At 39.3% G+C, this 72,089-nt stretch overlaps 2 protein-coding genes across 6 annotated transcripts; one reads left to right on the forward strand and one right to left on the reverse strand.

Moving 5' to 3' along the window:
- Positions 1-12,936: 12,936 nt before the first annotated feature.
- LOC134219738 (persulfide dioxygenase ETHE1, mitochondrial-like) lies at positions 12,937-52,222 on the reverse strand. Of its 4 annotated transcripts, none has more exons than XM_062698597.1 (7): positions 52,128-52,222; positions 51,465-51,662; positions 13,991-14,135; positions 13,706-13,920; positions 13,494-13,645; positions 13,310-13,428; positions 12,937-13,237 (listed from the first exon to the last, which is right to left on the reverse strand). In XM_062698597.1, exons 2-7 carry the CDS (start codon positions 51,657-51,659, stop codon positions 13,179-13,181), a joined length of 885 nt encoding a protein of 294 aa, XP_062554581.1. In that variant the 5' UTR covers positions 51,660-51,662; positions 52,128-52,222; the 3' UTR covers positions 12,937-13,178. The 4 variants fall into 4 exon arrangements, with proteins under 4 accessions (XP_062554581.1, XP_062554582.1, XP_062554579.1 ...); XM_062698598.1 differs by lacking the exon at positions 52,128-52,222 and adding an exon at positions 51,890-52,068; XM_062698595.1 differs by lacking the exon at positions 52,128-52,222 and adding an exon at positions 51,885-52,067.
- An 11,089-nt stretch (positions 52,223-63,311) lies between these two features.
- On the forward strand, positions 63,312-71,095 carry LOC134226709 (thioredoxin, mitochondrial). 2 transcript variants are annotated; one of them, XM_062707665.1, is made up of 3 exons: positions 63,312-63,474; positions 63,590-63,755; positions 70,582-71,095. In XM_062707665.1, the coding sequence occupies exons 2-3, from the start codon at positions 63,594-63,596 to the stop codon at positions 70,864-70,866; spliced, it is 447 nt and encodes a 148-aa protein (XP_062563649.1). In that variant the 5' UTR covers positions 63,312-63,474; positions 63,590-63,593; the 3' UTR covers positions 70,867-71,095. The 2 variants fall into 2 exon arrangements, with proteins under 2 accessions (XP_062563649.1, XP_062563650.1); XM_062707666.1 differs by having other exon boundaries at positions 63,314-63,474; positions 63,620-63,755.
- The last annotated feature ends 994 nt before the right edge of the window (positions 71,096-72,089 follow it).

Below are 72,089 nucleotides of genomic sequence, written 5' to 3' on the forward strand. Positions count from 1 at the left end.
CCTCCAGGAATTCCTCCGGAAGTTCCTCCAGGAATTCCTCCGGTAGTTCCTCCAGGAATTCCTCCGGAAGTTCCTCCAGGAATTCCTCCGGAAGTTCCTCTAGAAATACCTCCGGAAGTAACTCCAGGAATTCCTCCGGAAGTAACTCCAGGAATTCCTCCGGAAGTTCCTCCAGGAATTCCTCCGGAAGTTCCTCCAGAAATTCCTTCGGAAGGTCCTCAAAAAATTCCGGAGGAAGTTCCGGAAGGAACTTCCCGGAGGAACTTCCGGAGGAATTCCCGGAGGAACTTCCGGAGGAATTCCCGGAGGAACTTCCGGAGGAATTCCCAGAGGAACTTCTGGAGGAATTCCCGGAGGAACTTCCGGAGGAATTCCCGAAGGAATTCCCGGAGGAACTTCCGGAGAAATTCCCGGAGGAACTTCCGGAGGAATTCCCGGAGAAACTTCCGGAGGAATTCCCGGAGAAACTTCCGGAGGAATTCGCTGAGGAACTTCCGGAGGATCTTCCGGAGGAATTCTCGGAGGAACATTCGGAGGAATTCCCGGAGGAACTTCCGGAGGAATTCCCGGAGGAACTTCCGGAGGAACTTCCGGAGGAATTCCCGGAGGAACTTCCGGAGGAATTCCCGGAGGAACTTCCGGAGGAATTCCCGGAGGAACTTTCGGAGGAATTCCCGGAGGAACTTCCGGAGGAATTCTCGGAGGAACTTCCGGAGGAATTCCCGGAGGAACTTCCGGAGGAATTTCCGGAGGAACTTCCGGAAGAATTCGGAGGAACTTCCGGAGGAATTCCGGAGGAATTTCGGAGGAATTCCGGAGGAACTTCGGAGGAATTCCGGAGGAACTTCCGGAGGAATTCCGGAGGAACTTCCGGAGGAATTCCCGGAGGAACTTCCGGAGGAATTCGGAGGCACTTCCGGAGGAATTCCGGAGGCACTTCTGGAGGAACTTCCGGAGGAATTCCGTAGGAACTTCCGGAGGAATTCCGGAGGAACTTCCGGAGGAATTCCGGAGGAACTTCCGGAGGAACTTCCGGAGGAACTTCCGGAGTAATTCGGAGGAACTTCCGGAAGAATTCGGAGGAACGTCCGGAGGAAATCCAGGAGGAACTGCCGGAGGAATTCCAGGAGGAACTTCCGGAGGAATTCCAGGAGGAACTTCCGGAGGAATTCCAGGAGGAACTTCCGGAGGAATTCCGGAGGAACTTCCGGAGGAATTCGGAGGAACTTCCGGAGGAATTCCGGAGGAACTTCGGAGGAATTCGGAGGAACTTCCAGAGGAATTCCGGAGGAACTTCGGAGGAATTCCCGGAGGAACTTCCGGAGGAATTCGGAGGAACTTCCGGAGGAATTCCGGAGGAACTTCGGAGGAATTCGGAGGAACTTCCGGAGGAATTCTCGGAGGAATTTCCGGAGGAATTCCCGGAGGAACTTCCGGAGGAACTTCCGGAGGAATTCCCGGAGGAACTTCCGAAGGAGTTCCCAGAGGAACTTCCGAAGGAACTTCCGAAGGAATTCCCGGAGGAACTTCCGAAGGAATTCCCGGAGGAACTTCGAAGGAATTCGGAGGAACTTCTTAAGGAATTCAGGAGGAACTTCCGAAGGAATTTCCGGAGGAACTTCCGAAGGAATTCCCGGAGGAACTTCCGAAGGAATTCCCGGAGGAACTTCCGAAGGAATTCCCGGAGGAACTTCCGAAGGAATTCCCGGAGGAACTTCCGGAAGAATTCCCGGAGGAACTTCCGAAGGAATTCCCGGAGGAACTTCCGAAGGAATTCCTGGGGGAACTTTCGAAGGAATTCCTGGGGGAGCTTCCGAAGGAATTCCCGGAGGAACTTCCGAAGGAATTCCCGGAGGTACTTCCGAAGGAATTCCCGGAGGAACTTCCGAAGGAATTCCTGGAGAACTTACGGAGGAACTTCCGAAGGAATTCCTGGGGGAACTTACGGAGGAATTCCTGGAGGAACTTCAGAAGGAATTCCTGGAGGAACTTATTTGTCTTATTTGTCTTATTTGTCTTTTTTGTCTTATTTGTCTTATTTGTCTTATTTGTCTTATTTGTCTTATTTGTCTTATTTGTCTTATTTGTCTTTTTTGTCTTATTTGTCTTATTTGTCTTATTTGTCTTATTTGTCTTATTTGTCTTATTTGTCTTATTTGTCTTATTTGTCTTATTTGTCTTATTTGTCTTATTTGTCTTATTTGTCTTATTTGTCTTATTTGTCTTATTTGTCTTATTTGTCTTGATTGTCTTATTTGTCTTATTTGTCTTATTTGTCTTATTTGTCTTATTTGTCTTATTTGTCTTATTTGTCTTATTTGTCTTATTTGTCTTATTTGTCTTATTTGTCGTCTTATTTGTCTTATTTGTCTTATTTGTCTTATTTGTCTTATTTGTCTAATTTGTCTTATTTGTCTTATTTGTCTTATTTGTCTTATTTGTCTTATTTGTCTTATTTGTCTTATTTGTCTTATTTGTCTTATTTGTCTTATTTGTCTTATTTGTCTTATTTGTCTTATTTGTCTTATTTGTCTTATTTGTCTTATTTGTCTTATTTGTTTTATTTGTCTTATTTGTCTTATTTGTCTTATTTGTCTTATTTGTCTTATTTGTAATAACTTATTTGTCTTATTTGTCTTATTTGTCTTATTTGTCTTATTTGTCTTATTTGTCTTATTTGTCTTATTTGTCTTATTTGTCTTATTTGTCTTATTTGTCTTATTTGTCTTATTTGTCTTATTTGTCTTATTTGTCTTATTTGTTTTATTTGTCTTATTTGTCTTATTTGTCTTATTTGTCTTATTTGTCTTATTTGTCTTATTTGTCTTATTTGTCTTATTTGTCTTATTTGTCTTAGTTACACCAGCACCACTGTTATCACCCAAATACTTTTCAAAGCTTGTGTGGAAACCTTGTACAGAAATCCTCTCACGATATTTTCTAATGTTGTTCTAGAAACGGCTCATGTTTTCATTTTCCAAAACCAGCTGGAGTTTGTTTATTTTGATTTCCTCATTGCGTGATTGGTCGGCGCTGCTGCTGTTCTCTCGCCGAACCACTGCATGAGTGATAAATTTCTTCCCCATTGTTGCCAATTTCTTTTGTTCTCCGTTTACGGCAAATTCTCAAGCAATTGTAAACTGCATAATGATGAAATAATTCTGGCGACACTGACAGCGTCATTCTGGCGCGCTGAATTGGGCAATTTTCTCTCTCAGAGAGTGCTACCACGTGCTTTTTTAACGGAAAACCCTTCCCTCAGACCTTAATTTCAAATTTGACAGTATTATTATGTACTATGTAGAAAGTTAAGGTAGAGTTCACTAAAATATCAATTTATTATTTTTTGTGAAATTTTAATAAGACGTACGTTATGCGCATAACGCAAGGGGCGGGACGCTGAGCACAATGTGCCGAGCACTCATTTGCAGTTTTTGATTCAAAAGTATGGCACTCAGTGTGGCACACTCGGCACACTTTTGACATTTGAATGATCAGCGCCAAAAAATACCGGCCACCTTGCCAAAGCTTGTTTTGGCTTATAGACAATGAGATAGATACTAAGGTGAGGAAACAGACCAACTGCAAGCGTATTAGTGGGTGAAAAATATAAACAAAAAATCGTAGCGTAGATAGTTGCATGATATCTAATGGCAGCTTGTTCGAATTATAGATAGTGGAATCTATATATAGATGAGCTAAAGCATGGTTGGGTTCGTGTTTTGAACGTGTACCTGGGGAATATGACATTACACGAATCAAAATGCGATTACTTAACGTTTTCACACTTATCTGCCATTTTGAGTAGTTTTGCTCTTCATTTCATGACAACAAAGCATTTCATGACAACAAAAAGAAGAGAGAGGGAGATGCAAGAAAAAAAGTAACTAAAATTATGTACTTTTTTTTAACCGTGTATAGTTCGTATGAACTACCACTAGTATGTACTGTGACTACTACGTTCGAAAAAGCTGTTACATTTCACTTCTTCATCACCTTTAGTATCTATCTCATTGTTTGATTACTTTTCTTGCCATCGGATCGGAACTTCCGGATGGGAAAATCTTGTTATGAACTGCTGCAACATATTCCTAAATTGGTTTGTATCGCGATAACACGCTAGTTCCGGATCTAAAGAACAAAACAAATGTTGAAAGAATTATATTTTTTGTGTTGTTCTTAACATCTGATACTAATCCATTATCGCTGATATATTCATAGTTGTTCTCTATTTAGCTTTTCCCGAACCACCAGTATCAAACCTCTGATCTGGCCTGGATTGCGATACGGCATCATCCAGCCCCAAAACACTTCGCATCGCAACGTTCGAATCCATTTATTAAACCTACCTGTACATGATTTTCGATCCGATAAGTTAAGGTGAAGGTGGGTTGAGTACCAAAACAAAGCTTTGAAAGTATTGGTACAATAAAACTGTCATATACTGTAGTAGTATTGGTATCGTATTTATAAAAAACATAAAATATAAGTAGGGTGGTTCAAAAAACGACCCAGCTCCAACACGCTCACTCGATTCCGTCCCATGCTCCGAGTGTCCTCCAAAAATCGAATTGAACAAAAACTGGTTGAGCACAAGCCGGTTCAAGTTTGTATGAAAACTAGTATGGGAAACAAAACCTTTCATTACACTGGCTACAGCGCCTCCTCGAACGCTGGCGAAAAGAGAACCTACATAGCTGAAAGCAACATTCTAAAGACTTCGCTGAACGAAAATCGCACCGCAGGAAAGATCCATTGATTACGTAACGCAAAAAAATATCATTTTATACCCCGCTCACGCCCCCGTCACACTTTTTGTATTAAGTATCTGCTCCTGGTGCAAAATAGATATCACAGACAAATTTTGGCTATTTTGTTGAAGCACACATTTCTGTTGCCACACCGATGCCTTCTGAGAAGCCTAATTATCATGCTAAAGAAACGCAACCTCGATTGAAATCGACTTCTAACTATTGGAACGACCATTCAATATGCATTGTCTACAGAGTTAAAGCTCTTGAATATTTCATCCATTCATATGGTCTCCCCACTCGCCACCGCCCAATGACGGAGCGCCACAATCAGAATAATGTAAAATTCAACCTCGCCATATCAACTGTCATACAAACCTGTAACGACCTGTGCACGGTAAGCCTCTGTTCAAACCAGCCCAAACCATCGGATGACACCCAAATTATAAATCATAATCGACTGAGCATGGCGGAGCAAAATTATTTTTTGAACCACCCTAGTTATTAGTTTGCTGCTGCCGGTGCCGTTGTTTACATTCGCTCCGCGATCAGTTTTTAATGGTATTTTTCGGGCAAAAATAGCAGTTTATATTAAGTTTTCGGTGCAAACAAGTGACTGATTTCGAAAAGTGATGTTTAATTTGCATTCCATCAACATTTCGGGCTGCTCATGTGCGGTGAAGTGAGTTAAAACTTGATTTTTTCAGTGCCCTTTGAGAAGAAGTGAAGTGCAGTGATGAACCCACCAAATCGCGAACGGCTAATAAATCGGCACGAAATTGCTGATTTAGGATATTATTCGAGCTGAAATACATAAAACTCTTTGGATAAACATGTTCATTATCACGGGAAGTGAATAAATATGCTGTGAACAGGTTAGTAATTTAAATGTTTAACTTTTGTTCGATGCTGTTCGATGCATTCGAATGTTGGTGGGAGAGGAGTGCGGGAGCTGTGGGGTTGACCCGTGGGAGGTTCGGTGCCATATTGACTGCCATCGTGGTACTCCTCCATCTATGTCCTTAAACGAATGCATTTATTAAATCGCCGAGTCAAATCGACCAATGCATGCGCGCGTGTTTATGATTTTTTTCAACGCGCCAAAAGGTACTTGATGATGACATTTGAAAGTGTTGCCAGAATTTTCTGATTGTCAAAATGACAAATTGTCACACTCAGTTTAGGCACAATTTGTGGCACACTGTGGCACAAATTATCACAAAAAATAAAATGAATTCAAATTGAATTGTGCTCAGCGACCCACCCCTTGGCATAACGTTATGCGTCACAGTTGTGGGTGGGTGGGTATAAAGAAAATGTTACAAGCAACTCACAGAGGGGTGGGTGGGGGTTCAAATCTGTGTTTTTTGCGTTATGAAATTTGTGAATGATCCCTTAGTCCGGATCTCGCTAATTCGGAATTTTCCGGATTAAAAAGTATCAACACCCATTTAAACACATTATGCTGTCTGTTTTCAAATTTGTGCTGTGATTTTGTTTTGGTTCATTTGTATGGATTTGACAGTCGGATTAACGAGAGAAACCCCGATAGTCCGGCCATACATTTGTCGGATCAGCGGGGGTATGCTGCACTTGTTACCATACATATAGGAACTTTTTTCAAATAGGCGTAACTATATTTGACCTTGAAATTTGAAACGACTAATCCTCTCTTAATTCTACATTTCAAGCTCTATCTGGTAAAAGGGCGAATGTCGCAAGAGAGGATTCTCTTCGTCGACTTCCCCTCTTTTAAATAAAAGTGACAAGCAGAGGATTTCTTCTCGGTTTAACACCTCAGAATGCAAGTTTTCATTGTTTTCTTTCGTTCTGAGGTAATAAATCGTGAAGAAAATAGCTGCTTGTCACTTCTATTTAAAAGAGGGGAAGTCGGTGAAGAGAATTCTCTCTTGCGACATTCGCCCTTATTCCAGATAGAGCTTGATTTTTGGTACAACTGACGTTACTACCAGATAGATCGGAATCTATTCTTCCTGTTGGGCACATAAGTTCACCGAAATAGTTTGAATGAAGAGCATATCAAAAATCAAGGTCAGAAATAATTAGACCCATTTGAAAAAAGTTCCTAGATATATGCTAACCTTCGAAAACAACCATTTTCATGCTGAAACTGATTTCTTTTTTTTTATCTTGACAGTTCTTTTCGTTTAGCATCGGTGCCGGCCGGCAGCGATTGTGGTTATGAAAAAAACGGAGGCTGAATCATGTCCAAACCGAACCTGGAATAACGTTCTAGGGTGGAACGGTCCAAAATGCACCCCTGCACAATAGGACAGCCCCATATAAAGGTGTGGCCAAAACTACCAAAAGGCCAATTTTCGATTTGGGCTAGTAAAATGTGATGAATACACAGCTTATAACCTATATTTCTATAATCAGGACGGTTTTTATTTTTTAGATTTTTCAGGGTGGGGGGTGTTCAAACTAGCCCCTCCTAGAAATAATATTTTGACGTTTTTTGGGAAAACGGACAGCTTTGCCATGTTTTCGTCTCAAAAGTGACATCACAGATAACAGATATTGAGGCTGGCATCCGATACGTGTGTAAACATCCGCAACTGTTAATTTAAATGTATTTTAAACTGGGACTGCGTTTGGCAATCGATTGGAGAAGGTGCAAGGATCATTGTTATTGAAAACGCAGCCCGAATGCGGCTGTCAAATGCATTGGCTGCGTTCGACGGTTATTAATCAGCTGCATCCTTATGTACTGCCGCAAACAGTTGAGTAGATGGCAGTAGTGGGCCAACGTATCTCAATTCAAAAGTTTACACAGGATTTTCAATAAAATTTGTTCTAGCTTCAATATCTGTTATCTGTGGTGACATATTTATATATCGTTACAAAGCTCTTAAACAGATCTATGCAACAGGCTAGATATTGTAATAATAGTCCAGAAATTAGTTTTTAGTAGTTTTGTAAAAGCATATTTTACGCAATATTTAACGAACAAAACAGTTTGGTACCCCGCAATACCCCGCAGTAAAACATGATGCACTACACTATTGAACTCTTAAGCTTTGAGGACTATGAATAAAATTCTGCCCAAACTCACAATTTTGTAAGATACATGAATTTTAAAAATAGTCCACTTTTGCCTTTCTCGTGTACTTAGTATACGTAGAAGCTATATGATCGCTCTAAAAGCATTAAAAAAAGCCTAAACACTCATAGTGTTGTATACCGATCGACTCAGTTCGATGAATTGAGGTGATGTCTGTGTGTACGTGTGTGTGAATGTCTGTAAGTATGTGAGCAAAAAGGGTCTTAATTCTTGTTTAAGCACTTACTCTAAACCGATTTACTCGCAACAAGTTTCATTCGTCAGAGAACGTTGTTCCATTGTTCCCTATTAAAAATGGGCTGGATTGGACTATGGGCTCAATAGTTATGGCCAAAATACATTTTCTTATAATGAACGAGAAAGACAACATTACCGCTATGGGGATTAATCAGGTGTTTTGGTAAACTTCTTATTTTTCAATTTTAATCTGAGTTACTCAATAATGCCACTTTAATTGAATTTGGTGACGAACACAATTTACATAACATTTTAAGGGGGAGGGTTATGCCTTAACGTTGCGCATATTTCAAGAAAAAGTCATCTATTATATAAAGAGCGTTACGCAGTGAGAAGGGAAGTTGTTCAAAATTTACAATTTTGACATTACTACATTATAGGATCGAATTATAGATTTAACGATAACGTGTCATAACGTGTTGGATGAGTAGTGTGTTGAATAACTCCTTGGCACAATACCTTTTATGTAATTATGAAAGAAATCCTAATGATCAAATAAAAGAAATTCCATTTCGTTGATGTCACAATATGATGCTAATTGAATCTGTTCTACCCTCCTTTGTTGGTATAATAAGTTCTACTCAGTGAATTTTCAACACCAGAAGCTGATAGTGCTTTTTTATCATTTTAGGAAATCTGTGATGCGTCTATTTGTCTGTGACACGAATATACAGTTTATATGACCATTAGTATTTTATCCAGCATCAAACAGGCTTATTGCAAGCCAAAAAGTGACCAAATTCCGTTGGTTTTGTAGAATATGACAAAAATTGATACTATGCCGAAAATTGGCCCCATACCCCATTGAAGGCTCAGAAAAAATATTTTTATTTTCTATCTATGTTTTTATGATGAATACCACTGTTTATTGCAGAATTCATAATTTTGGCCAAAAATACCTCCTTTTTTCCTATTGTGCCCTGGGGCAAAATGGCCTTACTCATAAAATCACTCATATAATCTGTTGTAGTACATTTATGAACGTATATTACCATTACGATTCATAATTAGTTATCCATCATTGAGCTCCATTGAAAAAAATTAGCAAAATCCCTTCATATTCACTCAAATTTAATGATTTGTTATTCTTCCACCACATCCGTAAGATTGTAGTTCAATCCATTAAGAAAAAAACAAACAATCATGCGTTCACCATCATTTTACATGTAATTGAGTCATTTTAGACCACCATTCGGGCGTTTTGCCCCAGGCCTATTTTTAAAACATTTTTTAAATGCGTTCGAAAGTCATGAAAACCTTATTGTTTTGAATAGGAGATTATTGTGAAATGTACCTGGGTTTGTAAATTTTGCACCAATACATTGAAATGGTTGGGTATTTTTGTTTATATTCTCCCCTAACAATCGGCGAATAAATCCAGCAGACCAACTCTGGATTACACACTTATTCTCGATTCTCTACATTTTTCTATGGTTTTGCTCGGTAAACTATGAAAACTGCACACTTAAAATAAATCGCCGAATTCGGTAAAATTTTACCGAAATCTCAATAGCAGAACTGTTCGTTAAATAATTTTACCACAGATAACAGATATTTAGGATAGAATAAATTTTATTGAAAATCCTGTGTAAACTTTTGAATTTATATATTATAAATTCAGTAGAAAATCGAATTATAGCCGCTATTGAAGTTGGATTTTTCTCACAATCCATACGTTAAACCTAATTTCGGAAGTAGTGCGCTGTATAGCACATCGCCAAATGAAAACAGCGCACCACTCCCGAAGTTAGGTTTAACGTACGAATTGTGAGAAAAATCCAACTTTATAGCAACTATAATTCGGATTTGCACTGAATTGATAATACGTTGGCCCACTACTGCCATCTACTCAACTGATTGCGGCAGTACATACGGACGCAGCTGATTAACAACCGTCGAACGCAGCCAATTCATTTGACAGCCGCATTCAGGCTGCGTTTTCAATATTGCTTTTTGCATTGAAACTTTTCGTTTCGTCACTGAAACCATTGACACTTGTCTTCAGCGACTGCTTCCGCGATAGAGCATTTGCACATTTTATTCACTCATACATCTATATTGCTGTCAAAATGTGCATTTGACAATTAAATTTTCAGCTGAAAGCTCTATTTTTTGACACCGATGCACTCACACAACCAATCGACATCAGTTGTCAAAAAATCAGGAGTACCAACTTGACCACTATCTCCTTGTCGCCGAGTCTGGCGCTGAGTGCTCGGCACGAAAACCCAAAGGTGGGAATAAAATTTTGGGGCTTATGCGCAATAACATTGATCCTTGCGCCATATCCAATCGATTGCCAATCGCGGTCCCAATTTAAAATACATTTGAATTAACAGTTGCGGATGTTTACACACGTATCGGATGCCAGCCTCAATCCAGCTTTCCACGTTCGGTAATGGCGGCTTATCGGTGTGTAAAAATCAATTGCTCTCTGTACTGTTTGACACTAGCTGGAGGAAAGCCCACTGGCGTTCCTGGGTGAGGGGAAGGGAGAAAAGGCCTTTTCGACAGTGAGTTTTCCTCCAGCTAGTGTCAAACAGTACAGCGATTGATTGATTTTTGCACACCGACAAGCCGCCATTACCGAGCGTGGAAAGCTGGATATCTGTTATCTGTGATTTTACTGATTTTCGGTGATTTTGACAGTTGAGCAATGGAAAAAAAAAATCCAAAAAATCTATAAAAAACGATCAGTGGGTAATGTCTGTGACATAATCGCTAAGTGGACGTAGTACTTGACTTGACCATGCCTTTAAGATACATAATATGTTCAAATTTCTCACATCAACTATTTTGGATAAATAATCGGCGTTGCATACCATTCCTTGGCAAAATCTTCTCATCAAACCGACACAGAAATCAAATCTACCTCGAACAAGAATCATCAAAAAAAAAATTCAGGAAGTATCTGTCCGGTCACGAAATATTAGCCTCGAAAGTGGCAACCTTCCCACTGAAGGACTGCCTGAAATAAACCACAAGTTGGTTCAGCAGAGGATGTAGACTGTATCTCAGCCCTTCCACTGAAGAGCCTTCTAATCCGTGCGATAGCGACTGAAGGAGAATATTATTTTTAACTCTTAAAGCCTTGAAAAAGGCTGTTTGCTTCGGCTAAGGGCAAAAAGTAAGAAAACGATCTTTTCAAATAACCGCGAATTTCTAGTGATGGTATAAAAAAGACTGAATGCTCTGCGAGCGAATGCACTTTTCTTTTATACCTTATTTTGAATCTTCTCTGCTTCCCAATTGGTGGGCCAATCAGCTAGTGTCTTGTATCCCGCTACTTACATCGACAGTGTTTATGGCCCGTTTACATATGAGCTAGTTCTAGCGGACAATGCACTGTCCGACAATACTAGCGCGATATTAGCACAATGTAAACAGGAATTGTCCTCGCTAATAAGCGTTTACATTATGCTAATTTCGTGCTAGTATTGTCGGATAGTGCATTGTCCGCTAGAACTAGCTCATATGTAAACGGGCCATTAGGGAAGAGTGCGAAACCTTGTGAACCTTTTCAGGACGGCCTTTTTGTCCTTTTCAACGAACGAAGGTCAATTCTTGAATTGAGCATTGTATAGCCACCCACGATTTGTACAATCACATATGCTATGCTATGCTATGCTTTTCAACGAACGAAGGTCAATTGTCATCCACGGAACCCTAGATTCGGTATGGACAATCTTCTTTGGAACATGTCTGTCACTAACATATGCCAATACATGAGAAAAAGTTTGTGCAGCGATATTTGCATCGGCCGGGTCGAGGATACTCTGCCAATCCAAGTTAGACAGCACTTCGGCAATACTCCAATAATTCGCCTTGCGAAAAACCTATGACACAGCCGTTGAGGTACCAACATAGTCACGGACGTCGTCATGGCAGCCTTGTCCATAAAGGAGCAGGTGCAGTGGAAATGAATCGAGCGGTGTAACGACCGCCGACGAAGCACAGATCCAGCAAGCGATTATTCTCATTCATGATGCAATTAACTTGAGATAAAGTTGCTAAAGTACTGTAATTATCCAACAACCTGAGAGCTCCCGAGTGAAACGAGGAATGCTCCTGATCAGGGCGTAGGAAACCGTTCTGAGTTGGAACCCACGCGTCTCCTGCAAGGTTGAAGTCGTCCAGAACGATGATTCCTTGGTTGGGAGACGCTATTTCCGGCGCAAAGAAGACTGATCGGCATGATGCCACCTCCTGTCGATTTCCTGCTGATATTCGAGTTTCGATCACATCGAAAAACCTCGTACCCAGTTCCAAAAATATAGCTTGAAATTGTGCGAGAGTCTAGCCAAGTCTCGTTCAGAACTATGATATCGTAACAATGATCCATGACCGCTAGTCGATAATCCTCCACTAGACCATTCATATTCCGCCAACGTTATGATAGTACAAAGTGACGTGCGATTTTGGACGGGGGCTGTTGCTCTGGAAATCAGGATAATAAATCAGGAAGGCAGGCGGTGGTTGATTGATCGTACTTGCCGGTAATATGAGTTCGGAAGACCCCGTTTCCCTTCCCATGCGCAAGACCGGGACGGCTGCTGGACGCTGGCGTTTAGAGAACCATCTCAATACCAAATTTTCAAAACGACTTATCTGCTTTGAAAATTTAGTATTGATCTACTGATCTTTGGTTCACATCGCGGAAAACGGACGATCTGTGTTGGGCCGGATTCGTAGTCAGGATATCGGACAACAACCCAATGTAAATGGTTCACAAATAGCGATCCAAACGAATAATAATTTGTGATGCGTTTAGTATTGTAACAACAGAGTATGTTCTACATGTTCATATTAATTTCAAAAAACAACTTTCTCAAACAATTGGAAAAATGTTTGCAAGTGAATGACTACAAGCCAAGATATAGGTTTATTGTTCAAGTACGTTCTTGATATTTGCTGCATGTCCTGATATTTGATCGACCACTGAAGCATTTTTTTTATATATTTAACAAAAAGTAAACTCTTCGGTGAAACCCCAAAATTTGATCACCATACAAGTAACATAAAATACTGCTTAAAAGCTGATATTGCTTCGGATCATAAGTAGATGTTAAACCGGTATATGTTTGTGATTTTGCTTGATTTGTTCTTCACTTGTCCTTTGGTATGTCGTAGAGTCCACATTCACGGTTAGCGGGTACAGCTTTGTCTATAATTACAAATTAAATATTCATTAGTACTCATAAACAGCTTAATCTCCACTATTCCAGTTATAACTCACCAATCATCTTTGGGTAGGGCAAGTTCAAGTTAGCCATCAGTTCGACAAAAGCGTCCAAGTCCTTCGTGAGGCGCGGGTTGTATTGTTTCTCTTCGGCAACGGATGTCTCCATGTTACCCCTTGTCACGAATAAAGAAATTAAGTGAATTCATAGTCATGAAATCGATCATAAAAAGGATTTTACTTGTAATCATGAGCGGGAAAAAGTCTGAAATTGTCCGGAAGGGTGAAAATCCTTTCGTGAACCGACTTATACATTGTTCGTGAATCGCCTTCCTGGAAATCGGTACGCCCACAACCGCGAATCAGTAGCGTGTCTCCGGTGAATGCAATGCCCTAAAGTGACTCAAAATAATTAGTTGTTCAGTGGCGTGACTATCGACTATAGTTTCCCACCTGTTCTTCGACTACAAATGTCATGCAGCCGTTAGTGTGACCCGGAGTACACAGGGCCTTCAACTCGAATCGACCGAACTTAACCACTTCGTTGTCTTTCAGAAATTTGTCGGCTTTTGCCCCACTAGCTTCGGAAATCACGCTGATCGTTCCGGGAAGTAACTGCTTTAGGTATCCGGTACCAGTAATGTGATCGGCATGCATGTGAGTATTTACTGTAGGACAAAATGTTAGACATTGTAGTTGATTCTGATTAGGTTAAAGAATGGTTAAGGGTCTAATTACATGCGTAAATGAGTTTAAATCCCAGTTCCTGGATCAGCTTGGTATCACGCGTGGCTTGTTCCAATACAGGATCGATAAGAACAGCTTCTTTGGAATTTATATCAGCCAACAAGTAACTGTAGGTCCATGAATTGTCGTCGAAAAGCTAGCAAAAAGGAATAGACTGGTAAAGTACGACCACTAGGTAATTTGAATAAATGTTAGACCATCGGGCAGATCAATAATTGAGCTTAGTATCGGTAGGGTTAAACAACTCCATGCTTTTTTCAACACAAATAAATTTGAATGCAAGCACAGAAAGAAAGGATGAATATTGTGGGGACAATACTATCTACGTTGGAAAAAGAAATTGTCGCACTATTAGTTCATATGCTTTATTGTAAGTCATGCGTGGAAGTATACCCTCTGGCTATTCGTCTTCCCAATGCGTTCCATAATAGCCGAATAGTACAGAATGTGGAAAGCTTGTAATATCTTGGCAACTAAATGGTTTCAGATGTTAGAATCAAGATCGACTTACACGTGCACAGATCCAGAAAGCACTCGGTTTTTTACGCGTAGGATACGTCTTCTTCTTCTTCTTCTTGGCATTACATCCCCACACTAGGACAGAGCCGCCTCGCAGCTTAGTGTTCATTAAGCACTTCCACAGTAATTAACTGCGAGGTTTCTAAGCCAGGTTACCATTTTTGCATTCGTATATCATGAGGCTAGCACGATGATACTTTTATGCACCGGAAGTCGAGACAATTTCCAATCCGAAAATTGCCTAGACCGGCACCGGGAATCGAACCCAGCCACCCTCAGCATGGTCTTGCTTTGTAGCCGCGCGTCTTACCGCACGGCTAAGGAGGGTCCATCGCGTAGGCTACGAACCGCGTAAAAAACGAGTAAATCCCGAAAACTGACAACGTCGAAAATCGTTTTTTGCGGCATTTACGTGTTTTTTTTTTTACCCTATAACAAAAGTGTGTAAATAAAAACTTTTTGGAGAATCCACGTAAAAAAACGCGTAAATTCCAAAAGGCGCGAAAAAATCCGCATAAAAGCGACCAACCGTGTACAGTATTATAAATATCTGCAAGCAGTTCAAATTCATCATAAATCGTATCGATTGTTACTCAGCATAGTAATTGAACGGAAACGCCATGAGTGATCTCTCTGTGTGGCGCCGGCAGTGGGTGGCACAAGTAGGACATGCCATACGCATGAATTTTTATGGGTGGGACTGGGACAGTCAAAGCATTATCCTACCCATGATTATGGCAAGAACATATAAATTCATTTTCTGGCAAGAATGTGTGTGTTAGCAAAAGGTGATTTTAAAGCTAATCAGAGTCTAAACAATATTCACAGAGATTTCAGGGATCCTAAAGCAATAGACTACTAATTATTTTTTAGGACTCCAGGCAATTCATAATCCGAATGCAATCGATGTTCAAACTTTAATATTTCTTTAGCTCTAAAGGTTTTCAGAGTTGTTGACATTTACAATTGCGATCAATTAATTTTATTGGAAGTAATGCTGAATAAATAACGATTGTGTTTTCTGCAATCCTCAAAGAATTTGTTAAAATATAATTAATCAGAAACATCCCAAAGCCTGCTCCAAATCTGATCCATCGGTAGTTTTGAGCTCCCAAAAGATTATTTGATAATCATTCGATTTTTTGGTATTTTGCTTTGAATCGCAAGGTCCATAATATTTTCTGAAAGTTGATATGAAATCCTAGCTTTAAGCAATTATTGCTTAACCATTGAGGACTTTTTCGAATTTCTGTGATCCGTGACTTTACCTAGAAGCTTGTAAAGATATTCGATAATCGTAAAAATTCCAAGATGTATGTCATGCTTCTTGGAAAAGCAATGTTTGTCCTAAAAATCGAGGAAATTTTCTCAAATTATGTGAGTATTCTGGCCACAAGCGCTATTTATTTTTTGAATTGATTATATTGCAAGCATAACTGTCCCATTCTGAAATGGCTTTTATATCAACATGAGACAGTTATACTTTCACCGGCAGTATTGATAGAATGTGCATCGCATCGATTTCTCAACACGAGACCTTGCCCAAATAGGAGACAATCTCGGTGGTCTATAAGAAGGAGGTCATGGCTTCCATCGCAGAGTCGTCACTTGCGTATTCTGTATGTAAGTTCTTCATGTGTTTCATGTTCTACCAAAACGATTCCTACTGTTATAGCTTCTACACTAACAGTTCTAAAACCTCTCATAGCACCTATGAGAGATCATACAGTTCTCTACTACTTTCTTAAGTATAGGTATCCAATTTTAACAAAAACGTGGCCAGGACAGATCTCGACTGTTAGAGAATGCTCATTGCTGCCAACTGAGAGATAGTGATTGGTTCAAAAGCAATATCTGTGAATCACAGACTGTGATAACGGATGGAAGTAGTCTAGGATTGTAACACCTACGAATTAATGAGAACCGTGTGAGCATGCACCTTCTCGTTGAAGTATCTCAGCAAGACAATAACCGTTACTATTTGAAATGAGTCACTAAGCACATCTGGTAACACGCCATCGCAGCAACCAATGATATTCTGATAAAACGACATCGCAGCAACCAGTCCACGAGCTTTGACAGATCGTCCTCTTTCAACAGCCAACCAACCCCGAGGTAAGACGTGTGTGCTCAAGGACCAGATCCCCACGTGCTGAGTGATTCCTGCTTACAGTTTAGTGCTCACATTTTGGCGATCCTGCCAGAATTTTAATTTTGGATAACAGGATTATAGTAACTTTCCATGAAGCCATAGACCACAAACAGGAATCACTCGGCACAAGTTAAGTGAATAAAAAGTGATTGTGAAACGTCTTTTAAGTGTAAAGATTACTGAAAATATTCCTGGATTAGTTGGGATGACTCCAGAGTGAAGCAGTTGAATGGCTAAGTGGACCGTTTCTACTTGAGTCGATAATCTGCCAAGTTTGCCATTAAATTACTGGATTGGTCGGGATGACTCCAGAGTGAAGCAGTTGAATGGCTAAGTGGACCGTTTCTACTTGAGCCGATGATCTGCCAAGTTTGCCATTAAATTACTGGATTGGTCGGGATGACTCCAGAGTGAAGCAGTTGAATGACTAAGTGGACTGCTTCTACTTGAGTCAATGATCTGCAAAGTTGGAATTACTGGATTGGTCGGGAGGACTCCAGAAAACGGCAATCTGTGGGAAAGAATAAGTGGACCGTTTTCACACTTTAGCATACTGCGGATATAGCTAATAAAATAAATTAGCAAACAAGAGTTGGACTGCTTTTAACTCTTGTCAGTAAACCGCGGAGGTCGCCAGAAAGTTTTTGAAATAGTGTTTTTAACTGCATTCGAAGCAACCTATTCGATTTTGTCAGTATCTGATACTTTTGTTCATGACTTACAGGTTACAGGAAGAAAAAAAAAATCTACAATGGAAGGAAAATACGTGAGAAACGCTGATAGTTCAGATAGCGAACACGAAGAGTCGGAGAGCATCAATAACTCTGTCAGTTCAGATGATCGAAGCCAGGACACGGAAGGAAGTGGACATAGCTGTGGAAGCAAGGAAGAAAGCTCCGATTCGTCCGATTCGGACTCCCCTGATTCTCCAATTACACCAAATGAGGACAATATACGCGCAGATCCAAATGCTACCGCCGAGTCATCCTCAGAGAAACCGAAATGGTCGGAATATGAAGCTATGAAGAAGATCGAGAACTTGCAGAAAACTATGGCGGAGCTTACTGAAAGGTTGAGTACATACGAGCGGCCAGGTACCAGCACACTTCCCGATGTCGATAAAAGCTGGGGTATTTCTCAGGATTACGATCGGTCAACCGGCAACACGAACATTGTGAGATGGGATCATATTACACCCTTCCCAAGCGGTGTTCCCGCTTGCAAAATGTGGGAAGAATGGAACCGTTTTTTACAAAATTTTGAGATCGCGGCATCCTTGGGCAACGCGGTGAATTCTGCTCAACGTTCAAAATTGCTGTTCCTCTGTTTGGGTCAAGAACTTCAGGGCATTGTGCGAGCCGCAAGGCTGCTACCGAATTTAACAGACCCTAACTGCTATTCGGTTTTCGTGAACAACGTCCAAGGTTACTTACAATCGATGACGGACACGGCTGCAGAACACGAAGCGTTCGCAGCGATGAAGCAAGAACCGAAGGAATCCGCCGTAGCTTTCCACGCTAGATTGCAGGAGAAAGTTCAGTTATGCGGATATAGTATTCCAGATCAAGGACGTTTCGTCAGAGCGCAGCTGTTGAAAGGCCTGCGAAACAGGGACCTCACAAAAACGGCACGGATTTATAACTACGACATCAATTTCATCGTCCAATCCGCGACGAGAGAAGAGGCTTATATGGCTGAAACGACACAGCACGCTGGCTCCGAAATTTCTGCAGTTCATCGAGGAAATTGGAAACAGCCGATGGAGTTGCAACGAAAGCGTAAGAGAAACGACGAACCAGACGATAGACATGAGTCAAAGCGATACCGTGGCCCGGACAAGCGACGCGAAGGACGTAACCAACGTTGCAAACGCTGCAATCGTCCATCGCACAGGAGCAGCGCTAACTGTCCGGCACTAAACAAGAACTGCAATGGGTGCGGCGAGCGTGGACACTTCATCGCGACATGCAGGAAACGGCGCGTTAGCAACGTGCAACGTGAGGCGGACAGAGCCAACCCTACCAGTTGGACTGACGAAGAAGAAGAAGAAGACAAGAAGGTATTGAAAAAGAAAACTCCTCTTGAATAAACGATAGTTTTAATAGAATATGAATAAATTGTTCTGCTTCACCCCCTTTTCCAGAAAATAAACTCACTATCCATGAATGTTGTCTCGAATTATTGTATCATAGGCTCATCAACTCCAATAACGTTCATGATTGACTCTGGAGCAGATGTGAATGTCATTGGCGGGAACGACTGGACGCGACTAAAACGAGAATTTCACGGAGGACATGCCAAACTCCATCCGGTACCGGTGCCTTCAGCAAATGAGCTACACGCATACGGTTCCAGGAAACCAATAACCATCAATGCAGCATTCAAAGCCGAGATTTGTGTTCCCGGAACGAAGAGACCTTCGATTGAAACAACATTTTACGTCGCGAACGAAGGTGGACGTTCGTTACTCGGCAGATCAGCAGCAAGCGACATGAGTTTGCTTCATGTAGGAATCGATATCAACAATTGTGGGGACAAGATGGACAAACAAGAGTTCCCCAAGGTGCCAGGAATCAGGATTAAATTCAGTGTCGACAAGAAGGTTAGTCCAGTCAAGAACGCCTACTATAATGTACCAGCTGCCTTTAGAGATGGCGCAAGAAATCGACTACTGGATATGGAAAACCGTGGTATAATAGAACGAGTTACAAAAGCGCCAAACTGGATTAGCGGCATGTCCGCGGTCGCTAAAGGCAAAGATGATTTCCGGTTGGTCGTCAATATGAGAGGCCCCAATAAAGCAATCAACCGGGAGTACTATCGTCTGCCGCTACTTGAAGAAATGAAGGTTAAACTTCATGGAGCTCGTTACTTCTCGAAGCTGGACCTAAGTAACGCATATTACCATTTGGAGCTGTGCGAAGAGTCACGTGACCTTACCACATTCCTAACCGAAATGGGAATGTTTCGTTTCACACGGTTAATGTTTGGCGTTAATTGTGCGCCAGAGATATTCCAACGTGAAATGGTCCGTATCTTGGAAGGCGTGGAAAATTTGATCGTATACATTGATGACATCCTGATGTTCGCTGCAACAATAGAGGAGCTTCACACCACAGTAGCGCAAGTTTTACGAATCTTAAGAGCTCACAACCTGACTGTAAACGAGAATAAATGCGAATTTGACCGGACTCGCCTCAAGTTCCTAGGCCATGAACTTGACAAAGATGGGTTTCACATCGAAGAAGCTAAAGTGAAGAGCATCCGATGTTTTAGGGAACCGACAACCATCTCGGAATTGAGAAGCTTCTTGGGGCTCGCTTCTTTCGTCAGCCCTCATGTGCAAAATTTTGCTGATATAACAAGCCCATTGTGGTCTGCAACAACCCTGTGGAACTGGGGGCCCCAGCAGAGGAAAGCGTTCAATTTAGTTAAGGAGCGAATCATACAATGCACAATAGCTCAAGGCTTCTTCTCGGAAACTGACAAGACCATGTTGTTCACGGACGCCTCACCTGTTGCTCTAGGTGCTGTTCTTGTACAAGAGAACAACAATAAAAACCGCAGGATAATTTCTTTTGCCTCTAAAGCCTTAACGGTGACAGAGAAAATATCCACAGAACCAACGAGAAGCGCTGGCGGCCGTTTGGGGCGTGGAACACTTTTCTTATTTTCTTTTGGGCAGACGATTTACGCTTTGCACGGATGCTCAAGGAGTAGCATTCATCCTGAACCGCACTCAGGAAGAATCGAAAAGAGCTCTCACTCGGGCAGATGGCTGGGCTCTTCGTCTCAGTCCTTATGACTACGACATTGAGTTTGTTCGAGGCAGAGACAACATTGCCGATTCATCGTCAAGATTATACAGCGGCAATGATCAACCATTCGATGAAGATATTAGCCCATGGGAAATAGCCTCACTTGAGGCTAACGCTGTTGGTTTCCTAACGGATGCGGAAATACTGGACGCTACTGGTAGAGACGAGACACTGCAGCTCGTTATAACATCTTTGCATACCGGAGAATGGCCGGGGCAATTACGTAAATTTCAATCAATCGAAAATGATCTGACTACACGGAACGGAGTTGTTGTAAAAACCGGCTGCGTGGTAGTTCCCGAACAACTACGAAAAAAAGCTTTGGAAGTCGCACACGCAGGACACCCATCAGCCTCGAAGATGAAATCTATCCTGCGTCAACGTGTGTGGTGGCCGGGTATGGCAACTGACACTGAAAAGTGGGTAAATAGTTGTGCCACCTGTGCTGTAAACGGACGACCGGAGAAAACCACTCCAATGCAGCGTACATTTGCTCCCAAGGCTGTTTGGGAGACAATTGCGTTGGATTTTAATGGTCCATATGTCCAGTTCGGTGGAATCTCTATTCTTGCGATTGTGGACTATAGATCACGGTATCTGATAGCTAAGCCAGTGAAGACAACGAGTTTCGATCACACAAAGCCGATATTGGAAATGGTTTTTGAAAGAGAAGGTTTTCCAGCGAATATCAAATCCGATAACGGTCCACCCTTTAACGGAAATGAATATAAAAGTTATTGCGCTGAGCGAGGAATTAACACTATATACTCCACACCGCTATTTCCTCAGCAGAATGGTCTCATGGAGGGGTATATGAAGATCATTAATAAGGCCATGTCCACGGCGTCTTCTAACAAGACCAACTTCATCGAAGAGCTTCGGGTAGCAGTAGATGCTCACAATGCTGCCACTCATCGGGTGACACAAATTCCACCTGAAGAAGTCATGTTGGGCCGCAAAATTAAACGTAGACTCCCGCTCCTACGTTACGAAGGCAGCAACATTGATGACGAGCTCTTGGAACAACGCGATCGAACAGCTAAATTACTCTCGAAACAACGTGAAGATGCCAGGCGAGACGCTCGGCCATGTCGGGTCAAGCCCGGTGATGATGTCATCGTAGAACGTACGAGTCGAGCAAAGGGAGAAACTAGATTTTGTCCTACGCGTTTCACAGTTGTCGAAGAACGGAACGGTAATCTGACACTCACCAACGATGCAGGCCAAGTTCTTAAGCGCCATGTATCGCAGACCAAAAAAGTTCACTCGTGGCGTAATCAAAATGACCGGGAAGCATCAGAAAACCACCCGGAAGATGTTCAACCGCGTCCGACTCGCGAGAAGAAAACGCCTACGTATCTCAAGGATTATGTCAAAACTGTAGAAATTAGAGAACGAAAAATGTAAACATTCGAGAATTTGTTGTTTGCAAGAAAAATAAACAAAACTTTAAGGATAACAACGTGACGTCACCTTTTATTTGATACTGTCCAATGTTTACCCTTTTTTTTATATCGCATGATTGAAGTCTCAAGAGGGTAAAATATACATCGTTCTGTTATCAACAAATGTTTCACACGACTGATGACAGTTCTTTCGGGCTTCACTGCAGAATGGAGAAGGGAACGGGGGAAAATTTTCACTTAAACTCTGACAGAAGAGCAATGGATTTTTTTTTTTTGTTGTTTTGTTCTACAATTACACGGGTTAATAAATCTATTCAAAAGCAACACTACCAAAAATCCACAAATTTTTATTGGCAAAAATCCATAGATTTAACTTATGATGTATATCAGCGTACATATAACCCTTCTCCACGCAGTTTGCTAATTTTTTTGCTAATAAAAGATATATCGAAATAAACTTTATGTGTGGTCTCGTATAAGCGATAATTTAATTTATGTGTGGATCCATATTGAATATATTAGGATGGTGCTATTGCACAAACCGCTTAAATGTCAATGCTAATACCAGAACTGTTGGCAAAATCGGCATTTCCTGTTTGTCCTACCCACAAATCGGAAAGTGGATGCACTGATTTTACTAATTGGAGTTGTTGTGTTCCTTTAACTAATTAGAGTTGGAATTGCATGGGGAAGAAAAAACAGAAATGATGATACTTCAAAACCAAATTTTCAAAACGACATATCTGCTTTTGTAAACAAAGATTCAAACGACGTGTTGACGAAATCGAGGTGCTTGAAAACGAAACCAGCAGATAAATTCGGAGACGCATCATAGCTGGAAATCGTAAGTAATTTGGTCTGCGTAAGACGCTCCGATTAAATAGAACTCGCCGCCAAACTGACTATCTACAAAACGCTCATTAAACCGGTGGTCCTGGACGATGATCGTGGATGACCTGTACTAGAAATTTTTTAAAGAAAAGTGGAGACGATTCTTATATGTATGTAGGAGAACGGTTCGGCACTTCATCCCATAGCTCCTATATTCACCCCATCAAAAACAAAGCAATGAAAAGGAATTTGCTTCGATTCTTATTTTTGTGATTTTTTTCAGCAGTAAGCACGCATGTTAGCGACGAGATTGGTGCTTTTTATCTTTGTTTTTCGATGCGAGATGAGAGTGAGATTGAAAACGGAACAATTCCCCTATGTAGGGGGAATGACGGCTTTGGCAGGTTTTGTTCTATTATTGGCAGGGGGTTTTTTATGACTGACTTGGCTCAAATTTGGCCTAAACATTCTTTGCATATCAAAGAATATTGTGGCCAAATTTCATAAAATTTGGTCGACAAAAACCCCCCTGCCAATAATAGAACAAAACCTGCCAAAGCCGTCTTTCCCCCTAGTATAAATAAAAAAAATACTATCCAATCCGGGTAGTCAATACTTTGATAGAAATAATATCTGAACATATATTCATTCCATCGCGAAAGAAAGAAATACAACATCAATCTCAAAGCTTCTTTTTGCTAACATGCGTCATCATTGCAGAAAAAATACAAACAAAAGAAACAAATCATATTCCTTTTATTATTTCAAAGTATTTACACTCGAGTTTACACTGTAGATGAAAAATATTGCAGTTCAAAGTTATCTTCAAAGAAAAAAAACTCAATTATTTTATTATCTCATACTCTCAATAAAATTGTCCAATATAGTTGATAAAGGTAATAAATAGATGAATAATAAGGTCATAAACGTTTGATCGGTGACATACATGGATCTAAATATAATCCGGCTGAAAAAAAATTAATCGCTATCAAAGTGTCAAATAATACTACATACTACTACACGAACATGATAAGCATATGTTTATCCTAGAGGTGAGCCAGCCCAGGGCTGCAAGCCTCTCAAATAAAGACAAAAAAATATGTTTATCCAAGGACAAGATATATATCTCAATGACTGTTGTATGAATTTCGCAACAAGTGTCGATCGATGATACCGTGACCTTTGTGTCAATACCCAAGCCGTTCCCATCCAATGGATGATTGGCAAAACAATTCACGCTTCGACTGTGCTGTTCCCGTGTTTAATTTTTACCAACTTCTTTACAGTTGTTTGCGCTCCAGCGAATAACTTTTGAATTTGTGGAATTCATTAATTTCCTTCGATTGTCTACCTACACTCTCATACTTGTAGGATAACCGATATAACCGATTATCACTGGTTAATAGTTAATTTGTATTTGCGATGCTCATGTGTTGCATTTGTAGTTCTCGAGCTCTAAAATCGACTGGTTACTGGCGTTTTTTGTTTGTTTGAAAAAATTCCGAGACACAGTAGGAAAATATACAGCCAGGTATCTGGCACCCCCAATCCTACTCACTACGTTTGACAATAGCCAACATCTTTGAGTTTCCCATTGTTCTATTGAAATTGGGTTTCCCACTGACAATTCTATTTTGTAAACAAACCATTATTCCGAACTGATTTTTTCCAAATGGACGTAAATATTTTTCACCATTTTTCGAGAACTTGTGCGAAAGTATGAATGCGAGGTGTGTTTGAATAAGAATATTGATGCCTTTAATAAAAATTCATATTTCGATCGGCACCAAGCGCTCTACTTGGCCTAAATATTACGATATTTTAAACATATTTTCAATGGGAGATTTTCGATGACTTTAATTACGTCTTCTTGTTAAATTAATCGATGATTTTGATGCTGGCATCAAAAACATGGCCGCTTCGCAGACTCCTGTATACAGCGCTTTAACGGCGTTAGAGTCAATTGCATGTTTGAATGATTGCATGTTCATATAAGGTAAAATACCAAGTTATTACGATAATCTAAGTTATTGCGATATCTGAATGTCCCCATGAGTGTTCCCAGAGGAAACGATAGGAAGAGATTTTGAAAATTGTTCAGCAGCATATAAGCAAAAAGCATATGGAGACACATGGTACATTTGGTAATTGCATGTTGGGAAGTTAATGTTATTGATTAACACCTCATTAGACTTATGATTTCAAACAGCAGCTTCCCGGCCGTCTTCTAAGCGATTTTTACAATTCTTTCTCGATTGTCCTGTAGTTTGCTATTTTGTTATGTTTCAACACACCAATTTCATAAAAAAAATATTTCAGCAAAATGCTTCACTGAAAATAATCAGCAATTTTGAAGCCTGCTGAAGAAATCAGTAGTTTGATATGTAGGTATTTACTGAAAACCGTCGTATTTTCCAAATTACTGATCACTCAGCATTTTCCATCGACTAACTGTCAAACTTTAGAAAGAAAAAAAAAACAGAGTTGTTTTTACTTAGGCTGTGAACCATTCCAGCGATTCGTTTAACTTTTAGTTAAAATTTGACAGTTCGATGGTTATTTTCCCATCGTGGTTAAAATTCTACCCCGTAGCCGACCCATTTGAGTTTTGACAGATTGATAGTTATTTGGAACAAAATAGATTTGGCGCCAATTTTCTCGTGAAGAAAGTTTAACTATCGAACTGTCAAATCTAACCATGCTCCGGAGCAGGGTTATTTTTAACCACAGAGAAATAACCATCGAACTGTCAAATTTTAACTAAAAGTTAAACGAATCGCTGGAAGGTTCACAGCCTTAGACAAGTTGGTGCGTGCTTTTCATTTTTCGTAAGTATTGCAAATCTAATAGGTATATCAAGATAAAATTTTCAAAACGACTTATCTGCTTTTGTAAACAAAGATTCATACGACGATTTGACGAATCTTATAGCTCTCCCACGCAAACTGACACCATCAATAGATAGGTGAAGGTTTCCGCTACCTGTTGATGGTGTTAGTTTGCGTGGGAGAGTTATCAGATTCGTCAAATCGTCGTTTGAATCTTTGTTTACAAAAGCAGATAAGTTGTATTGAAAATTTTGTCTTGATATCATATCGCGTAATTAGAGTTATAGATAAATAAGATAAGGAAGAATAATTTTTTATAATCAATTTTATATATTTTACAGTCAATGCAAACTAATGGGCGTCGCACGTAATGCAGTTTTAGACATTCCTGTTACGGAAATTAAAGCATTCTCAATCGGACATATGAAGTCTTTGTTGTTGTACACTCGGTTGTACATATATCAGTGTACAAAAATGTATACAAAAACGTAAAAAAAGTCTTTAGTTTGATTACATTTTAGACGTGATCGACATACTGATGATATCAGGAATTCGATTTATTTAGCTGAATTATATCAGCATGATGCTGTCAAATCCTGTAATGATCGAAATTACTGAATTTTTCAGCAGACCTTTTCAATTTGCTGATTATTCAGTAAATAGTTGTCGAATGCAATGACAGGTCACCTTGCTGATATTGCCAGTAATTATTTTTGCCTTTCTCGTACAACAAAGTTGTACCGAAAGGCTATCATTTCACTCTGAAAACGAACTTTTTACAGGAACATCTGATAGTAAAGTTTCTTATACCATTCGACTCAGTTTGATGAATCGAGGTGATGCCTAGGTGTGTGTGTATGTTTGTGTGTCTGTATGGTCACTTTTTCAACCTCAAAAACTCACACGATTTTCATGTACTTAGACTTAACTGATTTTATCGAAACAAGTTGCATTCCGCAGAGCCACTCTTCTAATTACATGCTATTTAATCTCATCAAGATTGATTAATGCGTTCGCAGCTGACAAGGAAAATGGTTTAGGCAGTTTTCCATTTTTCCCATATAATCGGGACTACGAGCATTGAGCAGCTACCATGCTATAATATAAATTACGTTTGCTCGATGGGTTAGAAACCTCGCTACGGCAATATCGATAGCGCTAATACTATCGACAGACATATGATTTCCGCACAATGATTTTCGTATCACGCTGTACGCGTACAGTGACAAGATGACACACATCTTTTCTTTCCACCGTTGTATCTATTTGTCAGCTTGTTTTGAAACTGATTCTACAGCTTTCCAAAACTATATTTTTCATCAAAATAGGGGAAAAGACGGCTTTGGCAGGTTTTCTTCTATTATTGGCAGGGGGGTTTTTGATGACCAAATTTTATGAAGTTTGGCCACAATATTCTTTGATATGCAAAGAATATTTAGACCAAATTTGAGCATAATCAGTCATCAAACACCCCTAACAATAATAGAAAAGAACCTGCCAAAGCCGTCATTCCCCCTATATAGAAATCATAAACTGTTACTATAGTTTTTATGAGTATTGCACAATATTTATCCATATTTTTTGAATAAATTGTGAATTCGCGTCAGCAGTTCATTCATCGATATGAACACGTCATTATTTTCCAATTCTTTGTATAGGTATTTAGCAGAAATATGCGAGTTCTTGCAAATATTCCGCAAGGCAATTATTTCTGCGGACGTTATTCATTCTATTCTATAATTTGGGGTGACTTCAGTGCAAACGGCACTGATCGTTTAATTATTTTGAGCATTTTGAAGGATAAAGCCAGCATTGTTCAATTGTGTCATAGATCCTGTAAGGGACCGTATAATAATCACGTAAGCATTTTTTCTGGGTTTTACAACCTCCCTACCCCCATGTAAGATTTTTCCCATACAAATAACTTTTTATTTATGTGGAACGTAAGAAAATGGTAGACCCCCCTCCCCCCCCCCAAAGTGCTTACGTAATTAGTATACGACCCCTAACAGGTTTATTCGGACCACTTATTTACTTCGCGCTTTATTTCTGCACTCCACTTTTACCACCACGAGATCCTCCTCTCCTCTCCTCTCTCCATCTCCAAACACTACAGATCCAATTTTGAATTTGTCCAAAACAACGGTTCAAAACATTCTTTCCATCTAAAAAAGTAGATTCTGACTAATGGCAAATCAAAGAGCCCGCATCCTTCCCAATCCTTAGACATCATTCCAATTAAAACCCATGGGATCCTTGAATAAAATGTCCGAAATCACACGATACAGAACTCAAACCATTGAATATCATGCAAAAGTGACGGTAGATCTTTCCCGGAAACAACCCAAGAACTGGCAAAATCAATAGGAAGACATCTTCAGCGCGTAATTGTAGCGGCCGATACAAATATTTAAAACAATTATGTCTCCCCCTCGGTTTTTGACCAAAAATCGTATTTTGAGGGGCAACAAATTAAAATTCCATAAATTTTGAGGATGTTCAAAACATTCTTTAACAAATCCAAGGAGTTTTTGATTTTTTTGCATTTTAATATTTATTTTTAATTATCCCCTCTTGACTATTCGGAGACCAGTAGGACATAATTTCAATAAAATATTTAAAACGGCCTAATGGGCTTACGAATAATTATTTTGCCGATGTTGTGAAAAATATCATCCGGAATTGCAGAAAACGAATTTTACTCAATCAGCTTGCAAATGTTTGTTTTTATTTCATATGTCAAACGGCGTATTTGACATTTCAAAACAACAAATTATGTTCTGTTTCGTACAATACAACGGTCGCAGGGCAGGGTACGGAAATCATCGTGCTATCGTGATACCAGCGTGATTCTGGGTGACAGACATATGATTTTATGCTGTACAGTGATATTGGTATCATATATGTGTCACAAGTATAACGCAACGAGCAAAGCTTTTCAAAGCTTGCAATGTGGAACGTATTGTACACGAAAACTAATCGACGAACAACGTACGCGCTTTTAAGTTTAGAGCCGACTCGATGATGTTTATTGCCATTATACTTTATCGGAGTATTCACACCAAGCCAGAGTGTAAAATAATCGAATTTTTTTTGTGAAGTCCATTTTTCTTCATTTGTCAGTTCACTTCCGACACATTCATAGGTTCATAGTCGGCTCTGGACAGTCAATATTCAGTTGAATATTAGTCATTGAATATTTATGCACATTTTACAAATTGATAAATTATCTGAAATTTGAACACGTTTCAAATGAGTAAAGTGATTTATCACACAGGACTGAATGCGATTTTCATCTGCGAGGCACTTTCAGCGGTAAACATCAACATAAACAATGCTAATTATGTTTTTTTCTGCACATAGTAAACACATTCAGTGGCAGTCGAATGAATGAGTTCGTGGAGTAGTCGTCTGACTATGTCATTCTATGTTTTGAATATTCATGCGATGTTTGTCAAAATTCGGACCGAAGTTGTTTCATGAAGATGAATATTTTAAGCTCTGGCACCAACACAGTTGTAAGTTTCATCGTTGGCAACAGAAATTGCACTCGATAACGACACGATTAACTGCTGGTTTCGTACGCTCGTGGCCATGGTGGTGTTTGCGTTTGTTTTGTGTCATACATTGGAAGAGGAAAAAGAGCGGTTTCATTGATGCTTCAACATGCTGTATGGTTTGGGTGGTGTGGAGTTATGGTGAAGTTAGGGTGATTTCAAGGGCAAATTTGAATATAGTTTTCGTTTTATACATCTCCTTATTTTCATATTATATTATGTATGCGGTTTTGTTAGTTTTCTATTTATATTTAGGAATCGTTCAAAAATGGCATCGGGGCCTTGGCGAAGGGGGGTGGGGGTGTCGTTGGTTGAATAATCTTAAATGTATTTGACGTCATATTCTAGTCGGCCTTGAGAGTTATTGGCTTAATTTTCAAAATGTTCGTGTACATTTCACTCCGAAATCGAACCTTTTATAGAAGTCTTGGAGGCCCATGATGTTACATACCAACCCGACCAGTTAGTCATAACAATTGTATCAATATGTGTTACAATTACAAATAACAATACTTAAAATACTTTCTCTGTCAAAAATGGATGAAAGAAAATTTCACGATCGTCATAACTTGATAACATAATGTATTAGGCTTATTTTACAGATAAATAATATTGCCAACATTTTTGGTAGATAGGAATTGGAAAAAAACGAAGTTACCACCTTCAGTATATCTTGATTTAATCGAGAAAGGCATCGTCACCGCTAGGTGGATTAATTTGTGTTTTTGCTGAAATGATTGCTGATCATTCAGCTCGGCAAAATTCAGCGAAATTTTGCTGGTCTTCGGCGAAAAAAATTTGGTGTGAAGGGATCCTCATTATTTTCAGCAAGATCAGCTGGAGTACGAATGCTGTCATGTAGAATGTAGACATATCGATTTACCAAATTCAATGCAGATGTTCTAGGTTCTCCAAATTATTCTGGAATTCAAATCAATTGGTCTACAAGGTCAACTACGCCTGGCATCCAATCGAAATCAACCCAGCATGTTCATACAAGTTTTCGAAAGGAAAGTGCTGCGTACCATCTATGGTGGAGTGCAGATGGCGGACGGTACGTGGAGGAGGCGATGAACCACGAGTTGCATCAGCTGGTGGGAGAACCATCCATCGTTCACACCGCGAAAATCGGACGACTGCGGTGGGCCGGGCACGTAGCCAGAATGTCGGACAGTAACCCGGTGAAAATGGTTCTCGACAACGATCTGACGGGCACAAGAAGGCGAGGTGCGCAGCGGGCAAGGTGGATCGATCAGGTGGAAGATGACTTGCGGACCCTCCGTAGACTGCGTGGTTGGCGACGTGTAGCCATGAACCGAGCCGAATGGAGAAGACTCTTATATACCGCACAGGCCACTTCGGCCTTAGTCTGAATAAATAATAATAATAATGTTCATACAAGTCCATAGAGCCATCCTAGATGGAGCCCAAGTTTGATGCAGATGTTCTAGGTTTTCCTAATTGTTCTGGATCTACACTAAACCAATAACCAACCAACAGGTGATAAATCGACCTCCACTGCCTGATTGCCTATTTCAGTGGTAGAAGGCCACTATACAGGAGACCATTAATTCTCGGTGTGATGCAGCCTTATGCTTACCGTGCCTACGAATGATGGTTAGGGGGTCAGGGCACTCTTCACAGTATTGAGCCCTTACTGCGATAACCAGAGCTATGGCGTGAGTTGTTGCTTCTCCGAGATAATCGGCTTCTCTTATTAAATCTCAACTTGAGGTTAAATAAAAGTGGGGATTTGAGTATGTTTTTATTTAGTTTTTCAACAAATTGTCACCTATATAGATTCGGATTATGCGTTTTACACTCTGTGTTTCGTCTTTGACGTTCTTGTTTCGATACCATTTTCTCCGTTGCTGTTCATATTGATAAAGAAGGTGTGGAGTAAACCCGGATTTTGCTGCTTTTAGTAACTCTCGATCAATGCCACATGCATGTGTACTTGTTAACAACGCTACCCTATTAACATTTTGGTTTTATGCTGGATTTATTACACTCTTGAAGAGTAAATTATGGATTTCGAGAGCGTTATGAAACTTAAAATGTTACTTGGGTATCGTTGCTACACTTTTCTCTGAACTAATAACCAGAAATGTATGTGCTGTCACAATTGATGTTCCTGGCGGAACCTCCGCCGATGTTCGGGTTATTTGCCACATGATGAACCATCCCCTTCGGATGCTTTCAAACGAGTTGACGTAGTAGTGCTCTTCAAAAGGCCTTCCGCTAATTGTCGGCAGTGATGCTAATACCCATCACATCATCTGGGGTAGCTTGGATATCAAACTGAGATGCTCCAGTTTGATGGAAGAGTTGGAGTTGGAACAGATGCCATTCAGCAGGGATTGATTCTTTCAAGTAACAAGAAGGCTCTACGATCTGCTGAGCGATCCGGCTGGAAAACTCTCTGTGCAAATCATACGAAAATTATTTTGAGCGTTTAGTGGAATGTCTTTACTTGTCATAAGACAAGTTCGTACAATTCCATTTAATCCACCACTTGATTGTGCCTTTGATAGATACGTTATTTTGACCGCAATACTAAGGCTGTCTTTAATGTCTCGTACTTGACTCGACTCAAGTAAAAGACACTCAAGACGGCCTTACTGTTGAAGTCGAAATACGTATCTCTCAAAGGTACAACCAATTCGTCTTATATTCGTCCATTACATCTTTTTGGTTCTGAAATCGAACTGTAAGGTATGTGGGTCTAATTCTTTTTTTTTTTTTTAACTAATTTTATTTGCTAATTATCTAATACATGCATTCATCTCTTAGACTAGGTGTTCCGTGTTTTCTTAACACTATCATCCTTATTTGCTATGTTACGCTTTTCGTTATTATTAATACATTTCAATTGCCTCTGGCAGTTAGAATTTTTTCCTCTGGTTGAATTGAACCATGTAGGAATTACAATGTTTTCAACTTAAACTAAACTTAACCTATTGTATACTAAGGGTACAAGGAGTTAATCGTTGCAATAGAAGATTGCAACGATTTTTGTCTAAAATTAGAAATTATTTTGTTGGACATTTGTTGCAATGTCTCAATATTAGAAATTCTATGAAGTTCATTGGTACTCTACCACGGAGGCAACTTCAGAATCATTTTCAAAATTTTATTTTGAATCCTCTGGAGTGCCTTCTTTCTGGTATTGCAGCAACTCGCCCATGTTGGCACAGCATACAACATGGCAGGTCTAAAATTTGTTTGTAAATCAAAAGTTTGTTCTTAAGACAAAGTTTTGATTTTCTGTTTATAAGTGGATATAGGCACTTAATATATTTGTTACATTTGGCTTGAAGGCCTTCAATGTGATTTTTAAAGTTAATTTTGATCTAGCAGAAGACCTAAATATTTAGCTTCGCTAGACCAATTAATTGGAACCCCATTCATAGTGACAATATGTCTGCTAGAAGGTTTCAAATAAGAAGCTCTCGGCTTATGTGGGAAAATTATAAGCTGCGTTTTGGAAGCATTCGGGAAATTTTCCATTTTGCAAGTAAGTGGAGAAAACATCCAAACTTTTTGCAATCTACTACAAATGACACGAAGGCTTCGCCCTTTGGCTGAAAGGCCCGTGTCATCTGCAAACAAAGATTTTTGACACCCTGGTGGTAAATCAGGTAAGTCAGAAGTAAAAATGTTATACAATATGGGCCCCAGTATGCTGCCTTGGCGGACACCAGCCCTTACAGGTAATCTATCAGATTTCGAATTATGATAGTTTATCTGCAGTGAGCGATCTGACAAGTAATTTTGGATCAGTTTAATAAAGTACTAAAATTAAAATTCATCAATTTTACAATCAAACCTTCATGTCAAGCACTGTCAAATGATTTTTCTATATCAAGAAGAGCAACTCCAGTCGAATATCTTCAGATTTGTTGAGCCGAATTAAGTTCGTAACTCTTGATAACTGATGAGTGGTTGAATGCCCATGGCGAAAACCAAATTGCTCATCAGCAGAAATAGAATTGTCATTAATATGAACCATCATTCTATTTATAATAATCTTTTCAAACAGTTTGCTTATTGAAGAAAGCAAACTGATTGGGCGGTAACTAGAAGCCCCAGCTGGAGTTTTGTCCGGCTTCAAAATTTGAACAACTTTGGCATTTTTTCATTTATTTGGAAAGTATGCCAATTGAAAACATTTGTTAAATAAATGAACCAAAAGGATAAAGAGCTCTCAGGAAGTTTTTTGATAAGTATGTAGAAAATACCATCATGACCCGGGGCTTTCATGCTTTTAAATTTTCTAGTAATAGATCTCACTTCATCCAAATTGGTTCCCAATGAAGGGTCGAAAACATTCTCTTGATTGAGAATGTCTTCGAAGCTCCGTGTAACCTGATCCTCAATTGGACTAGTGAGACCTAGACTAAAATTATGGGCACTCTCGAACTGCTGAGCAAGTTTTTGAGCCTTTTCGCCATTTGTTAATAAAATTTTATTTCCCTCTTTAAGCGCTGGAATTGGCTTTTGAGGTTTTTTAAGAATTTTTGTTAATTTCCAAAAGGGTTTCGAACTGGGATTCAACTTCGAGACATTATTCTCAAAGTTGGTATTTCTCAGAATAGCGAAACGTTTTTCAATTTCATTTTGCAAATCTCGCCAAATAACTTTCAACGCGGGATCGCGAGTTCTTTGGTATTGCCTTCTTCTCACATTTTTAAGACGGATCAGTAGCTGAAGATCGTCGTCAATAATAATGGAGTTGAATTTAACTTCACATTTCGGAATTGCAATGCCTCTGGCTTCGACAATTAAATTTGTCAAAGATACGAGAGCATTATCAATATCACTTTTGGTATCGAGAGGAATATCAACATCAAAATTCCTATCGATATACGTTTTGAGAAATCCCAATCAGCTCTATGATAATTGAAAGTAGAGCTGATTGGATTATATATGGCTTCTTGTGAGATTTCAAATGTCACAGGAAGGTGATCAGAGTCAAAGTCAGCATGAGTTACCAATTGGCCACACAGCTGACTTGAATCCGTTAAAACTAAATCAATTGTAGAAGGATTTCGACTGGAAGAAAAACAAGTTGGTCCATTGGGATATTGAATAGTATAATATCCCGCAGAACAATCTTCAAATAAAATTTTACCATTGGAATTGCTTTGAGCATTATTCCATGAACGGTGTTTGGCATTGAAGTCACCAATTACGAAGAATTTTGATTTGTTGCGAGTCAGAATTTGAAGATCAGCTTTCAACAAATTCTTTTGCTGCCCATTGCATTGAAAAGGCAAGTAGGCTGCAATGAAGGAAAATTGTCCAAAATTTGTTTCAACAGAAACTCCCAAGGTTTCAAAACTTTGGTTTCAAACGAAGAAAATAATTTATGTTTGATACGTCTATTAATGACAATGGCGACCCCACCACAGGCGCTGTCAAGACGATCATTTCTGTAGATAAAATAGTTTGGATCTCTTTTAATGGAGAGTCCTGGTTTTAAATACGTTTCAGTTATAATGGCAATATGCACATTATGAACTGAAAGGAAGTTGAATAATTCATCTATCTTACCCTTTAGAGAGCGGGCATTCCAATTTAGAACTTTCACACAATTATTTGGATCCATTGAAACGGAGTCCGATAACAATTTTTTGTGTGTACTTTATACCAACCTGAACAGCTTCTGGTATGGTATTTGCTTTGAACATTGCATCAATCATGTGATGCAATTGTTCAGTTAAAAAATCAAAATCGGAAGCAGTCATGCTACCTGAATCGGCAACATGACCGTTATTTTCCGTTGGGACATGGGTATAAACCTCATTTTGAGAAGAGAAATTTTGTCTACCAGCAGCGATGTTTGCATACGTAGGTACATTCGAAAAATTGGAATTTACTGAAGTGCTTGCTACCCGTTGACGAGCGGCAAAATTTGTTTGAGAATTGTGGTGGGTATGAATTGCTCGACCGGTAACCGGTTTCGAAATTTGAGCGTTTGAAAAATTTCTACCCGTCGAATCTGGGATCCGATTGGAATTTCCGTCATCAATTTTGCACGGGAATTCAAAACTTTTGCGTGAAGGGCATTCCCAGAAATTGGATTTATGATTGCCCCCACAGTTTGCGCACTTAAATTTATTGGAATCTTCTCTCACAGAACATGCGTCCTTGGCGTGAGAGGTTCCACCACAAATCATGCATTTAGCATCCATGTGACAATGTTTGGTTCCATGACCCCACTTTTGGCACTTACGGCACTGGGTAGGGTTTTGAAATTTCCCCAGGCCTGCGGAAATGTTCCCATGTAACACGGACATGAGACATAATACAGGCCTTTTCCAAACTTTTCATATTATTTAGTTCACTTTTGTTAAAATGAACTAAATAAAATTCTTGAGAAATGCCCTCTGGGAAGTACCAGAATGGGATTTCTTTTTCATCTTAATTACTTGGACTGGTGAAAATCCAAGTAATTGAGAAATTTCAATTTTAATCTCATCCAGTGATTTGTCATCACTGGGGAGACCTTTCAAGACGACTTTGAACAATCGCTCAGTTTTGTCGTCGTATGTGAAGAATTTATGGCGCTTCTCAGTTAAATAGTGAAGAAGACGTTTGCGATCGTCAAAGGATCCCGGCAAAACGCGGCAGTCACCCTTCCTAGCAATCTGAAATGAAACCTTGATCCCCTGAAGGTTACTCAAAATCTCATTCCGGAAGCCAGAAAACTCGGCAACAGATACCACAATTGGCGGAATCCTTTGCTTTTCGCATGAATCGAATCACCTGGGCTAGAGGTAGATTCGATTTGCTCAATTTCATCATTAATCAAATCGAACTGATTGCTCAGTTCGATTGGAGAAGAATTATTTCCGATATTAGAGTTAGAAGGAATATCTGAATTCTCCAGCTTCCTTCTATTTTTTCCGCGCTTGGGCAGGACGGTCTTGAAACCTTGTTTCTTTGAAGGAAGTGGAGAATTCAGAGACTCTCCCTTCCTCTTGTTTTTGTTAATACTCATTGCTGAGCGTGGAGACGTGACCTTCTAAGAGGTTTTTTCCCAGAACGGTGTCCCTGCAGGATTACCACCGCTTGTCGGAATTTTACTTCCGCAAACGGGTCCAACGTAAAACGAAGGCACGGGTCCTTGCAAAGATCGTTACGGGATCAGTGGGTACAAATAGCGCTAAGAAGCACCGTTGAAATTAAAATAGCTTCGGGTAGTATTAAAAACTTCCTTCCGCAAAGAGAGAAAGAACCGCACAGCACGAAAGCACGATGCGGTCTGAGGGGTCTAATTCTTGATTTCGAGCTTTCCTGGACACCTAACATTGAGTTTAGAATCAAAAAGGCGTGTATGGCTTTCGGCCAATGCCGACGAACCTTTGATAAGATTTGGGGTCTTAAACCCAAATATATCAAATGGATTTACAGAACAGTTGTACTACCAATTTTGGCTTATGGATGTCTTGTATGATGGTAAAAGGTGAAGTGAGGACAATTCAGTCTAAACTAGACCATCTTTAAAGAATGTGCCTAATGGAAATGACTGGTGCGTTCTCTTCGCCCATACATCTGCCCATACATCTCAAACAAGAAGCATTTTCTTCTACTTACTGATTATCGGTATTCGATTTTATGGAAGAGAATCTTGTAAACCGCAGTTCTACACACACATACACAATTCGTTGTTAGCGCTTATGGTATTGGGACAAAACTGTCCTTGTTTCAAGTGATCTCACACACGTTTTCCTTAGAGGAAATTTTCAACACAATTCCCCTCGCGAGATGAGTAGACATCTGGTTATTTGGAGAGAAGTATGTTGGACTCAACCCCGTGAAACAAGCACTAGTTCTTGAAGCCACCGTTTGTTGGTGTGGCGCTAGTGGTGTTCTTGAAGTTTAAAGCTCCGTTCATATTGTACCGTACATTTCGCGCAGGTATTTAATTATGTATCGCAAATCGATCGTGAAAATTTAAATTTCAATAACTTAAGTTACATTGTTCTGTTTTCGTCATTAATTCAACATTTTACTTGCGGTAATAGCTGCCACAATATATTTATCATCAAAATCAGCAGAAATTATCACCGAAAAAACCAATAAATTAATTTCGATAGCCGCCACAATTTAACATGTTCTGGTTAGGTGCAATCTATTTGACGTTTGTCTTGTGTCGTTTGTCATCGCAGTGATCATCATCATCCTCATGAATTTATCATTATTGGCGAATAAAGGTTGCATGAAGATGAAGAAGTCTAAGGATAATATTTGAAAAAAAAAATGCACGAGGAAACATACGGGAAGTTTTTTAAAACTCTTTTCAAAAATTTTAGGAGCAATTTAATTAAAAACGGTTAGCAGTACGGGGCTGGACTTTCCTTCTACTGCATAATAAACGCAATTTTTCGATTTCAAATTTTATTTTGTGATATCACACTTGATACGCAGTATGAGAAAAGTCCAACCCCGTACTGCTTTCCGTTTTAAATTTGCAATTGCAAATTGCAAATTTGAATCGCTGCAATCTTCTCATTGAAGCATGTCAATCGAAAGATAAGACTTTGCTTTAGCTCAAATGTCCTGTGCAAATTGAAAATTAATTTTTGAACAGCCTAAAAGGGGGGTGTCCAAAATGTGTACATTTGGGGGTCCAAAATATGTTGCACTTTCCAAAACAAAGAATATTTTCATTTCAGATTATTAAAAATCTCAGCGATTTGTAAACATCCGATGCCCATTTCAAACTTCCTTTTCATAAATAAGACTTACATCTATGAAATTATGTGATTTTAGCTTGTATCATACGTCTCATTTGAAAGATATAAGCGGATATTGGGTAGCACTTCCTCTAGTGGTTCAAAATGCAACATTTACCCTAAACTTGAAAGCGCCAGTTCGAAGATTTAAAAAATACCCAGTCTTGAAAAAGGCTGGTGCACCTCCCAAAACCATTAAAACGTAAATCTATCAAAAGTAATCTTGCTCTGCAAACAGGGTTATTCGATAATTATTGAACTGCCTCTATGAGATGTGAGACAGCACATCTACTTTTCAGTTGACGAACTCAATTCATCTATTTGATCTTGACGCATTAGCTCTTTGGTTACAAACTTCTCACTATAATGTGGGCGTCGAAACTAAGTTAAATTAATCTACTTAGTCATTGTACGTGCCATCGACAGGTGTTTTATGAAACACTATTGGAACCTTTTTTCTTTATATTTGATCTGATCCAACTGGAAGTGGATGTCGCATTGTAGATAAAATTATGCTTTAAACTGGACCATTTGTGTGTTGACATAATAATAGCTTTTTTGAAGCATAATGGACTTAGCTGCCAATGATCATGCACCGGAAAAAAGTTTTTTTAGTTACTGCTCATGTCGCAAATGTGTAACATTTGAATTTTTGTCGATTATGAGTTAATCCTAAAGGCCGGCGCACAATGGATCCGGAAGGCAATCCGGAAATTTGACAGCTAGTTTGAATACATGCAGTCAAACGTAGCAACGCACAATGCATCCGGAATGAGTTTGCGGATTGTACTAAACGCAAAGTAAACCGCAAACCTGTCCGCACCATTTGAGCAATCTCAAACTTTGCGGACAGGTTTGCGTCAAAAAATAAACAAATCACGAGAAAATGGTGATTCATTTTTACTTCCACTGGAAATTGCAAGGATTTTTCATTGAAAATTTCAAGGAGATAAAACTTAAATGAATATGTTGAATTTCTATGGGAAAATGTAAGTATGTTTCTAAGGAAATTATAAAGAGTTGCAACGGGTAATTCAAAAGAATTTCCTCGGAAAACTCTAAGGAAATTTCCTGGGAAATTGTAAGAAATGTTCGTGGAAAATTTTGTAAGAATTTTTCAGGGGAAATTGTAAGGAGCTTCCACACGAAATTGCGAGGAATTTAAACGGGAAATGGAAGGAATTTCTTCGGGCATTTGTAAGAATTTCCCATTAGCATCTGATAGGGATTTCCATCGAAAATTGTTAGGAATTTCCATAGAAAAATGTATGAAATTTCCATAGAAATTATTTAAATAATACCAATGGCAATTACAAGCGATCCCTATTGAAAATAGAATGGAATTTTTAAGGAAAATTATATGGGATTTTATGGGAAATTGTTAGGAATTTCCATGAGAAACTGTTATGGGATTTTTTTATGAAAAAAATTGTGGAGTGTCTATAGAAAACCATGAACGGAGAGAAACTTCAATGAGAAACCTTGGAGAATTGTATGGAATTTCCATTGAAATTTCTAGAGGAAGGAACATTTGAGGGATTTCAACTGGCAAACTGCTAGTAAATTTGTAACGAATTTTAATGGGGAATTATCGCTTAACTTTTCAAAAGGACCTAAGTAACATTTTTTTCATGAATTAATTTGAATAGCGCAATCAATAGCTTTCATGTTGTTCTGTTGATTGCGCTATTTAAATTAATTCATGAAAAAAATGTTACTTAGGTCCTTTTAAAAGTTAAGCGAGAATTCTAAAGAATTTTATGAGAATTTGTAAGGAATATCCATGAGAAACTGTTGGGAATATCAACAGAGTATTGTTAAAAGTATCATAGGGCAATTCGAAGAAATTTCCATGGCAAATTGTGAACGTAATTGTAAGAAAATTCAATAAGAAACTGTTAGGAAAAATTATTAAGAACATCAATGGGAAATTGAAACAAATTTCCAAAAGGAATTGCAAGGAATTACTATGAGAAACTGTTAGTGTTTCTCATGGGAAATTGTAAGGGGTTTGCATGGGATATTGTATGAAATTTCAATTGGAAATTTTAATTAAAAGAGATTTCAACGGAAAATCCAAGAAAGTTTCACATGAGAGATTTACAAGGTGAATCGTAAGGAATTTGAAGTGCCTCCAGGAATTCCTCCGGAAGTGCTTCCAAGAATTTCTCCGGAAGTTCTCTGAAAATTCCTCAAAAAGTTCTTCCGCAAATTTTTTCAGAAGGTCCTCCAAGAATTATTGTGAAAATTCCTCCAGGAATTCCTCCGGAAGTTCCTCCAGGAGTTCCGCCTGAAGATCATCCAGGAAATTCCCTGTTCAGGAATTGCTTCGGAAGTTTCTACAAAAACCCTTCGGTTAATCCAACAAAAATTCCACCAGGAATTCCTCCGGTAATTCCTCCAGGAATTCCTCTGGAAGTTCCTTGAGGAATTACCCCGGAGTTCCTTCAAGAATTCCTCCACAAGTTCCTCAAAGAATTATTCCGGAAGTTCCTCCAGAAAATTCCTACGGAAGTGCTTCCAGAAAATTCCTCCGTAAGCTCCCCAGGAGCTCCCCTAAAGATCTTCCAGGATTTTCCTGGAAGTTCCTACATGAATTCCCCCGGAAGTTCCTCCAAGAAATCCTCCGGAAGTCCCTCCAAGGATTCCTCCAGAAGTTCCTCCAGGAATTCGTTCGGAAGTTCCTCCAGGAATTAGTTCGGAAGTTCCTCCAAGAATTCGTCCGGAAGTTCCTCCAGGAATTCCTCTGGAAGTTCCTCCAGGAATTCCTCTGGAAGTTCCTCCAGGAATTCCTCTGGAAGTTCCTCCAGGAATTCCTCTGGAACTTCCTCCAAGAATTCCTCCGGAAGTTCCTCTAGGAATTCCTCCGGAAGTTCCTCCAGGAATTCCTTAGGAAGTTCCTCCAGGAATTCCTTAGGAAGTTCTTCCAGGAATTCCTTAGGAAGTTCCTCCAGGAATTCCTTAGGAAGTTCCTCCAGGAATTCCTTAGGAAGTTCCTCCAGGAATTCCTTAGGAAGTTCCTCCAGGAATTCCTTCGGAAGTTCCTCCAGGAATTCCTTCGGAAGTTCCTCCAGGAATTCCTTCGGAAGTTCCTCCAGGAATTCCTTCGGAAGTTCCTCCAGGAATTCCTCCCAAAGTTCCTCCAGGAATTCCTCCCGAAGTTCCTCCAGGAATTCCTCCCGAAGTTCCTCCAGGAATTCCTCTGGAAGTTCCTCCGGAAGTTCCTCCAGGAATTCCTCCGGAATGTCCTCCAGGAATTCCTCCGAATGTCCTCCAGGAATTCCTCCGAAAGTTCCTCCAGAAATTCCTCCGGAAGTTCCTTCAGGAATTCGTCCGGAAGTTCCTCCAGGAATTCGTCCGGAAGTTTCCAAAGGAATTCGTCCGGAAGATCCCAAAGGAATTCCTCCGGAAGTTCCTCCAGGAATTAGTTCGGAAGTTCCTCCAGGAATTCGTCGGGAAGTGCCTCCAGGAATTCGTGCGGAAGTTCTCCACGAATTCTTCCGTCGGAAGCTCCTCCGGGAATTCCTCCAGAAGTTCCTCCAGGAAATCCTCCGGAAGTTCCTCCAGCAATTCCATCGGAGGTTTCACAAGGAATTCTTCCGGAAGTTCCACAAGGAATTCTTCCGGAAGTTCCTCCAGGAATTCTTCCGGAAGTTCCTCCAGGAATTCCTCCGGAAGTTCCTCCAGAAATTATTCCGGAAGTTCCTCCAGGAAATCCTCCGAAAGTTCCCCTAGGAATTCCTCCGGAAGTGCCTCCAAGAGCTCGTCTCGGAGTTTCTCCAGAAGTTCTCCTCGGAGTTTTTCCAGGAATTTTTCTGGAAGTTCCTCAAAGAACTCCTCTAGAAACTCGTCATATATTTCCTTCGGAAGTTTCTATAGGGAATCCTCAAGAAAACTTCCTACAAGAATTCCTCTGGAAATTCCTCCATATATTTCTCCGGAAGTTTCTCCAAAGATTCCCCAAGGAATTTCCGGAGGAATTCCTAAAGGAACTTCCGGAAGAATTATTTAAAGAACTTCCGAAGGAATTCCTGAAGGAACTTGCGGAGGATTTCCTGAAGTAACTTCCTGAGTAATTTCTGAAGGAACTTTTGGAGGAATTCATGAAGGAACTTCCGGAGAAACTCCTGAAGGAACTTCCGGAGAAATTCCTGGAGGAAATTGCGGAGGAATTCATAAAGATTATTTCTAAGGAATTCCCGGAGAAACTTTCGTAGGAATTCCTGAAGGAACTTTTGGAAGAAATCCTGAAGGAACTTTCGTATAAATTCCTGACGGAAGTACCGGAGAAATTTTTTAAGGATCTTCCTGAGGAGTTTCAGCAGCAATTTTCGGAATATTTCCTGCAGGAGCTTCCGGAACAATTCCTGAAGGACACATGCCCGAGAATTCCTGAAGGAACTTCCCGGGGAATTCCTGGAAAAACTTCCGTCTGGAGAAATTCCAGAAAGAACTTCCGGAGAAATTCCTGTAGGAACTTTTGGAGGAATTCCTCAAGGAACCTTCAGAAGAATTATTGAAAGAACTTCCGGAGGAATTCCTGAAGGAACTTGCGGAGGATTTCCTTAAGAAACTTCCAGAGGAATTTCTGAAGGAAATTTCGAAGAAATTTCTGGCGGAACTTCTCGAGGAATTCCTGGAGGAATTCAGGAGGAATTCCTGGAGGAACTTCAGGAAGACTTCCTGGAGGAACTTCAGGAGGAATTCCTGGAGGAACTTCAGGAGGAATTCTTGGAGGAACTTCCGGAGGAATTCCTGGAGGAACTTCCGGAGGAATTCCTGGAGGAACTACGGGAGGAAATCCTGAAGGAACTTCTGAAGCAATTCCTGGAGGAAGTTCTGAAGCAATTCCTGGAGGAACTTCTGGATGAATTCCTAGAGAATTTTTCAGAGCATTTTCCGAATGATTTTTAGTAGAAAATTTCCGAAAGAATTTCTGTAGCAATTTCTGGAGAAGTCCCTATAGAAACTTCAGAAGGACATTTTTGTGGAATTTTTAGAAGAATTCCTGGAGGAACTTCCGGAGGAATTCCTGGAGAAACTTCAAGAGGAATTCTTAGAAACTTCCGAAGGAATTTCTGGGGGAATTCTTGGAGGCAGTTACAGGGAAATTCCTGGCGGGACTCCCGGAGTAATTTTTAGAGAAATTTTCGGAGGATTTTCCGAATGATTTTTTGCAGAAAGTTCCGAAAGAATTTCTGTAGAAAATTTCTAGAGGAATTTCTGGAGGAATTTCCTGAGGAATTTCCGGAGGAACTTCCAAAAAGTTAATGTTTGTGGAATTTCTGGGGGAATTCCTTCAGGTACTTCCAGCGGAATTACTGGAGAAACTGGGAGGGTGGAGGAACTGCTGGAGAAACTTCCAGAGGAAATGTTTGAGAAATTTCTGGGGGAATTCTTGGAGGCAGTTCCAGGGGAATTCCTGGAGGGACTCCCGGAGGATTTTTTAGAGGAATTTTCGAAGGATTTTCCGAATGATTTTTTGTATTGTTAAGGATTTTGTGGAGGAATTCCTGGAAGAACTTCCAGAGGAATTTCTGGAGGAACTTCCGAAAATTTCTGTAGGATTCTTTATAGAAACTTCCGAAGTTATTTCTTCCTGGAGGTACTTGCAGGAGAATTACTGATGAAACTTCGGGGGGAACTGCTGGAGAAACTTCCGGAGGAATTTCTGGATGAACTTCCGGAGGAATTCCTGGAGGAGCTTCCGTAGCAATTCCTGAAGGAACTTCTGGAGCAATTCCTGGATGAACTTCCAGAGCAATCCTTGGAAGATCTTCCGGAGCATTTCCTGGGGGAAAGTTTCTGGAAGAACTTCCTGAATGATTTTTTGTATTAACTTCCGAAGGAATTCCTGTAGAAATTTCCAGACTCCCTAAAGAAACTTCTAAAGGAAATTTTTTGAGTAAATTTTAGAAAAATTCCTGAAGGAACTTCCAGAGGAATTCTTGGAGAAACTTCCCAAAATATTCTTGAAGGAATTTTCGAAGAAATTTTTAAATAAACTATTTATAATTCATGTCGAAATTTTTGAAGGATATCCTGTAGAAACTTCCGGAGGAAATTTTGTAGGCATTTCTCGAGGAATTCCTGGAGGTACTTCCAGAGTAATTCTTAGAGGAACTTGAAGAAGAATTTACGGAGAAACTTCTGGATAAACTCTCGGAGGAACTTCTGGAGGATTTTGTGGAGAATCTACTGGAGAAACTGCCGAAGAAATTTCTGGAGAAAGCTTCAGAAGAATATCTTGAGGTACCTTCGGAGGAAGTCTACGACGATTTTATGAAGGAATTCCTGGAGGAGCTTGCGGAGGAATTCTCGGAGGAATATATCAAGAAATTTGTGAAATGACTTGTGGAGAAACTTGCCTAGGAATTACCTGAATCAATCACGATTTTTAATTAACATCCATCCTCCAATGTCCAAAAATTCAGTTTTAATTCTCCTTCAAATTTTATGAATACTTTAATAACTTGTCTAAATAAATATAAGCTCAAAATCTCGAGCGCCAGAGATACATATATCCATTCCGTAATAACTTATTTGGAACCCAACAGCGCCAAGAAAATGTTAACTGCTCAACTGTCAAAAACCGTATGCATTGTGGGTTGCTTATCCGTTTTGCGTACGTTTTGTATTTTAGTACAAAACGTATCAAACGGATTACAAAACGCAAACTCAAACGCAAACGCAACGTATCCATTGTGCTCCGGCCTTAAGAATCCTAAGTAACCTAAAAATAAAATCAGATTAGTAGTGATTCAAATTGTTCTGCTGTATTTAATTTTTAATATGAATATGAAACATGCATTCTCCCAGCAGCTGCCTCAGATTAATTTAAGTTCAGATTCACTATTGCACAGCTTTGTTCTATTTTCTGCAGATTGAATCACGAGATTCAAATTTTGTATGTTTTGGCGATTGAACGCGTTATTTTAACTACGGAATTTAGACCAATGCACTTTGCAATTACGCCGCACTTCTATGCAGCAAAATAAATAATTATTTTATTTATTTAAACAAAATTCAAACATGAACTGAAAACTGCTGGAGACACCTGCGTTTTTTTTTATTTTGCTTCAGATTCCAACGAGAATAGTGTTCTTAAATTTGGAGGAAAAATAAATCATTGCTGACCAATCAGTTAATTGGTTTGCAGTCTTATTTATTCTACATGCAAAACTTTGGTTTTTTAACAGAACGGTGCATTAGAAATACAAGGCCCACTCTTTATCACAATGCCAAATATTTGTCAAATTCCTTTAGATATCTATCAAACCGTTAAGATATCGACATGGGTATCAGGCAGACTTGACAAATTTGTTATTAATAATAATTTGGTATTTGTTATTGTGACAAATACAGTGCTGATAACTTTTGCGCTATAACGAAACATGTGTATCTGAAATTAACGAATCAGCTATAGAGATATTATTGCAATACATTTATGAAACATATTTTAGATGGTGCGCTTAAAAAAACTGTTTCTTTATTTTTTATTCGAATTAAATCTCTCCTCGAGCGATATTGTCGCATGCGTCACTGTGTTCCGTGCTTAAAGCCACTGCTTGACAGCTAGCACCAAGTTTAGCACCAAGTTTTCGGCTTCAATCAAATTGTATGCAGATGACAGCCGTTTCAGGGGGCTGGTTGGACTGCATTGTTTCTTACATTGACGGCTCCCTCCTCGAAGGTAGAGCAGGTTCAGGTGTCTTTTCACGTGAGCTGGATTGGAACAGTTCAGGTAGACATTGCACTGTCTTTCATGCGGAAATATTTGCTATTATGTGTGGAGTGCATTCCGCACTACAGCAACCCATTATCGGCAAAGTAATATACTTCTGTTCAGATAGACAAGTAGTTTTTAAAACTCTCGCTTCAGCCAACTCAAGGTCGGAGTTAGTAATCGCATGTCGAAATCAAATTGAGGAACTGAATTCAGTTAATACTTTACACCTTATATGGGTACCTAGCCATTTTTCCATAGTTGGAAACGAATTGGCTGATGTGTTGGCCCGTAATGTAGCATTACATGACTTTATTGGTCCTCAATCAGCTATTCCAACGGCATTGGAGCAGTCTGGGTTCATGTTATCAAACAAAATTGTACACCCGGGAGCCATATCCGGTAGTAGCAAGCTATTTAGCTAATCTGTCTAAACAGAATTGCACTGCCTTAGTCAAGGAATTGACAAACCATTATCGACTGAACTATCAGATGGCAATAATTCAACGCGTTGAATCATTTGTTTTCGGATAGTTGGGAATCCGGTCATGGAACTTCATATCATCTGATATGTAACAGGCCAGTTTATACGCAATTGCCTTTCCAAATATTTGGTAAACCCCTCCCCCGGATATGTGATCTTGATGCGATGGGTGGGAGTACGCCATTAGCACTGAGATGGCAACTAAAGACATATCCTGTCGTGGTGGTATCACATGTTGATTATTTTTGTTTGGTGCCGCGTCATATATCTGAAATTAACATTTTAACCATTTATCATTGACTAGTTTGCATTCAATTTCATTTTGCATTAGTGTGTCGAGTCGATTCCAAATCCGAACCTCTCTTCAACCCATCCTTATCCTACCCCATGGCGTTCAAGTGGTCTGCAAGGACGCTTCTGCCGTTACCCTCTCTATTATCGGCCTTGGATTGACTTGTGCTCTAATTGCCCCACCATACGATGCAAAATGAAAATGAAATTGCGTTTCCTAATATTTGATAATCACTTAGCTAGTGAAATTGACTCCAGAAACCTGAACCATCAGGGTATTCTGCTGTTCATAGCCCGTTGTACCGGTAAGGAGATATTATTGTATGCTAAAGCGTTGTATGCCCTCTTCAAGGGCCCTTTTCCAAATTTTTCCTTTTTTCTCCGATCCACATTCCTTTCCTTTTTGTTCACTTCCTTTTTTGTCAGGCGTGTAATAAAAAAGGCTGTGAAGGCGAAGGCATCTTCTGAATTGAGCTGAATGTGCCCCTGGAGCCGCAGTGCAGCCTTAATATTCAAAGAACTGACAACATATCAATGAGATTGTTGGCAGTCGCTTATGGCCCGTTACATATTCTAGCGGACAATGCACTATCCGATAATACTAGTGCAACATTAGCATAATGTAAACGGCTATTGGAATATGTCAATTCCGGTTTACATTGTACTAGTACATCATGGAATCCACTAGTTGTTAAAAAATAACTTGTGGCTTGATCCCGTGACATAATCTTCGGCACAAAAGATGCCAGGAAAGCACCTTGAAACAAATCCGGCATCTCATACTGAATAAAATTACCCTTAGTTTACTGACTAAACCGTTTGTAGTTTCAACTAATGAACAATATGTTCCGATAATAAAGCAGTTTTAATCGCAGATGATCGCTTGTAAGAGTTATTTAGAATAAAACCATAAACAAGCTCCGTTCTCTTAACATTTGTTGCATATTTGTCAGCATTTCAAGATAGTTGGCTCGGATAATTTTGCACATCGTTGTTATAGTTCTTTGTAACAGTCATATGAGTGCAATCATTTATGCACTAAACACCATTTACTACCGTACCATCAACCTAATTATTTATTCACATAAGATGTGGTACATAATCATTATTACAACTGTTTTTTTTCTTTTTTGATATATACGCCGTATCCTATACAGCCGTGTCAAGATGATGTGTATCTATTATTAATTATTCATTCGTCATCATCACTATCGACTTTCGGGATTGTACAATAACGATATGTATTACACTATGGACGGATTAGGATATGATCCGCAAACCAAATTATAATGTCTCATGATTACAATTTACGAAACACATTTATTAAATATTATTTAAGCGGTTAAAAGATGCAGCAAAACCAGAATTTCATTTTATTTTTATTTTATTTTATTTTTATTTTTTATTTTTTACTAGGTTATTCAAATTATGTTGAAAAAAATTAAGTTCTTAAATATTACCAGAATACTGCTTTAAAAACATAAAGGTTGCGAATGACCTTGTTTACAATCTAAAACATTGATATTGTGTGGCAGCGAAATAGCACTTGTTGCTTACTATATGCAGCAAATATCCAATAACTCCTAAACCATCTAAGTAGGCTTAATGCGAACCAGAACTGACAGCCACATCATTGGCAATCAAAGCAATCGGGAAATGTATCGTCAGTCACGCGTAGTGAACCATCAGTGGCATAAGGTGTTTCAGAGGCTCCCGCTTGCCTACAGCTAGAATAAACTCCACATTTGGCGATTCTGCTGGATTTTCAATAGAAAAACTACCCTTAGAATCTGGTTTTAAGCAAGCGGGAGCAATTGTGTTGTTTATCTAATGTGGAAGTGATGTGTTCGCACAAAAAAGGGTATCAATGGTGAGTACATATTTAAGATTGTGCGTTGAATTTAAAACCGGACCGCATTGGCATATCTGGAATCGCCGGGAAATTTCATTTCAACTGTGAGTCGATGAAAGAGTGAAAAGTTTACATTTTTTTCAATTTAACCTGTTTGTATTGGAGTGCGAACAAATCCTTGCGATGTACCCCACTTCTTGGTTGTATTTATTTCTACATCCCAATCACGTGGTTATGCTTTAGGTGTTAAGATGCATTGAAAGGCGCCACTAATAATAATTTGGATGTTTGTTACAGTTTCAATATTTGTCCACTAGATGGGCTTAGATTTGAACGGTGTTTTGAATCCATATCATGCAACGAAATCGACAGAATTAATTCTTCAACTAACCCTCAAAATTGCTTTTCCAGATTCAACCTGTTGCAGATTCAACCTGGTACCTGTTACGAAAATAAACTGATTTGGGGGGCTACAACCCATGATAAATTTCTTTTAATAAGCCCCAATTGCGGGGGCACCTGTTCTGATCATGCATTTCAACTTGTTTTACACAGCTGTGCGAAAAAATGTGCGATCCCCAACATCAAATGAGCGAAAACAATGCGTTTTATTAAACCCCATCGGTGGGGGCCGCCTATCAGAATCAATTTTGTTTCCAACTTGTATACAAGTGCGATAGTTTTGTTTTCATGGCTTGTTATGGTTATGATTCGAAGAGGTTTTTGCCTCTTTTATTGCTGTTCGTTATCTATTGAGAACGATTTCTGCAATCCTTCGTCGCGGATCAGCACAACCCCTCTTAACTCTTCTGGTAATGGTATCAATTTTGATATCAGTACTAACAAAATGCGTCGATTAATTTACATCTTTAATATGTAGGTTCAATTAAAGTGCTCAGTGCGACTTAATGTTGCTGATGTTCGTAAAGAGCGCGAGTGGTGCTCGCATAAAAAAGCTCAGTACGACTTAGTATGGTTTATTTTTTTGAATGAGCGCGAGTGGTGCTCGCATAAAGTGCTCAGTGCGACTTAGTGTTGCTGATGTTCGTAAAGAGTGCGAGTGGTGCTCGCATAAAAAAGCTCAGTACGACTTAGTATGGTTTATTTTTTTAATGAGCGCGAGTGGTGCTCGCATAAAGTGCTCAGTGCGACTTAGTGTTGCTGATGTTCGTAAAGAGCGCGAGTGGTGCTCGCATAAAAAAGCTCAGTACGACTTAGTATGGTTTATTTTTTTGAATGAGCGCGAGTGGTGCTCGCATAAAGTGCTCAGTGCGACTTAGTGTTGCTGATGTTCGTAAAGATCGCGAGTGGTGCTCGCATTAAAAAGGCTCAGTCTGACTATGGTTAAAAAAGCTCAGTCCGGTATGGTTTTTTTTAATGAGCGCAAGTGGTGCTCACATAATGTGCTGAGTGCTAGTGAGTGTTGTGAGTATTTATATAAGGGCGAGAGGTGTTCGCATTTAGTGCACTAAGACACGCTCAGGTGTATTGTAGCAAAAATGGCGCTTGAGATACTTACAACACAGTAGTTATATACTTTAATTGCATTATGTACAGTGGCAGAATACTGCTGATGTAGCTAATCGTTTCAATCAACATAATTATGCATATATAATGGTGTGTTTGAACAACTAATCCATGTACCTATAATAAACTTTAGGAAGTGAACAGTCTTAAAGAAAATTGAAATAAACAGGTCGAGTTGAGAATGGGGATGTAAACAAAATTGCTGTTTTGCCTATATTTCACATATTTGCGGTATCTAGTCAGTTGAAGCATCGTACTTGGATATCTCAGAATTCAGATTCGGAAACTAACAGATAAGACATTAGAATATAATAATTTATTTCAATAAGACCTAACTGGTCAGTTGGAAGTACACAATACAAATAAATAAAATAAATTTAAAAAAAAATACAGTCGAAAAGTCACCGGATTTCCAAGTCACATTTTGATTGATATGTGCGTGTCATGATATTTTGACAAGTTTAATTCTACTTCGTCTCATTGTAGTTAAGGTATGATATGGTGTCAAATGTAGTTAGAAACACAAACTTTTTACTTTCGAAGTATTTGTGTTTTTTTATTAAAAATACCTGAGAAGGGGGGAAATGTGTGGCAGCGAAATAGCACTTGTTGTTTACTATATGCAGCAAATATCCAATAACTCCTAAACCATCTAAGTAGGCTTAATGCGAACCAGAACTGACAGCCACATCATTAGCAATCAAAGCAATCGGGAAATGTATCGTCAGTCACGCGTAGTGAACCATCAGTGGCATAAGGTGTTTCAGAGGCTCGCGCTTGCCTACAGCTAGAATAAACTCCACAGATATTACTACAATCCACTAGCATACAGCAACACAATACTGTTGTACCGGCATGGAGGTCAAACTAAAACCCATCACATTTTTAACCCGAGAGCTAACCAGGAGACTGGCACGCCTATCAAGCTCGTTTCCCACAATGCCAGTCTTCCTCTTATCGTGTATTCTATTTCTAATTTTAGTACTCATGTTCTGATTAAGCTTACGATTTATTATTTTTTATGGCAGAAAACAATCAATTGTTCCGAATCACCTATTGAAGGACATTCGTAACAAAAACATCAAACGCAGTATTGGAATAAAAGGGACATGAGATTTTCGTTCGATGTCAGATTCCTGCAACAACCGAGCAACTGCAGGTGAAAATTGAATGTGATAATTCGCATTAAAGATATTTAGAAACCTCCTATCTCAATGCATATTTTTAAATTATTCCTTAGATATTTCATCATCAGAACATCATTTAACATTGTTTGCTCAATTTCTCATAAATGACTGAAACGTTTCCACTTCGTCACATTTTCAGACAGATTTGCAAAATCGGCATGACTCAGCGTTTTCAACAAAGTTAACGACGCAGGTAATTATAAATTTCACAATAAGGTTTTTACACCTTGAATTATTGAAACTAGTCCTTGATTTTACAGCTCACTAATACTAAGGATAGTACTTGTGCTAATCGTAATACGAAACGATAATCTTTATATGAGATTAATTATTTTCTCCACTAAAATTGATCTTGAAATTGTGTTACGTACACGCACAAGTCTGCCCTTAAATCTCCCTGAATTAAGCACTACAGTCTTTTGTCGCGTAACATTTTCCCTTAAAATGTAACAGGAATTCCTGTTGCAGCACTAATGTCACTGTTGCAGTGTTGCACTTTCACTAGCAATCACAGATTGGACCATGGAAATATGGGGGACTTACCTGACGGAAGAAAAAGTCCGCCGAGAAAGGTTTACGTTCTGCTAACATGGTCACGTTCCGAAGCTTACTGCTACTTTGGGCTATCTGACTGAAGGCACTGGGCTTTATGTGAGACACTGGTGTTGTGGCAATGCCTCGCGATGGCAACAGGAGAATCTTGCTGGAAGCGCTCAAAATACGACTGACGACGGTCATGATCTGGGTGGGCAGAAGCAGAGAGCAGTTTTAGTAGTGGTTGACTTGACGCACAGTTTCGAGAGTATCTATTGAGCTTTTATTCAGGTTACAGTCATTACCAGTCCCCTTTTTTATGGGCTACTTATCAATCGCTGACTGAGAATCGTTATCGAACTGAAGTAATCTATCAACGCGTGCCGAAAAATCAAATCAAAAAAATATTCATCAAGATTGGTACGATACCTCACTTGCGTGGTGTGGGTATGATGGATCTGTTGTTGTCGAAATGCAAACACTCACTAAGCACCGAACGAGATGAGTCCGCGACCGAAGTAGCCTTAAATCCGCACATCACTCTGAACGATTGATGATCTCATAAACATCGGTGCAGGATCAGAGTTATTCAATTTGCGATTGTGATTAGGCTGTTATCAGTGCGATTTGAAGCCAAATGCATCGGCTGATTGGTAGAAATATTTGACATACCTATCTCCCAAAAATCGACCACATGTGCTATCGGTGGTATCACGGAAAAACCAAAATAGCTATACATAGCACATAGGGGGTGTGACCGAATTTCCGCCATACTCTGTGGTAAATAAGAATTAAGGCTTAAATAATACCATCATGGGGCCCTCCTTAGCCGTGCGGTAAGACGCGCGGCTACAAAGCAAGACCATGCTGAGGGTGGCTGGGTTCGATTCCCGGTGCCGGTCTAGACAATTTTCGGATTGGAAATCGTCTCGACTTCCCTGGGCATAAAAGTATCATCGTGTTAGCCTCATGATATACGAATGCAAATATGGTAACTTGGCTAAGAAACCTCGCAGTTAACAACTGTGGAAGTGCTTAATGAACACTAAGCTGCGATGCGGCTCTGTCCCAGTGTGGGGATGTAATGCCAATAAGAAGAAGAATACCATCATAGATAGTGTGACATAAAATAATGGCTTCTCCTTCTTCTTATTGGCATTACATCCCCCACTGGGACATTGCCGCCTTGCAGCTTACCTGACCGGTTAGTCATAACAACATTTTATCACAGTTATATCAATATGTGTTACAAATACAATACTTGCAATAATTTTGTTATAAATTCTCTGTAAAAGATGGATGAAAGAAAATTTCATTATCGTCGAACCCAGCTACTTTCCGCATAGTCTTGCTTTATAGCCGCGCATCTTACCGCACGGCTAAGGAGGGCCTCGAAAACACGAATAGTGGCACTACATCCATAAAGCGAATGTTAGATGCGTAATTCAAAGTTTATATCGAGTGCAAAGACTGGAACCCAATCTATACAAAATAAAATCGCAATTGAGTCACCTGCACGGCAACACTAGCAGGGGGTTATGACGAAGTATTTTCATTCCTTATGTTGTAAATATACTTTTGAACTTAATACAAAAAAGGAATCATAAAATGGAATAAAAAGTTAATATTTTCAGAAAATAAACTCTGATTGAACAAAAATGCAAGTTTGAAGAGTAATCAAATGAGAGAACGGCAATTATTGATCCAAATGCCAAATTACTATCCTACCCTATCAGTTATGGTTGCTCAAGTATTATCACGTACACGCTTGGGCTAAGGCGATAATAAGCGGAAAGACTATGTGAACCCGTGTGTGTCTGTTTTTTAATGCTTTGATAGTGTGCGATAGAGGCTCGCACCGCATAGTCATATTTATTTATGTGCAATACATATGCTTCTATGTTGATTGTTGATGTTTAAAAATACGTTTCAACTCAAGTTTCAACTTAACTGAAGTGCAAATTAAATCCTTAAAAATGGCTACAAACACGGGGTACCACTCGGTCCAAGAAAAATAGTCTTCGAAAATGATGTGATTGCGTCGACTGGTATACCATCATTGCCTTCAAAAGTAATAAAAAGTATTTTGAGTATTTTTGAAGGAATATCCAGAAGTATTTTTGTTGTTAATTCTAAATTATAATCATTCGTCTTTATTTAATAGGCTATTGTCTTGAGCTTTAACGTTACATTTAGTCATTTAGATATATCTTAACTTGAACCTAATATGGATTCATATAGTTTTTTAAACACACCAGGAAACAGAAGCAATTTTTCTTCTTTGAACAGTTTGAACGAATTTCGCGCCAACTCGATCACCGGTTGGCAACACCTCAGAATCGAATGAAACTTGGTGGACATAAAGATATGGTATTTCTAAGCCAATCTGCATAATTGATTTTTCAAAAATGGTCAAGAGTAACATTTGATGAGGGCCTAATTGTTTTTCATTTTTTTTAAATCGTCGTGTCTCTAAAATGACAAGACCTACAAAAAAGTTGTTGTATGGCGGACTGTCGTGAAATTCCCTGAAGTTTTTGAAAAAAATATCCAAAAAATAAAAAAACCGATTTCTACACTGCCGTCATATGCATAATTGTCCCATGTTTGATGGGATTCCCTATATACATGGGACAATTATGCGTATAACGGCAGTACATCGATATTACAAAAAAAACTCATCTCAGAAATCGATGAAATTTCTTCTGCAGATAGGTATTTCAATTATCTAATTTTTCTTTGAATAATGTTCCTGTGACATATTTAAGGAAAAAAAGTTTTTCTAACATTTTTTTTTATGTCCATATTGAGTGAAAATTTATCAGCGTGTTTTATGCCTAACGCGAAAAATATAGGTTCAGCAGCCTATCATCAACCAACGACACATTTTGGACGTATAAAAATTTGTTTAGGAAGCAATTTAGCATAATCTAACATTAATGTGGACCAACATTTGAAAAGGGCGTATATTTTCCTAGATTTCTTATATCAATGTTACACACAAATGACCAGATTTACAAAATTGTGATGTTTGATGGACTATTGTTATTGACTATTGTTTGTCTGGACTGTAAAATCTGAAACATAAAAGAGCGTTTCGTTCACCGAGAAAATAAATCAATGAATGTAAAGACTAAAATTGGTTTAACAAAAAAATGGAGGTCGATTTTTTTTATCAGATAAACATTTTGATTCCAAACGATGACGCTCGGTAGATAATTTCATTATCCCCCTAGAACAGATGAACGCACATTCAAAGAATAATAACTTTTTCGCATTTTTTGTTATTTTTTCTTCAATCTTATTTGTTACTACATTTAATTCTTATTTCTACTTAAATACTCATTAATTTGTAAATTTACTCGAATAATTTAAAACTTTTGGGTCTTCATCTGAGTTGGAATATTTTTTAGCCAGGATTTTATTATGAGCGATTGGTATAAAACAGCGGTTCTCAACCTGGGGTACATGTACCCCTGGGGGTACCTTCGCCGGACCCAGGGGGTACCTCGGACAAAAATGCGTAATGGCGGATGAATTATAATTGTAATCAACACTTTATTGATAAAGTTTTGATAATTTTGTATTTTTCATTTTAAATATTTGTCTTGCACATAATATCACAGAGAACAGACATGGATCCTGGAACAAAATTTCGGTAAAAACGTGTGTAAGGATTTAAATCACATCTCAGCGCCGCCAACGCAGGCTGCCCGACATAAAAACTCAATCTCACTAAGTGATGGCGTTGGCATACACTACATAAACAATGTAGTGCTGCCACCTAGGAGCGAGCCTAGGAACAATTAGGAATGAACACTAGCGCTAATAAGTGAAATACGGCAAATTTTAACCATATTTATCAGCACACTAGCACCGCGCAACGGGGGCATAACGACATACTTCAAAATGACCAGTACAAACTTTTACACAAGCACGCGAATGAAGATGAACGTCTGTTCTCTGTGATAATATGCATGGCGATCAGTAAATCATGGTCTATTGAATACTGGGCTGAGGGACAAAAGATCAAAAAGATAAAACCTCCAATGAACAAATTTAATAATTTGTGTACTTGGGCTCACTGGTGACTACCGAAAATGATACCAGCAGAAACATTCGGAGACGCATAGTGGCTGGAAATCGTAAGACACTCCGCAAGACACTCCGATCGAATAGAGTTCGCCGCCGTACCAAACTGACAATCTACAAAACGCTTATTAGACCGGTAGTCCTCTACGAACACGAGACCTGGACGATGCTCGTGGAGGACCAACGCGCACTTGGAGTTTTCGAAAGGAAAGTGATGCGTACCATCTATGGTGGGGTGCAAATGGCGGACGGTACGTGGAGGAGGCGATGAACCACGAGTTGCATCAGCTGTTGGGAGAACCATCCATCGTTCACACCGCGAAAATCGTACGACTGCGGTGGGAGAATGTCGGACAATAACCCGGTGAAAATGGTTCTCGACAACGATCCGACGGGCACAAGAAGGCGAGGTGCGCAGCGGGCAAGGTGGATCGATCAGGTGGAAGATGACTTGCGGACCCTCCGTAGACTGCGTGGTTGGCGACGTGTAGGCATGGACCGAGCCGAATGGAGAAGACTCTTATATACCGCACAGGCCACTTCGGCCTTAGTCTGAATAAATGAATAAACAAATTTAAAAAACCTTCTATGCAATCTACTTGATCAAAACAGAATTTTGAATAATATGTTAAGATTATGCTTCTTAACTAAAATATAGAGCCTCCAGACTCAGAAGCCTCCATTTGAGAGACATGAAGGCTTTTTCCCGAAAAAGCTCAGTTGTTTCGTTGCAAGAGAATTGAAAGTATTCTTCTACGCTTATCGAAACCCTCCTTCAAAACAGATCTCGGAGGACTGCTTTCAAAAGGATCGGAAGCCTTTTTTCAAATGGCCTCTTTTCAAGAGGTTCGGAAGCCTCATTTCTCGGAAGCCTCATTTTAAGAGGTTCAAAAGGAAACTTTCTTTCAAGAGGCCCGGAAGCTTTCTTTTAAGCTTTTTTTTATAAACTTTCTTTTTTATAATTTATCCTTTTAAAAGCCTCCGAAGGATGTTTTCATGGGGCTCGGATGGTATTTTTCAATAGGCTCGAAACCCTCATTTTAAAAGGCTCGGAAGCCTACTTTCAAAATGCTCGAAAGCCTACTTTCAAGAGGCTCGAAAGCCCTCCCTTAAAGAGGCTCGGAATTCTTCTTTCAAGAGGCTTGAAGCCGTGCTCTCGAAAGCTTCAGAAGCTTCCATTCCAGATACCTAGAAGCCTTATTTTAAGTGGCCCGAAAGCGTTTTTTCAAGAGGCTCAGAAATCTCTTTTAAAGTAGTTTGGAAACATCCTTTCATTCTAAAGGCTCGAAAGACTCTTTTAAACAGGCTCGGAAGCCTCCTTCCAAAAGGCTCGAAGCCTTTTTTAAGAGGCTCGGAACTATTTTCTCAACAAGCTTGGAAGCGTCCATTCAAGATACTCCGAAGCCTCCTTTTAAGTGGCTTGGAAGCCTTTTTTTACAGCTTAGGAAGATTCCCTAGCAGCACAAATCTTACTGGTTTAGTTGCAGTAGCACTTATGTGACTCTATTTGATCGTATATGAGTTACAGAAACTAATTCTAATTCACCCTATCAAGAAGTCCACTCAAATCGAATCGAATCAGTACAAAAACAGTTTTTGCTTTTTGCTCTTAGAAAGTTAGGTTGGTCAACCCTACCGCTTCCGTCATATGAATCTCGGTGCCTACTAATTAATATCGAAACACTTAAGAAAAGAAGAGAAGTTGGTTGTGTAACATTCGTTAATGGTTTAAAGCCTTCTGTCAGGCTTGAACTTTTATGCACCTACGCGTACCTTGAGAAATCGTGACTTATTTCAACTAAATCTGCAACGCACATCCTATGCTAAAAATGGACCGCTCAACTCTATGATGAACATATATAATAAATATTGTGAGGTCATCGACATATCAATGTCTAACACGCTAGTGAGGAAAACAATGAATAGTATAGCATAATAGTTGTCTAGTGATTAAAACAGATAGTGTTTAAGTGAAACAATGTGTTTGTAGTCTACAATGCTTGACGAAATAAATAAATAAATAAATAAACAAATAAATAAATGTAAGACAAATGTGCTACCCGGCTTTTTTAAAAGGGCTCGAAAGCCTCCTTTCAACAGGCTGGAAAGCCTCCTTTCAAGCGGCTCAAAAGCCTCCTCTCAAGAGGCTCAAAAGCCTCCTTTCAAGGGGCTCAAAAGCCTCGAAAGTCTCCTTTAAAGAGGCTCGAAAGCCTCCTTTGAAGAGGCTTTTTTTTTAAGACTTGGATGTGTATTTTCAAGAGGCTCAGAAGCGTCCTTTCAAAATAATACTCAGAAGTCTTCTTTCAAGTGGCTAGGAAGCCTTCCATTTAAAGGTTCCCCAAGCACACGCGATGCGACAGTCGCGACGCGATTCTATCGTTTGGCGAAAGCGATTCTGTCGCCGTTGGTGTGAAAGTGTAAATAGAACAATTCCTGCAGCGACCCAACGATAGAATCGCGGCGACTATTTGTCGCCGTCGCGGCGATGAAATCGCTTAGGTCTGGGGGAGCCTTAAAGGTTCGTAAGGTCTTTCGAGAGGCTCGGAAGCCTCCTTTTAAGTGGCTGGAAAACTTTCTTTCAAGAGGCTTGGAAGCCTACTTTTAAGACGCTCGGAAGGTTCTATCGGTAGAGGCACGGAATCCTGCTTTCGAGAGGCTAGGAAGCCTCCCTTCTATTGAAGGAGGAAGACTTCAATAGTCAAAAAAAGTTCTGTAGGAAGCTCGATATATGGCCTTAATTTGAATTGGGAAGTTTCACGGAAAATTAATATTTCAGAAAAGTTTATGGAGAGCTATTCCGTTAGTTTTCAGGTCCATTTTTCATATATTTACGATTATTTTCATTTAAAGCATAAAAACATAGGGGGTACCTCAATTAATGCAAAAGTTCAAAGGGGTACCTCTCACGAAAAAGGTTGAGAACCGCTGACGTAGACTTTCAGGTATAGATGCAGCTGAATATTGAATGTTTATCAAATATCTGAACTTTTAATCTAACTTCTTTTAGGTAGATGAGATACAAATTGCTTTTTTAATGTTAATTATTGTACATTCTTTTTTAAGAAAGGGGCGCCATCCCCATGCGGTATCCCCAGAGACTAGCAAACGTACCCACAGGGCATTGAAAAAAATCAGATCATGAGTAAAAATCGACTAAATCCATGCCAACTTGATATTCTACTACGGCCAAATCGATGATGGTTTCTAGATCGTAGACGTTTGGCGTTCATTGATTCAAAGTTTAAAGATCTTCATCGCTCACCAATGGGAGACAACTGAGCGAAGCAAATCACTTGGTAACCTAACAATGAGTGTTGTTATCACACGCTGTTAGAAAAATCTTTCAAACATTAGGAAAAATTTAGTCCGCTATGAGAATGGAACTCTAATACACTGCATGGGAGGCTTTGATACTTTCTCTCCTCCATCCCAGCAACTTGGAATCACACTGAAAATATGTTACACGTTTGTACAATGTTCATTTTCATGTGAATCGAACGTGTATTATCAACCGACCCCTCCACTAGCGATTCACGTTAAAGTCACAAAAAATGAACATGAATTGATACCACTGGAAAATACCAGTCATTATAACGTGTTTTGAACATCATTCCACATAGCATGAATTGTGCGTGAATATAAACAACATGACGCCGACAAAAAGTGTCTGTTCAGAATACTGACGAATACTGATCGTTAAATCACAAGCTAAATAAAATCACGAAGTTATTTTTTTTCAATAGTTATTTTTCGATAGTTGATAGTTTACCAAGCTTCAATTTCAAATGTACAGGTGAAGTAAGTTTTGATATGAATTTTATCTAGTTTTATCTAATGCCATAATTCAATTTACAGATTTTTCAAAGCTTCATAACCGGACAATTTTTTTCGCTGTTAAAAGATGAATACATTATAATTTGCCAACTCCTGAATAGTGCGATTTGAACGACCTTAATATGGTCTTACACCCAGCAATAAACCGGAATCAAATGAACTATGTACCAGATAATTTAACGCAAAACTGCGTTGTCCAAACAAAAATAGAGGTTAAGGATGTGAAATGTGGAAACAAATATTTTTTCTTTATAAATAAATAATTATGTTATTCAAATCAGCATCTTGCAAGTGTTTTATTAGTATCATCGTATTGATATTTACTTTTGATAAGCGATAAAAAGAACATGGGACGCATCTGCTATTCTGGGTAAAAACATTCCATACATATTTAACGTGTTTTTCATTTCGTTTCTTCATTGAATTCTATAACATTGGACGTTTCAGTTTTTGACGTATGGAACTGGATTTACACGTTACATTGGTATGCTTTTCAAGTAGTGAAAATTCACGTGTGAAAACAGTAGCATGAGCGTGTAGATTGTTTTCAGTGAGAGTGAATAAAGCAGAACACCTGATGTGTTTAGATGTTTTGGTTTTATTCTAGTGGAGCTAGCGTAAAATGAATGCTCAAGTCGTAGCTTCCATGGATACAATACCAAGTTTGGCTTAGCGAACTCTGTTGCTCGTTGTTTACGCAAAAACGATCGCTCATAATCGTTGTTTGGTATCCATCTGAGCAAGGCTGTTCACTCACTGGCGTAGGATGCTATGATTGAATTAGATCAATGCTCGTACGCTTCACTCACGTTTTCAATGCCTGTCCCCAGGGGTACATGTACGCCAGGTTGAGAACCGTTGAAATAGAGAAAAACACAATAAACTGATATTAAAAAAATAACATACTTTTAACGACTATCTATCATTGTAATTGTAATCATTATTTTTCCTGAAAATTGCCGTATGGACATTCAACAGACTATGAACGACGAAATGGAGCTATATTTTTTGGGCGCTTATTCATTTTCATAGTTTTGGTTTATGGTCAGGTTTTGGCTAATTACATCGCCACGGAAAAACACGCCGCCACCGGGCCGGTAGCAAGGATCAAGTCAACGAAGAAAAATCATGCGCATCGGTAAAACAAGAGTTATTGGAAGTGGTTAAGGTTGTCCACCAGGAAAGAATATATTGGTCCAATCGAGTTTCAGCCAGTGACCGTTCAAGAATCCCATCTGACGAGAAAGTCGAAAATTAGTCGAACAATAATATTCTAGACCGGACCGCGAATGGAACCCAGCCACCTTCAGCATGGTCTCGCTTTGTAGCCGCGCATTTTACCGCTCGGCTAAGGAAGGCCCCATAAGACACAGGAGTGCATCGGGAAAATGCGGAAATGCAATGTCGCCGCGCCGATGATCACCTGCGACATTTTAACGTTGCGTGCACATTGCGTCGAAAAGACGCTACGCGGGCATCGGGCTTAATGGTTCACTAAATTCGTCTTCTTGAAAAACTGATATGTGGCCTTCACAATAAATTTACCGTTTCAAGGTGAATCCCGTCAGAATCTAATATCGTATCTACCTCACACTTTCAGCTCGAAAATCTCAAATAGCAAGATGCACAGCGGTCGTTAATAAAGATTTAAAAAAAACCTCAGCGGTAACCAATTTGTTGTCTTTGCTGCGTTGGAAACTGCATTCAAAAACGATTCTGAGATGTGATGGTTGACTATTACTTGAGTTTTGGTCTAACAAAAACGCGAGGTGATGGTTATAGGCTCCCCCAGACCTAAGCGATTTCATCGCTGCGACGGCGACAACTAGTCGCCGCCGGCCGCGGTTCTATCGTTGAGTCGCTGCAGGCAATGTTTGATTTACGCTTCCATTCCAACGGCGACAGAATTGCTGTCGCCAAGCGATAGAATCGCGTCGCGACTGTCGCATCGCGTGTGTTTGGGGGAACCTTAAAGCGGCCAATATGACACCCATTTGTGAACTATACCGTGATTGTCCTTTGTAACCTGTCAAATGAGTTTACATAAGATTTTCCATTCAGTTTTTGTTTCTTGTACATAATGCACATTAATATTGATTGGGCCTAAACCCTTTGAAATCTGAAATGAAAAATGCAACGAAAATATCGAAAACCCTATGTTCCTTGAATTCCCCCAATCCTATTCGATCACACGCCGATCATCGCTTATGCACAACCCATGGCAGCCACAGTCGATGATGACTGTCACTCGCGCCGCATCAGCTCCCGAAGGCGCGAGAACGTGTGGAAACGAACGGAAAAATAACGGGACATAAAAACAGTTGTCGGACCTACGACAGCTCTCTTAGAAGGTGAACCGTCGAACACACCACCTCGTATAGTGCGCGAATCTAATCACGCCTTTTTTTTTCTTTAAATTAGTGCGCCACTTTATTCGCCAAATCGGTGAAGCCCAGTTTTTTCGGCTTGCCAGTCGTGTGTGCCAAACGGAGGAGCGGAAAAAGTGCCAGTTTAGCGAGTTGTGTGATACAGACCCCAGAATCCGCTGCAACGTGTTTTGTGTCGACAATAGCGTCTTCTGGAGCTACCTGCCAAGCTTTCCCCGGTCAGACCCGGCTACTTTTGTTGTCTATTTGGCGGATCACGATTGCTCGTTCCGAAGGTTACCGGTGTGCCACGTTTTGGCCCGGTCAAGGTGTGGAAAAAGTCTCGGAAGCCACCGGCGTGCCACGTGGGGCCCGGCAAGAATGCTCATCATCGAAGAAGTCATCCGACGGAAATCGCCGGCTAGCCACGATACGGTACGGCCGGAGCATCAAGTGTCGTCCAAAGGAAGAAAAAACAGCCAAGTTTTGAAAGATGCCACGCCAAGTCGGTGCTCTGGATCCAGTGCCCACGGTACGCGCTGTCCCCGCTCGGCACTCAGCAGAAGTGAGATTTGGTATGTGATGTGCATTTCCTATCATTTCCTAATCCCCAATTAAGAATGAATAATAATATATAATGTAAATCTAATTACAACGGTGTCTAGACCTTTTGATAAACTATTATTTCCATCTGAATTTTCATTAGCTCGTTTACTCCACCTCGACCATTTTATTAAGGGAAGCCTTTCCGCCCTACCTAAGACCACCCTCCAATTTCTCCCAAGAGCTAGCAATTATACGACCCTGAGGTCACGACAAGGGCAAGACAAAGTCCCCCAGCAAAAAGAATCTCTAACACCTTAACACAGTGTGTCAAAGTACAACAACCTGACTACCTGTCTATAAAAATATCGAATTGACGATTTGGGATCGAAACGAGCAAAAACTCTAAGGTGGAACTTTCTGGAGTCAATACTAATATGTTAATCACAAAGCTCATTGCAATTCTAAAGACTCCAATCTCAACAACGACGTCACAATTCAAATGTCAGCTTTTTATTTCTACCTTCCTGCGTCGCAGCGAACGTTAGATGAAAATATGAACTTTGCCGATTGGAGAATAATTAAGTTTAGTGTTTGGCCAATTTTTTAACACTCAAATTTGTGTAACATAAATCTATTTACAGCTTGTTAACATGTTATTACTCATAAAATTAACTAGTATCGAGTTTTTGACCCATATGGAACAAAGATTGAGTTTTTGAACCATATGATATCTGATAATAACTGAAAGCAATCCTATTAGAATTTTAATTGATCATTTATATATGTGTATATAACAAGCATGTACGTACATTGATTCGCCTCAATTAGTACCAGCTGTTTTGATCGATCATTTACAAACACATCTACATTAGATTGCACGTGCTGAAGAACACCACCACATCTCGAACGATTCGTATCACAAAGACAAAGATAATGAACACTGAGAGGCAAGACGCGAATTCGAAAATTAAACGCCACCAAGCGGCTAAAGAGAAAACTACAGCTGTCACCTAGCGCAAAAGATGATGACACATAGTAATATTATTGTGAGTATAGTCAAAACATTGCATCGCAGAAACAAATATCCATAATTCAATGCATTCTGTGTAGTTGGTGTAAAATTTTGGTGGTATATTGTTTCTTCGCTTACCGTAGTTTATGATTAGGTAATTGTTGTCAATGTAAGTACGAAAAGTGTGACTAACTGATATGTCCAATGTGTCATAGAACAAACAAAAATTTGCTTTACATAACATACTGAACAGAACATGTACAATCTTCAATATTTGATTCAAGATTTATGACGAATCTTCCCCTCTCCATCAGATCGATACTACCTAGAATGCAACGAATGATTCGTAGTACGCTGCTGGGTCAACGCTTTATCAGGAAAACGTTCTCATTTTCGGCCGTTGCCAACAAGCAGTACGTCATAAAGGACCACTATGAGTTCGATCAGAAGGTATGTGCGCTATGAGGGCAAGCAATTGAACCGGTCATAATAATTGGACTGTTTAGAAACACCGCACAATCGAATTGGTGTTGTTATTTTTGGTGATGGGTTGCGAAACCCGTTTTTATTTGCGTGAGAATAATTGATAATGAAAGGTCACATAAGAAATGCGTCATCAATTTTGGAACGAGTCCTGGTGATTCCACTAAGCCCACGCTGCGCTATAGTTGAGGAAGCAACAGTATCATGTTCATGGTCATATCACATCTGTACGTGATTTTTCGCAATTGTTTATCAGATAAGACTTTGCAGTGGCGATAACATTATGCAGATCGTTAAAATAGCCTTTGATTTTGTTTTGTAAATCCATCAACAACCAAATGCTAAATGTAGCTAAAATGTCAGAGATCTCTTTTTTTTTTCAAAATTGAATGTTTTAGTGTGACTTGTTGTTTGCACAGGACAATCTCGATTATGTGTAGTATTGCAAAACAAGATCAATCCGATTTCCTAGATAATTGTTCAGAGTATATTTTTCATTTGAGCCTGATTATCATGTACAATCTCAAAAATGTCGAAGTAGAATTATGTCTCATTTGTTTGTCTCTATTGTGCAATATCATCATGGAAAAGTTAGTCGAAGTTCCCAAGTAGCACTTGTAACAACTCTTAAATATAAAAAATAAATGAAAGGTTACATAATGGTTGGATTTAGGATGCTTGAAACCTTCCAAGTCACGGTTGATTGCATTTGGGTAATTTTTCAGTCATCTTGAAACTAAAAGTGTTATCAGTTTTTAAGCAATTAGGTACAGGGTAATTGAATTGTAACCATAACATTGAACTGTCATAAGCACTCAAGTCACAATAAAGTTTTTAATTAGTTACCGAAAGACTATCTGGATAGTAGATGCCAAGTAACAAAAACAACACAATAATATCATGATATATAGTGGGGGAGCCTCCATCCTGATTTGAATTCCTAACACCATTGATGTCTGGTGCCGAATTATAATCTTGATGCAGAGATACTGCACATGCATACTTTTTTGTATGTTCATTAATTTGGACATGAATTTAATAATTAAAATAAAACACAATGCGAATTATTCCAAAAGTTGCCAAACGTCAAACGAAGCAAGTTACCCTGCAACATCAATAGCTATGGAAGCAAATTACAATGTAACTAAATTCAATGTTGAGCTGAGTCACATCAGTGTTGCAAAAAAATATTGTTACTAGTAACTAATCTTCGCAGGCGTACTAGTTGCAATGTAACTTGTTTATGATTTGTAAAAATGATAGGTTACTTGTAACCCGTATGTAATGGATTTATATAGCCCTATTTATATGATCAACACTGCATGTGAAATGATTTTGTCCATATCGGAAATCGTTGTATACTGAAAAATTTCATGTGCACTTAGAAAAACGAATTTCAACGAAATAATTATTGTATTGGAAAAATAGTAGATGTATTTTTGCTTTTGTCATATGGGCCAAAAACATTAAACACGCACTACACTACGCCAACGAACAAAATCAATTTGAACTAAAATTAAACAAAAACTTGATAGAATCATTCAAAGCGATTAGGCATTAAGTGTGTTTTCAAAACCCAACAAACAACTAGTTTTTAGCTGAAGAAAACTATGTTTGACTCTATAAGCGCTTTACCAAATGATTGTTGGGAAGAGGTGCGGTTTCAACAGCCAGCGTTTGTTCTGGCATCCAGCGAAATGCTATTTTCTGGAAGCTATATCTAAGATGGGAGCTCCATCCCAACGAATAGGGAACTTTGAATCAACAACCCAGTGTAACCAAAACATGATTATTGTTCAAGAAAACGACAATGAAAAATTACCGACTAATCTAACAGAAGCGACCCTAAGAATTTAAAATGTTTGAGAAGGATTGGGCACACTCCTCTAGTAACACTATTTCGATCGATTTGATTCAGCAACATGTGACTGAGTATGGTTTATATGGTTTATATACAGGAGCACATATTAATAATTTCAGCACAAACATCAACAATGACATCGTTAATTTGCCAAAGTGGTAATTCTGATCCCTAGAGGAATGGGATCGATAGAGAGCAAATTATCTTCGACCACACCAGCAATATTGGTTGAATATATAGACTGCAAATACTCTGTTGAGTGTTAGAAAAGCAATGATGGCAATCTTGCTTCTCGCGTTGTTTGTTGATGTAACTCTATAGAAAGATTTTGGGTGAATCTCGTGTCATTGCTGGATTATCCACTGATACCATTCGAAGAGAAAACGGCAATTTACTTTCATCGAAAACGAATTAATTAGCTTTTGAGTCCTAACCTTGATCGTTTATCCTTTGACTCGTGTGACAGAGGTATGCGATTTGCGTTCAATAATGGCTGCTGGACTTATTTGCCGCGATTTTGTTCAACATTTCTAGTTGATAAAAATCGCGACCTTCGATGCACACTGTGTTTACCAAAATGAGTTTCAGTATAAGATGTATACGAAAAAGTAGGTTTCGACAAACGAATCACAAATATTACAGTGTCATGTCATAGGGTCTGAGGGAAGCAAAGCGAATCGGACTAGTCATCAATACGTCGAGGAGGAAGTACATGATAGAAAGAGGCTCAAAAAAGCCATCCACCACGAGCTTGTTTCAGTGGTGACAAAATCGATGTTGTTGAAAATTTCGTGTGAGCATCGTGGCAGGAATTCATACGTACTTTGGACAAAACGCAAGATCCGCCCCAATCGAGTAGAGTTCGTCGCCGTACCAAACTGACTCTCTGCAAAACTCTCATAAGACCGGTAGTTCTCTACGGACATGAGACCTGAACGATGCTCGTGGAGTTTTCCAAAGGAATGCGCTGCGTACCATCTATGATGTGGTGCAGATGGCAGACGGTACGTGGAAGAGGCGAATGAGCCATACTGTGATGCTGGAGTTGAAATCTGGATAATTTTGTTGATCGTATGGTCTCGCACCGACGACAGATCTTTTAAATATCTGCCCTATAAACTATTGATGCTAGTATAGAGGACTACCATGGTTGCAAGGGGTAACGAGTAATCAGTGGTCGATTCCGGAGAGGGAGAAATCAAATGTTGGGAGAACCATCCCTCATTCACACCGCGAAAATCAGACGACTGCGGTGGGCCAGGCACGTATCCAGAGTGTCGGACAGTCTGTGAAAATGGATCTCGACAGGATCCGACGGGCACAAGAAGGCGAAGTGCGCAATGATCAGGTGGAAGAAGATTTGCGGACCCTCCGCAGACTGCGTGGTTGGCGACGTTCAGCCATGGACCGAGCTGAACGAAGAAGACTTATGCACTGCACAGGTCACTCCAGCCTTAGCCTGAAAAAATAAATAATAATGTCATAGGGTCTCCAATTAACCTTTCCCGTCAAAAATTGTATCTCGTTTTATTGTCTCAGTCGATTCTTTGGCTTATTTAAGGACAACTTTCCCAAAGAACCCAAACCGCACTTTCTCGTCTTATTTTTTGGTTTATTTTTTTTAAATACTTAGGGCCGATTTCTTCACCTCCGCTTAACTCTTAAGCGGTGCTTACCCATACGCTTAAACCTGGTTTAAGCACTAAGCGGAGGTGAAGAAATCGGCCCTTAGAGGCATAAAAAATATGGGTTCTTTGGGAAGTTGACCTTAAATAAAATAAAGAATCGATTGAATAAATAAAATTTCTGATGGGAAAGGTCAATTGTGATTGTTATATTTCCACAAAAAAACTCCATTGCACAAGCTACCTAATACATATGCAGCACTAACAGTCTCATACAGTAAGAATTTCAATAAAGGGGGGTAAGTGACATTTTGGTCAAAATTAAGTTGACTACAGCAGAAAATGCTCTGATATTCGAGCATTGCGGCAGTATGTTGATATAGTTTGTACGATGTTTATAAAAAATGTGAAAATTCAAAGAAAATTATTATTTTTGGAGCTTTCATATAGTTTGTATTTAGTTAGTTATGGATCCTGTACACTGATTTTCACAAGAAAAAGAAAAAATATATAAATTGGTAGGGGGAAGTGAATAAACTTGAATGGTAAAAATTTTGAAGTTCCATTAGATAAGCAGAGAGGGCAAATGGAATTCCGTCTACGACTCTGTATGAAAAGGTAATAGGAACGTTATTTATCCCATTCAAGAACAGCACAGTTTTTTATGCTTATGTTAAATCACGTATAGTCATTCAAGTGATTACTGGACAAGAAAGGTTTTCGATCAAAACAAATAGATTCAAATAGCCCAACTCATTTAATTATGGCGTTCCAGGTTATAAATGGACCAAACTGCTCATAAAGCCTTAGAGAAAAATTTCTTAGCAAGTCCGCTATTGAAAAAAAAACTGTCGTCTCTGAACCACAAATAAGAATGAAAAATGGTATCTGGTATTATCATTTCCACGAAGTTCAATGTTTTTCGAGTGATGGGAATTAGAAAGACAAATTATTAAATTTTTCGAGTGATGGGAATTAGAAAGACAAATTATTGAAGTAAGGAAGAATTACAATGCCTTCTCAGGTGATTGGAATTAGGAACACACAATTGCACAAGTTTTGTTTTCCCTTTTCTCTATGAATGCATCGCAACATTTTTTTTTTATTTTTTAGTGTACATAAAAACAACGCTATACGGAGCTTCAAAACAGGCTATTCTTCAGATTTACCTTAGGTTACCTTAGGTGAACAGAATATGGGCACAGCACTGTACAAGCCTTTGAAAAACTGCTGCCAATGGATACCATTTTTGATAAATTGAATTTTACCGATTTTGTTTTTCCCTATATTTTCTGTAAGAACTCTAATTTTTGTATTATTTTCTAACCACATCGAAAATAAACTCACAACTTTTCTATTAGGTTCGATTAATAACAGCAAATATGAATTGAAATAAAATTGTATTGGAAAAGTGCGCAGAATTGGGAGTCGCGTAGAATAAGCGACACTCAACTACAACTACGACTTTTCCAGGACAAAATCACCATCGTATATTGCGATTAAAGGTTGCATGAAGAAGAAGAAGTCGAAGGATGATATTTGAAAAATATTGCACGGGGAAACATACGGGAAGTTTTTTAAAACTCTTCTCAAAAATTCTAGGAGCAATTTAATTAAAAACGGTTAGCAGTACGGGGTTGGACTTTCCTTCTACTGTATAATAAACGCAATTTTTCAATTTAAAATTTTATTTTATGATATCATACTTGATACACAGTATAAGAAAAGTCCAACCCCGTACTGCTTTCCGTTTTTAATTAAATCGCTTCTAGAATTTTTGAGAAGAGTTTTAAAATTTTTTACGTATGCTTCCCCGTGCAATATTTTGCTAATATCATCCTTCGACTTCTTCTTCTTCATGCAACCTTTATGTTTAATTCGCCATTAGGGGAACTGTTCCGATCTCCATCTCACTGTACGGTGCTGTCCATAAACCATGTAGACTCTTGAAGGGGGGGGAGGGGTTTCGAAAAAGTCTATAATAGTCTACGAAGGGGGACGGGGGGGGGGGTATACCAAAAGTCTACGTAGACTTTTTTATTTATTTATTTTTCTGAAAACGATTTATACAGCAGCTTTGTGCAAAATAAACTAATTTTTATTTTTTTAGGATTTTCCGTTTTTTTTTGCATGATGTTACCGAAATAATCACTTGCGTTTCTCCATAAATATATAATGAATTTCACTGAAGTAAAGTCTGAACTACGGCTATCATAAATTTCACCAAAACAAAATTCTGTTTTGAGCAGGAAAATTCTCCAAAGTATTCTATAAAAACTTTCGAAAAATTTTCAAATTCTTCACTTGGATTTTACTGCAGATTCTACTACAATTTCTTTTGATTTTCGGGAGGAACTTCTTTGCAAACTATGGGAATTATGTCGTACTTCAACGGATTTTTTTGGAATTTACAAAGGAAGCATTTTGGGATATCCAAGAAAAAGTCTTTGGAATGTCCAAGATATTCTTTGGAACTTGTAATGGTAATTCTCCAAAATTTCCGCGAAAAACCCTTCAGAATATTCACTGGAGATTTTCTGGGAAGTCCCCGAATTTTTCTTAATTTCGGAAATTATTCGGAATTTCCGCCAGGAATTCTTTGGACATATAAGCAAAATTATTCGAAATGCTCGTGGAAAACTCTTCGTAAATTTCTTCGGCAGTTCTAATGTAAATTCTTTAGAATTATCGATGGGAAATTTTCGGAAATAAATTGTAAAATTTGGAAAGTCTACGTAGACTGCAAGGGGGGAGGGAGGGGTTTCGGAAAAGTCTACGAAAGTCTACTAGGGGGGGTTCGAAAAAGTGAAATTTCGGTCTACTTGGTTTGTGAACAGCCCCTACATATATCCATCTCATCGCTAAACAAAGAAATACGGCACCAAATTCGTCGCTTCTTTTTGTCAACATGCGTGCTCACTGCTGAAAAAATCGCAAAAATATTAAACAAACCAAATTCCTTTCCACTGCTTTGTTTTTGATGGGATGGAAATAGGAGCTATGAGATGAAGTGGCGAACCGTTCCCCTAGTTTGTAAATATTTTGCCACATTTCAGCAAACTTAATTTTAGTTTTTGTTAAAATGGTTTGTTGAACGAAAATTATATATACGCCTCAGAAGTTCAAGAGGTACGGCTCCCGGCTAGTTTTTGAGCTCTCCACTTTGTTGACCGAGAATAAATTAAAATTTATGACATCAAAAATACGATCTTACGGACATTTTGAGATTCTGATGCGTCTATTCACAAAGAACTAGTAAAGTTTTTCCGATATTTCTCAACTGTTTTCATTTCAACTCTAATTTCAGGTTATCAACAGTGACAACCCAGTGATCGTGAACTTCCACGCCGAATGGTGCGATCCGTGCAAGATATTGACGCCCCAAATGGCCAAAATGTTAGAACCCTCACAGGAGATCGACCTAGCCATCGTGAACGTGGACGACAACGCAGAGTTGGTGCAAACATTTGAAGTGAAAGCGGTGCCAGCTGTGCTGGCCTTCCGTAATGGAGTCGTGGTGGACAAGTTCATCGGACTGGTAGACGCTGACATGATCGAAAATCTCATAGGAAAACTTGCGCGGAAAAAGTAATTGGCAGCGCGTGGAAGTTCATCGGAGAAGACGTGGAGACTCTGGAATGAACGGAAAGCAACCGTGTGAGTCACGGGCGGTTGGACAGGGAACAAGACGTGCCGAGTGAAGACAACTAAGACAAGAAAAGGCACCTCATTTGTGTGATGCTATTTATGTACAATAAATCGATGCTAAACTTTAATTCGTTACCACTAATATGTCAATAAATATAATATATTGCGACGAAGTGTATCTGTTTTTTAGGTATTTTCTAAACTCGAAAAATCCCAAAACGATTCATCAAAAAGAGGTTATTGAGAGATTGAAGCTGTCTGGAACATCTTTTGCTGGCTGGGTAGGGACAATGAAAAAAATGCATACGATTTGACAGTTTTCTACCCGACATGTTTCGAACAGCAGAAAAAAGGACCCGAAGCAACAATCTTTCTCTTGTAACTAAAATATGTTTTCCCTGCTCTATGTTCCAAAGTTGCTCTATTTTGCATGATTTGTCGACAAATCATAAAACTTTTTTACACAGATTTTCGAATTTTGAATTGAATTTTTTTTTCACACGGAACGCATTCCGCGTCTAAAAAATAAACTGGTGTAGTTGTTTCGCATATTTCACATTTGCCTTCAACAATTGTTTCATTGCTAGTCATTCAAGAACATCCTGAAGTACACGACTTAAGGTGTAAACGCGTAACCAAAGGACTCTAATAACTTTATAAAAATGATTGATACTTATTTGCATCCCAGTGCATCCAAGAATTCCCTGAAGTATAGGCCTTGAGCTCCTTGAGAGCTGTTAACATTGTTTAATCGTTAATCATCTGCGCAGGCAAGTACAATATATTGGGCAAACTTTCGAACCCTGAATCTCGTCCTGCTTGTAACGATAATCTGTATGGAGACGATAGTAGTTGCATCGAGTCTGGTATTGATCAGAGTAAGTCAACGAGCGCACACCAAACAGCCTTATGGGAACCCCTAAGCCACCTGTCATAGTCGAGCTTCTGCGGTCACCAACTTCTGATGCCTGTTATTCAAGTCGTTCCGTTACTGTGCTCGTATTTGATGATGGGGGTTCCCACCTTGCTGTACTAGGCAAGTACCGTATTTCTTTTTTTTAATGATGACCGTGCAATTCGTAGTTGCTACTCCGTGATCGACCAGAACAATCGCAATTGCACAGGGAACCAATGGATTGAAGCATGGGATTTGCTATCCACCCTCAA

Source organism: Armigeres subalbatus, chromosome 3 (genome assembly GCF_024139115.2).
Source record: "Armigeres subalbatus isolate Guangzhou_Male chromosome 3, GZ_Asu_2, whole genome shotgun sequence".
Taxonomy (NCBI): domain Eukaryota; kingdom Metazoa; phylum Arthropoda; class Insecta; order Diptera; family Culicidae; genus Armigeres; species Armigeres subalbatus.

Excerpts from the sequence above, each read along its gene's own strand:
- LOC134219738 (XM_062698597.1), bottom strand. The coding sequence starts at position 51,659 with ATGACCGTCGTCAGTCGTATTTTGAGCGCTTCCAGCAAGATTCTCCTG. Across the intron at positions 13,921-13,990 it reads ATTTAAACTCATTTACGCAT|TAAATACTCACATGCATGCC; the intron begins GTAATTAGACCC and ends TTTGTCCTACAG. Across the intron at positions 13,646-13,705 it reads CATTTGTAGTCGAAGAACAG|GGCATTGCATTCACCGGAGA; the intron begins GTGGGAAACTAT and ends GAGTCACTTTAG.
- LOC134226709 (XM_062707665.1), top strand. The coding sequence starts at position 63,594 with ATGACGAATCTTCCCCTCTCCATCAGATCGATACTACCTAGAATGCAA. Across the intron at positions 63,756-70,581 it reads ACTATGAGTTCGATCAGAAG|GTTATCAACAGTGACAACCC; the intron begins GTATGTGCGCTA and ends CTCTAATTTCAG.